Here is a 72,089-nt window from a genome sequence, read left to right on the forward strand (position 1 = left end):
CACGACGCGGCGGACGGCGGACCTTGAGATGTAGCGAGAACGGCGACTTCATCAGGGTAGGCCTCGACTTGCTAACTTCCACAGAATTTCTTCTGCTCGCGTAGTTTGTCACTGTTGAGAACGCCAAGCCCAACGCAAGTCTCGCTTCTTCTGCGAATGGTCGACGAAACGCAGTACGTAGGCGTTGCACGGTGTAATTTGGTCCAACTGCTAAACCGAGCTAAATCCACAATCGGATCGAAATGTGCAAAGAGAAAGTGTGCAGGTCGTAGCTCTTCGTCAGTTGAAGGATCGTTCGTTGTTGCGGCCAGTCCTTCAGGGTCTTTGAGGAAGGTTGGCCCGGAACCAAGGCTGTCCATGGTTAACTGCGGACTAGATCCCCACTTGGTAGCTAGATCGACGTTGAGCTTCGTAGGCACCCACCTCCACTCACGTTGCTCTGTGAAGTCAGGACTACGACGCGGACGGCGCAAACTTGTGAAAGCGCCCGATCATGGGAGCGAATCCACGCAAGTACCGTACCCGAATCACTCCAGCAGAAGCGACGGCTGATCGTGAAACTGTGCTGGTTCTGGATGGTTCTTAAAGTCGAACGCCGAGGACGGCTGCTTTCAGCTCGAGTCTAGGGATAGAGAGCGTTTTTAGCGGAGCATTTTGGTCTTGGCGCCGACGAGCACTTGTATACCATGTTCTGTCTCCAGGCGAAAGTGCATGCGCAGGCGAATGCTGACTCGCTGGCGTCGACAAATAGATGTACTTGAAGACCGTCGAACTTGCAGGAAGGGCGAGGAAATAGCACCGAGGAATGCGAAGCTCACTCAGTCGTCCGAAGAGATTTGACCACTGCTGCCACCGCTCATATATGTCCTCCGGTATCTGTTGATCCACTCCGTTCCTTTCGCCCAAATGTCTTGTAACAGAATTTTACCAGAGGAAGAAGGCGATGAACCGAGAGGGTCGAACAAGCATCACAATCCTGGCGATTTCCCTCTTTGTTGGAATGTATGCCTGGCAGTATGGACTGAGATCTTCCCTCAGGCCGAACATGTACACGAAGACATCGTCGAATGGAATCCACTTCATGCCGAGCACCGATTCCAGCTTTTCTCCTCGTTCTAGGTCCAGGTTCTTCGGCTCACGCATGTCGCACCGATTCCCTGAGAACACCTGCTTCGTTGACGAAGTGACGCAGCGTGAAACTAGCCAGAGAGTGGACCAACAACCTCGTTGAACTCGATCGCCTCCTGGACTGTCTCGAAGCTGTCCAGGTAGTCATCCACGTAGTGGCGTTTTGATAGCCGCGGCCGCCCGCGGATATTCGCCTGAACACTCTTCCGCGTTGAGGTTTTGACATACTGTGCAGAGGTTGGAGAACAGGTCGAACCAAACTGGCGACGTCCATCACATACACCCTAGGTGGATCCGACGGGTTGTCGCGGAACAGAAACCTGCGACTGGCAGTCGGGTGCTCGAATCTTTATTTGGTGGAACATCTCCATGATATCTCCACACGGCGACTGGAAACTGGCCGACGGAGAACTTGCGGAAGGGGACAGTAGGTCCGGGCCTGAGCAGCTTGGAGTTGAAGGAAACGTTGTTCTTTTGGCTGCTGCATCCCAGATTAGCCGCACCTTGCCGGGTTTTCGTTCGTAACGACGCCCAACGGAGATCCAGACTTGTTCAGCTGCTACGGACCAGTTCAGCCAGGCTTGCTTTGTGGGCGTATCCCTTACGCTCGTCCACGATCTGTCTCGCACCTGTCGTTCCACTGGATTCTGCGCAGCTTTCGCTCTAGCGCCCAACCGACGTACAGCCATGGGGTAGCTATCGGAAAACTGGATCGTCCGCTCTCCAAAGCAGTCCGGTTTCGTACCCCGATCCAGAGGGAACGCGGCGCGTTGTGTCCACCAGCAGCCGTCTAGCACGCTCTTCTTCCGACTCGGAATCTCCGAGGCGAAACGCCTGCAGTCCAGGAAGTAGTCACGTAGCTGTTCGTTCAACTCTCGATCCGGATCAGATACCGCCCGACATGAAAGCTAACGATTGCCGTTGCGGCGGCTGACCGGGTATGCAGCCAAGATGCTCCACCCAAGTCTACATTTCGCCCCGATCGGATCCTTCGGTCCTCCTTCGCAGCTTCAGCGGGACGACAGTCTGAGATTGTTCAGCCTATCAGCAACTTAGGTTGACGAGTTCGTAGTCCTCCAGGGAAGACCACGAAGGTGAGAAACCGATGAGCCAGTTCCCCATTTCAGAGATTGAAGTAAGAAGCCGGCTGACCGTCGAGCATCCACCAGCTTGTGCGCGATTGGAACCCTTCGATTTCGACCTGGACACGGTGTGATTTCGCCTCTTTCCTGTACGTTGCCGGTCCATTGGAGTGTTAGTGGCTCTAGCTGACCTCTGACTCTATGCTTGCGACTGATTCCTCCAACAGAGTGTAGGAAGAGCCCTCATCGATGAAAAGCGAATATTGGTTGGGAGGAGATGCTGAAAAGAACGATGGGCACGATGCGAAAGAGTGGCCATTTAAATCGTCCGACAACACGTGACGCTGACATTCCTACGTTTCCCGAGGGGGATTGAGGTGTGTAGGAGGGTGTTGTGCTTTTGCCTACAACCTTCGACTCCATTCATGAACGAAGGCCATTTGCCGTGGTTATTCAGGCACGTCCGACATAAACCCTTCAGTGAAAAGTTTCCAGCGTTCGTCCAAAGTCGCACCCTTGAACTGATGACATTCTGTCACCCGATGACGCTCGACGCGCTGCGCATGGTTGTAGCCTTCGTGTTGACTGGAGAATTTAGCCCGCCGGTGCTCCAGGAGCTGATCCACGCGGAGGGGGATTCGTTCACCGGAATGTGCGTGACGTTTCCGGTTTCCTGGACTTTCGCTTGTCATTTCTTGCTGTGCTTTTTCTCCTGGGAACTCGAAAGACACCTCACTGCCGCCGTTACCAGCCCGGCCATGAAGTCCCCTGAATGTTTCGAGGGTCGCCGGCTGGTTTTGTTCTGTAGATTGCCCAGTCGAGTCGCATTGAACCAGGCAGTTTCACAAGCTCAGCAATACGTAACTGAACGAAGCATACCGATTGGCCGGACGCAAGGCAGCTAAACGCGTTCCACTGGTCAACCAGCACCAACAGCAAGACAGGAGCACCCAACATAGCAGTAGCCCCACTTGGTGGAAGTAAAAAAACGGCAGTCGAAGTGGGCTTAGTGTTATTTTTTTTCTTCTCTTGTACCAAATGTGGAAGTGTCTTCGGTGTGAAATCCAATCAGCGAAAAAGATAATTTAGTTCGAATTTCCCGCGCAGGATTACGAAAAGAATATTGACGCTGGAGGAACTCGAAAATACTGGCCACTTCCTAAGTGGGCCCGTTGTGGAGTTGTCTGGATCCAAATCATAAGGTGAATTTGATTTTTCTCATTCGTATAGGAAAGGAAATTGTTATTACGTTTTGGATTTCACTATGGTAATTGATGCCACAGTCCGGAAGTGAAGGAATTTTCCACTTCAGTTGGAGTGGATCGATGTTGTTCCCGAGAAGAAATGCTCAAAATATTTCGGTGTTGTGCTTCCATTTTGACGTTTTATGCTGCTGACGATGTACGATGTTGATTGTATATCTAGTTGGATCAAATCAAAACGGGCAGCGCGAAGAGAAATCTTTCATGCATATGCATAAGCAGTTCCAGAGTTTCGAAGTGTGGGGGGGCGAGTCTGTATGGATATCTATAAAGTGTGGGTCGGGGCGTTTGATCGTTCAACACTTTCGTAGCTAGAAAACACTATTCTTAAGCAATCCATCGCTTATTACGCTTTTTTTTGTATACCTATTTTGTAAAAAAAACGCTTGGAATGTTTTTAAATGTCGATAGGAGTATTTAATAATATTATGTCTTTTTTTTAATAGAATATGAGTATCTTTCTTAATTCGTAACAATTGCCCTTTCCTGTTTTTTTTTCATATGCTATTTGTAGAATGTATGAGACCAGGGGTTTAACACCTAGAAACTGTCATTGACCATAGCCAAGGGACGAAGCAAAAGATCGCAATATTTTATGTATCTATGTGTGGAGCGAAACACACAGCGAGATATTTGTTTTCTTTCATTCGCGATTTCCTGACTGATAGAAATAGTTTGGAGAGAAGACGTTATTTTTTGTTCTTTTGCTTGATAGGGCTCAACAGGATAAATCCCACCGAAAATCATTACCACCATCGCTTTACTTAGTGCACCCTCTTTTCTTTTGAAAATATAACTAACAAGTCAGAAAGCCATTGCCGATGGAGGTGTAATTAAAACCCGAAAAACTGAGCAAAAGCGAGAGAGTTACAACTCCAGCGCTCTCAGCGCTCCAACATTACAGCGACATTATTGGTTGCATACACATCGATTCCGATAGAAAGAAAACAAGAAAAACATCACTTTAGAAACAACCCCACCTCTACTATAGCTTCAACTACTCGTCAGCAACGTGGAGCGATCATCGAAGAATTGGCGCTAATGTGTTTATGCTCGCACTTTGCTTATCGAGTTCTACGGGTTTCCTCTTCACAATGTTTAGGTTACTGAATACGTTGCATTCTCCTAGAGTGGATCCATATTTTAGAACGTTATATAAACATTTTTCTTTGCAAATCCATTGTGAGATTTTGATTCTCATAATAACGTTGAACATTATGGTTTTGTTACGTTCTTGAAGAGAATAGAAACGTCCTTGATTTTCTAACTGTAATATATTTTAAACTATTTTTTCAGCGTTATGGAACAAATTTTAATAATCTACACTTACACATTTGGAAGTCATCATCATCGACTTCAGTTTATATTTTCATATACATCTTCCTTTAAAAAAAATGCGATGGAAACTAAGCAGGGGGCCTACATAATACAGTGTTGATCCAATTTTGTCTACCCCCGATTTTATTACGTTTTCGACCAGATCGTTCTTTTTATTTTCGTAAATAATACTGCAAACAACATTGATTTTCATGAAATACTTTTTACCGCCTGTGATTTATTACGAATCATTTCTGAGTTCCTGCTTTTACGAGTCATAAGCTTATTAAAATTTGTGAAATGAATTTGAAAATTGAAATTTAAAAAAAATCCTATTTTTTCACATTTCCGACTCTTATTCTTCAATGGCTCTACATTGCAACTGAAAGACTTCTATTAGAATTTCCTCAGTTATTAATTAAAAGCTTTTCTATGCCCGCCTTTGCATGAGTATGTATCTTGTGTGGCAAGCAGTGGCGTCGCGTAACCTCACTTTTTACCTGTGCACTGACCCAAAAAATGAAAATTCTGATATTTTGACAGCCCAAATGGAAAATAAAATTATTAGAGTCGTTTAAACGATTCGAAAACGAGAGGTCGGAGTGACAACACGCGTTTTCTGTAGAGCACGCTTAAAGTCATTCACACAATTTTGTGTTTCGTTCACACAAAACGGGCCTAACCTGGAACAACACATATTATGAGTAACTGCCATGTTACTCATTTTAGTGTAATTGACGGTGAACGATTTCCGATGAGTTCATTTCACACAGTGAGAGAGCGGTCGGAAAACGGACCTAACCTCAATTAAATTTTTTTATGTAAATTGAAAATTATCGAAACATTTTTATACTATTTCAGAGGAGTCCCCATTTGTTTCGATATGACCAAACTAAAGTGCGATGTTTATAGTCGCACATTTTAGTTGTATCGTATCGAAACATAACGAAAATCCACAGAAAAAGTAATTTACGTTGCGGTGCATGCCGGACGCAACCGCCATCATGGCGGTCAAAATGGACTTGACAGTTCGAAGCAAAGTTTCTTACACATATTAAAATAATAAAAGACATTACACAGCGACTGTGCATGTCTTACACATAATTTTCACACAGATTGCTATTCTCTCGTGTCATCGTCGTCATGTGTGAAAATTATTCATGCGATGTGTAATTTACTTTAAGCGTGAGAGTGTCTCAAGAGAGTTTCTCGCGGTGATAAAAATCACATTAATCAAGGAAAAGGAATCTATACTTAATTACCAGTGATAATAGTAATAACTAAAGAGAAGTAGTAACTAAATATACAGTGTACAGTGTGATTGAAGTGCGATAGGACGCTAACTAGTGCAAGTGTACCAGTGGAAAAAAAACCCACGCGGAGAATCAAAATGGCGGATAGTGAGGTGATCAAAAGAAAATAAAATGGCGGAGAACAGAAATGAAAAGATGATGCAATCCGGTACATCCATGGATACCAACGGGAACACAACGCAAAATACACGACAAGACAAACCGAAGATCAACTACCAATACGAAAACGGTGACAAAGGACCGTTTCGTGTTATGGTTGAACTGATTGACACGCAGAATGGAAACTTGAAAATAAACAAATTGTCACTAGCTTGCGCACTGCGGCGAATGCCAATTTACAAAACTCACATCACCGAAATGAAACAGGTTGGAAGGAACAAACTAATGGTCTACGTCAACAACTACCAAATTGCGAATAGACTGACAACGGATGCCAATTTGAAAGACAAGAATTATCGAGCCTACATCCCACGACACCTAGTGTCGGTCACAGGTGTGATCGCCGGTGTGCCAATCGACATCTCTGAAGAAAAGATTGCAGAAGAAATGGAGTGCGAATACCAAATCATGACAGTTTATCGCATGAATCGGCACGTAAATGGCAAGAAGGAACCAACAATGCGAGTAAGCGTTACATTCCGAGCACCCAGGCTTCCTGAGCGTGTCAGAATTTTCTGCTGCTCAGTGGGCGTCAGAGCCTTTTATCGAAAAACAGTGCTATGCCACAACTGCCTTCGGTATAATCACCTGGCCACAAACTGCAAAAGCAAGCGGAGATGCAACAACTGTTCAAGATCACATGACAACGAAGAAGACTTCAATGAGTGCAAACAACCCAAAAGGTGCTTGTATTGCCGTGTGGAGCATAAGACTACGGATATCAGTTGCCCGGAACGTACAAGGCAAAACAATGTGCAAGCGATCATGGCACGTACGAATCTAACCGCGATTGAAGCAGTGGAACAGTACCCCATCCAAACACGTAACTACTATGAAGCACTGGTCGAAGGCACCCAGGAGCCGACGCCAGCAGAATCGTTTGCAACCATGACAGCAGGGAAGTACAGAACACGCACCACTCTACCCACTCGGCCGAGGAAACGCTCCGGAGATTACGAAAGATCGACAAACATCGCGGACCAAGTTGTGATAATGCAGGAGAAAAAAAACGAACGGACGAAATGAATCAAGTGAATGGTGTGGCCTTATTCAATAAGTTCAAGGTCACGGAAGCAGATAAGTGGAAGAACCAACTACGTGAAGCAGCAAAGCAACAACAAACACCCGGAGCAACGCACAATCAACAGCCCACCCTAGAACTAGAATAGCAAAAAAAAAAAAAAAAAAAAAACAATATGTAAACAACCAAATAAAAATGCGTGTAGTACAAGCTAATGTTCAGAGTTTAAAAAAGAATAAGGATGAAATAATGCGAGTATTGAACGAAAAGCAATTTGAAATTGGAGTGTTCTCGGAAACGTGGACAAAACTAGGTGAGGAAAGCAATCGGGAATACAGGATAAACGGCTACCATCAAATATTAGCAGCAAGACCAGACAACTATGGAGGAGTTGGAGTATATGTGCAACACAAATACAACTACCAACAGATGGACATCACAGTGCAGTCGGAGCAGATTCAAATAGTCGCTGTAAAAATTTTACGTTTGGATATTGTAATCATCGGTATTTATGCGGCACCATCGATGGCGGCTAACTCATTCGAAACGGAAATCAACTCGATACTGGTACAATTGGAGCGATGCAATAGAGTGATCATTGCTGGTGACTTCAATTGTCACCACATCCAATGGGGTAACAGCTACAGCGATAGGAAAGGAGCAATTCTACTAGACGCCATAAATGATTCAAACTTCATATTGATGAATGATGGATCAAAAACTTTCATTCCACTAGACACCACAAAACAAGCGACGGCTATCGATTTAACATTTTGCTCGGCAGGACTTTTTTCACGTCTGGAATGGAAAGTTATTCATAAACACATTGGAAGAAGTGAACATGTGCTAATCGAAACGAATTTGGACGAACCGGACAAAAATTCCAGACCAACCTTTTTGAATCACAAAAAAGTATTCGAAGAGGTCTCCAGCTGGAACAGAGATGACATCAACAGTTTCGAGGAGCTCAGAGGAAAAATTAAGCAATGTGTCAGAAAGAATAAAAAACCTAGCAGATACACACCCAAGTCTTGGTGGAATGATACGGTGGAGAGGGCATGGAAGGATAAGATGGAGGCGGCCAAGAGGTTCCACGAACGAAGCACAATAGAAAACGCTATAGAGGTCAAAAAATGTTCGGCAACTTTCACCAGATTAAAAAAACGAAGGAGTCAAACGGCAGATAGAAGAACTAGCGGAAACGATCGACCCACAAACAAGCTCGAAGGTTTTGTGGAATAAAATTTCTCGAATATCGGGAAAAAGAAGCAAAAGAAGAGTCAACAATCCGATCCAAGAAGACGAACAAATGGCGACAGACTTTTTGGATCTACACGTAGGAGCAAACGATGTAGACATCGAAGTTCCAATATCGTATGGACCGGTTTGTAGATACAACCTGATGGACGCAGATAAATGGAACAAAATATTAGCAACAAAAAACGCGAAATCAGCACCATCTGGGGACATGATTACTTATGGTATGCTTAAGCAAATAAAACCGGAAGTAAGAGAAGTCATCCTAGAACAGATAAATCAAATGTTTATATCAGGCACACTAACACATCAACTGAAGGAAGATAAAATCGTTGCTATACCAAAACCGGGACGCGACCAAGGCAAGGAACAGTACAAGAAAAAAGGCCGATGGCACTGATCCCTACCATAACCAAGATACAGCTGTATTAGAGAAAATACAACAACATGTGGCCGACAGAAACATATTGCCAAGGCTCTCCTTTGGGTTCAGGCGAAATGTTTCAACATCAACCTGTGTTAATTACGTAGTCAACGCAATCAAGCAACACAAAAGAGAAGGTTTCATCACGGCTGTGACATTTTTGGACTTAAAAAACGCATATAACGCAGTGCGAACCGATCGTCTAGAAGAAATCATGCAAGAGATGATGTTTCCGCCTGAACTATTTATCTGGGTTTCATCATTCTTGAAAAACAGGAAAGTGGAGATGAAAGTTGGTGAAAAAGTCTTGAAGCAACGGGCTTCCACAGGGCGACGTTATGTCTCCATCTCTGTTCAACATATACACGACAGAGCTACATACGGTTGACGAATCAGGTGTAATATTGGTGCAATTCGCTGATGATTTCGCCCTGATGGTCAGAGCGAAATCCGTTGAGATGGTAAACCAGAAGATGCAACACCAATTAAACCAGTTTGCACGAAAAGCACAAGATCTGAATTTGGACATCAATCCGGACAAGACCAAGGTAGTCTTATTCCACGGAGGAAACAATACGATAAACGTTAGAATCAACAACGTAGAGATAGAGATGGTCAACAGTCACAGATATCTCGGACTACAAATCGATAGATTCCTAGGATTTGGCGGACACATACGGACTGTCAAACAAAAGATTCAAGAACGGCTAAAAATGCTGAAAGTTATCAGTAGTATACGAAGCGGCGGTCATCCACAGACGATGAATTTAGTCTACAATGCACTGGTCAGAAGCTGTATTGAATATGGATCATCCGTGATCAATAACGCATCTGTGACGAACAAAAAGACGATACAAACTCTCATCAATTCGTGCCTGCGTAAAGTTACTGGGTGCAGTAAAACTACTCCACTGAACTCTTTACTAGCTGTAGCAAGTCAAGAGCCATGGAACATTAGAAGTGAATATATAGCGTGCAGAGAGATCGCCAAGATTGTAGCGTATCGAAGCCCGATTCACGAACAACTGCTAGACATCGAAGAATACGAAGGGGACGAAGGAAGACTAACGTACATGGAAAAACAATATCTGGAACATGTACATACATTTAAAATCATCAGCCCTATTCGAAGAGTAAGAGAACATGCGGATGTAGAGGATATCGAAATCAACACAAACGTGGGAGCTACTTTCAAAAAGCAGAATGCTAACCCCAAGATGATGAAGCAAATGGTGTTAGGAATGCTCAATGGAAAATACAGATCCAGAATAAAAAATTTCACAGACGCATCGATGTGGGACGATACTTGCGGGATAGGAGTCTACGTGGAGTCTACCAACAAAAGAATAGCGTTGAGGCTGGAACACCAAACATCGATAATGACTGCCGAAATGGTAGCGATAAAAGTCGCCACAGAAGAAATAAGTAAAGGACAGTTGAAGAACGCGGTGATCCTGACGGATTCATTGTCGTCCTGTATGATGCTAGAGCAAAGCCAAAAGCAACCGGAACGAAGCCAGATGACCGACGAGATCATCCAAATATGTAGGAAATGGAAGGTCGACATCCAGTGGATTCCCAGCCATATCGATATCAAAGGCAACGATTTGGCCGATTCCTTGGCCAAACATGGAGCGCAACACGGAGAACTACTTGAACATCCAATATTGCTGAAAGATGCATATCTACGGCTGCTGCAAATAAAAAAACAGAAGGCAAACAATTGGTATAAAGAATATGCTATTAACGAAAAAGGGCGGAAATTTTTCGACATACAGCCAGAATTCAAAGAAGAACCGTAGTACTACAACTTACCGCTGAACAATGTCGAAACAAGAACTCTGAACAGACTGCTAACGGGTCACAACTACAGTGAATACTGGCTCCACAAAATGAAACTCCGAGATAGTCCAAATTGCGAAACCTGCAACGTGACTGAAACTGCAGACCATGTTGTACTACACTGCAAACGATTCGAGCAAATAAGACAAATCTACAATTTTGGTAGATTTCAGTCTATGAAACAGCTATTCGAAGCGAAGGATATTGGCATCCTTCGAGAAGTTGTTGATTTTCTGAAGAGAACACAACTGAAGATTTAAAGCGAACAGAAGCAATGAATAAAATATAAAGAAGTTCCAAATTAAACCAAGAAGGAAACCTGACAATCAAAACAAACACGTAGCAGGGCAACGGCTGAAAAAATTCGGCTGTCCCGCCTGCTGAGACCGAAACAACTTTGCTGCATCCGCAGCCATAGGGGTGGGCTGTCAAATCGACGTTAAAGAAGCAGATGGACTTATGGTCAAACGTCACCTGTCCAAGCACAACAGAAGAGAAGAAGAAGAAGAAGAGTCGTTTAAACTAATCAACATCTAGTTATTCTATGCATTTCCGCACACCAATTCCTTAAATTTAAGTCCAGTGCACAGGTAGATTGAGGTTAGGGAAACGCCACTGGTGGCAAGTACAATGGATACACTATGCCCAGGGTGTCGAGAAAGTTTCCCACGCAAAAACATCATAGACCGGACCGAGAATCGAACGCGTCATCTCCGGATTGGCAATCCTACGCTTTTGCTCGAAAGTCTACTGGAGGCCCCTATATTTCATATTTTATCATTTCAAATTTCATCAGGGTTTGATAAAATCGGGATACTACTGTATTCCTTTATTACATTTATTTTGCTTACATCTAAACAGATAACACTAAATCAATCACAATATTTAAAAAAAATCGTATTTCACTACTCACATTGTTATCAGCCGTTAGCAAGGATCCAACTTAGACGAATTCATCGACAACGTCAAAAGTATCCCCGTTTTACGTAATGTTTGGCCGACAATGTCCATGTCATCAGCGAAACAAACAAATTGACTGGATCTGTTGAAAATCGATCCCCGACTGTTACACCCCGCTCTCCGCAAGATACGTTCAAGTAGGTACAACATTGAACAATATGCAACAAGTCTTATCACCTTGTCGTAGTCCGGCGAGATTCGAACGAACCTGAGTGTTTGCCAGAAATCTTCACACAATTTTGCACACCATCCATCGTTGCTTTGATCAGTCTCGTAAGCTTCCCGGGAAACCTGTTCTCGTCCAAATTGTTCATGTTTTATAGCTCTACGCGGTCTATTATGTACATATATCGTAAACCTCCTTGAAATCGATAAACAGGTGGTGCGGCTTGATATTCACGGTGTTTATGAAGGATTTGCCGTACAGTATAAATAGATCTTAGATCTGGTACGCTATCAAGCGGCCGTTGACGAAGCCGGCTTGATAACTTCCCACGAACCCATTTAGTAATGGGAATATACGACGGAAGATTATCTGCGATATAACTTTGTAGGCAGAATTTAGGATGGTAATCGTTCTGGTAAACCTTATCGATGGGGCATTTGACCTCTTCCTGCAACTCCTCCGGTAGCTGCTCTGTTTCCCTGGGTTCATTTTCGTGAGTTCAACTTCGACACCATCCTTACCAGCTGCTTTATTGTTCTTGAGCTGTTGGATGGCATTTTTATTTTCTCTCAAGGTGAGGGCTGGTTGGTTTTCATTGTCCGCTGAACTGATGCAATCTTCTCCTCCGCTGCACAGCGGGACACATCGAGCAAAAAACTGATGTCCGCCGCTTTAAGTCCATCCGATAATGTATTCCTGGATAGGAAACGTTTGAAAGGGGTTTTCGTAGGCTGAAAAAAACTGGAAGCGGTCTGTTCGGACTTTCGGATATTAAACGAAACTGTTTTGGAAATATCAACATTTATAAGGATTATCAAAAGAGTGATACAAATTTTGACTTTTTTGCCGCCCCCCAATGCTTAATAGATTGCATTTGCCATTTTAATAATCCTAAATTTAAAGCAAATTTGAATGTAATTTGATGTTAGTTTTTATGCAAATTACTGTGAAAACTGACCCTAATGTGAAATACCGCTCCGTTAGGTGGCCCATGAACTATTGAAATATAATCAACAAATTGACTACACAGAATACTTTTCAAGCTGAAAGGCAGATGTTTTTGCAAAGCAATTTAACGTTTGGAAGCAAAGTTATGAAGAAAACAAAAATGCTCACTATTGATATTGATGTTTTTCTTTTGCGTAATAAATTCAATTTTCCTCGATTCAGTATTTCCTTATTAACTTAATAACAATGCTCCTTTTAAATTTTCTTCGACTCGCTATTAAACCACTTTACTAAATTCGACCATTTCTTTATGGTTTTCTAGTCTACCTCTTCAACGTATATTTTTCTCCCTCGCTTGCATTCCCTCACTCACTCTCACTATCATATCAGCTGTTAGCTGACATCTACCTAATCTACCAAATGTTGGTTGTGTCGCGGATGCGTCTAGGCAGGGTTGCCAGAACATTCCCCGGTCCGTAACTCTGCCCTGGAGGCCACTTCCGGCTTAGGATTACCTCCTTCAACTTCCATCACGGCCAATTTCCAGAGCTAGTACGCTCGCTTGATGGACCCTTCCGTCTCCGGACACGATGAGTTCTTCAATCACTCCGTGAACCCAACACTTCCGGTTGGCACCATCAACGATGTAAAACCAAATCTCCTGCTTGCAACGGTCTTGACTCGCCGAACCACTTGAACCTCTGGTTCAGCAAAGGCACATACTCCTTGATCCACCTAGCCCACATCGTTGTTCTGTTGCGACACGTTAATGAGGGGACGATAGTTGACTATGTCTCAGTCTCTACGATTGCCTACGATCAGTAAGGTACACCAAGTACCTTAGGGGCAAGTTGAAACGGTTTTTTCAAAGTTGAAATTCGAAGTGCTGTAAAAAATCACCCTTTGATATATTTTGAATCCGTTTGCGGTGTTTGCTAGTTCGGGCCAAATATTATACATGAAAAATGAGCAACCTTAACAAACTTTTTTATAAATATTTTTTTATATTTAAATTATTTTTTATATGCATCGTTTCAACTTGCCCCGCGAATCGGGGCAAGTTGAAACACTGCGTTATATTCAGGCGTAAGCTAATTTTGCCGTATTAATAACAAAATGTATGTACTCAGTGAGACCCAAGAAGCACGAGGTTGTAAAGGTGACTATAATACTGCCAGGATTCGCATAAGAGTCCCATGTAAGTTTTTGACAATTTTGATTTTCATTCAGTAATTAGCTTAAAATTGTCTCCTGTTTAAGAAAAACTGATAAAATAGTAGGCTTTGTTCTAGAAATTGGAAAACAAATCCCACTTATGTTGTCTCATCTTGATATTTACTCTCATAAAAATCAGATTCCAGGTTATAACTTAAACTTAACCAGAAATAAACTTAAGCATGGTCCATTTAATTGTGGGACAATTAATACGGATAAAGAATATAATGTCAATTTTTTGGAAAGATACCATTTGTTTTTCAATTTATTAGATTTTTTTTTGGATTTCTCCATGTAAAACAAGTTTGATAAATTCAACGGGAAATTACTCAAGTCGGCGAAAATGACATGGGACTCCTATGCGAATTGGGGCAGTGTACAACAAAGCCACAAGCGTATTTTCAGAGACCAAATTCTGGAGAACGCACTACGCTGAAAATTTATCAAATTAATTTCCTCCTACTGGTGACCACTCGGATTACTATTCAGGATGCTTCATTATTTGATTCACATGTATATTGCGCAGTTGATTAATTCGGCTGTCGCTTTCTCATAAATGCACATTAATTAACCAGCCATATCTCTCATAAACTCTTCGATTAGAGAAATAGGCAGCTGGGGAAGTGAAAGGTGGAGTTAACGAAATGTTTACATACTCTATGTTTTATTTTTCTGAGAGTCAGTGCTCAGTAGATTAAGAATCTCAAAACTGCTGTTTGAATATGACCACTTTTCATTCTAGTGGAAATTGTAGGAGGGGTGCATTAATGACGGACTGGGCGGAAAAATATTAAATTTATGTTTAGAAGTTTGCATGTTTCTATAAATTTATGTTTTTCTAATGTTTGTATTTACGGACCATGTTGGATTCTGAAAAAAAAAACTTTTAATTGCGAGGGTGACGTTTTGAATCGTTGTTTCAACTTGCCCCGCACCACGCATTTCTATTTGCCCCGATGAGTTGAACATACAGAGCAATATCAAACAACCAAAAAACAAAAATTAAAACGAATCTTTCATCGATTTTTCATAATCATTATGCTTATTCAACATTGATTGATTACCTACCGTGAAAATTTGATGAAAAAACTCTTCCAAACATCGTTTTGAGACCTGTTTCATTGGCACGTCAAATAGTTGGTTTGGATTTTGCAAAGGGCGAAAAATAAACAATGGCAGGGATTGCTTTTGAAAGTTGCAATCTTTCGGGAATGGCAGTCAGAAGGAGCGTTAAGGCGAGTAGTTTGTTGAAAAAAAAAATTAGGGCATTCGGTCGTTTCCAATCTGAATTACAGCTTCCGTTTCAACTTACCCCGCATTTCAACTTGCCCCGGTGTATCTTACTAGAATTTCTCATTTTAAATGAGAGATGTCACGCGATGTTTACATATCTGCCCCTTTCAATATCTATAAAAACGCGAAGGATGAATGGCATGCTACAAAAATCTCAACAAATACTTGTCCCGTGACAGGGCATGAAAGTGTGCAATATCTGGTTTATGTTTGTGTTTATTACCACTTTCAACTCGGTGAATTAAAGAAATATGATTAATTTATCGGCTAGTCACTATTATTCGCATATATCTATTAACCCGATTCGGTCTGACCTAGAAATCAAAATTGAAATAACCCGTGTAGGCTCATTTTTCGTCCGATTGCCATGAAATTTTCAGAGAAGAAGCGTCATCATGTCTATTTTTTGGCGCAGAATTTGATGATTTGACAATTGTGCCAATCCGGGCGGATTCATTATGGCTCAAGACTCCATCACAATGTTTTGAAAATTGATGACTGTATCACTTGTTTGTAATAGTGATGCAATTGGTACGGAGAAGTGCAGCAGCGATAAATAAAATGTTGTTTACAACTGGGGTGGGTGGAAATGGGGTGGTAAAAATATGTCAGCTGATGCATAATGTTGCCAGACTTGACGAATTGTTTATTTTATATCATAAGACATGTTCATGGCGTATCAAATATATGGGTATTTATCGGTTTAATTTTTTTATACACCACTTGGAATGTAATAGAAACTTACGTAACATGTTTAAATATTTATTTTTGGTTTTATTGTTCAATCCGACAAACAGCAATGATTTTTTCCAATAAATAAATCTGGCAACGGCGAAGAGATGATTATTTTCTTGTGTATGCACATCTTTGTTTGCGTGTTGGCTGGCGTATACGTTGTATTGTTCGGACTGAATGAAGTTGCATCGCGTAGATTTTGTTCTCACCATTTCACTTATTGCGCTAGTGAATTTGAGTCTTCCGCATTTTATTGCATTCACAATACGGTCGTCAAATTTGTCTCTCACTTCGATTTTTGCAAAGCAGTTTTCAACAGTTTTTGGGCGTGAAGTGAATTAATTGGTAGTCAAGGTTAACGAAAAATGTGAAACTCAGTTAGTGAATATGTTTTAGGAGTGATAAAATCAAGGAAACAATGAGAAAAGATCCAGTGAAAAATCAAGTGAGTGTGTATGTGTTCGATCCGAACGTTTGAACGTTAGTATGCGTTCGATGAACAAACGAATATCGATTTAGGAAAAAGGCAGTTTTCAGCGTTTTTCCAACAATTTCTCAGTAATTGCTAGTTTTGATAAGTGAAAAATTAATATGGAAATGCCATGAATATATTATGATAGAGGGTAAGTCCGTAAATAGCCCCAAAATATTGAATTTAGTTCAAAACTGTATTAGTATTAGTGCGGATTTGAATAAAATCATTGTCATTATCGGATTGATTACGGTTTATAGAGCCTTAAGGGGGGGTCAGATACAGTCAAAAAAGGGTCATTTTTTTAAAACCATTGATAAATAAACGAAAGTGACCAGAATGCTGATGCAAACGTGGTCAATCATCATTGACCAGCATCAGAAGTTAGTTGTGATACAATTGAATCACCAGGACATAGTTCCGGATGTTCCGGGAACCTGGTTCCCTGGGGTATCCCTGGGGTTGTGGACACTTTTCAAGTGGACACAACCCAGTCTTACGACATATCAAACTTCAGAAATTCATTTATTGAGCTTGTCTTTCAAAATCACGGAGTTTGGCATACCGCAAGATAGGTTCCGGCGCTAATCGAAATTTGTTCGCTTCCCTGAGGGAACCAGGCTCCCGGGAACACTTCCGGACGTGGCCAATGTGTCCAAAATCTCTCACAAATTCATCTATTGAGCTTGTCTTCCAAAATCATGGAGTTTGACATGTCGCAAGATGAGTTTATGGTGCTAGGCGGGATTTGTCCACTTTCTTGAGGGAACCAGGCTCCCGGGAACATTTCCGGATGTGGCCAATGTGTCCAAAACCTCCCAAAAACTCATCTATTAGCATTGTCTTCCAAAACCATGAAGTTTGATATGTCGCAAGACTGGGTTGTATCCACTTGAAAAGTGTCCACCACCCCAGGGATTCAATTGTATCAAAACTAACTTCTGAAGCTGGTCAATGATGATTGACCACGTTTGCATCAGCATTTTGGTCACTTTCGTTCATTTATCAATGGTTTTAAAAAAATGATCCGTTTTTGACTGCATCTGACCCAGGACCCCCCTTTAATAAATACGGCCGGGTTGGCACCATGGTCAAATCTAACTAAAAAATATACATGATGACGCTTCTTCCCTGAAAATTTCATGGCAATCGGACGAAAAATGAGCCTACACGGGTTATTTCAATTTTGATTTCTAGGTCAGACCGAAACGGGTTAAAATTATTTAGAAATTTTAATTTTAAAATAAAGCACAACATCCTTTCATGGCTGCCTTTCATGCAAAATTGATCAAAGAACCAACGATTCTGTCATTTGGTCGCCTGAAGTAGAAAAAGGCGCTTTGCTCTCTGTCTTATGACGATCACGACATGTTACAGTACTGCCTACGATTGTCTGCAAAATCTCCAGCATTTTACACAGGATGGTAACTGGACTCTGGAGCAAGGAATCCGGCCGGATTAAACTGTGTCATGACTATGCTGAGTACTATTCGCTTGATGGAACGTTCTTCTCCTTGGAGAACTTTGGAACATTCGAACTTCGAAGCGGTCTCAAAACAGAAGACGTCTTCGATTGTATCGCATACTACGCCCAGTACTTGTTCATACTTTGCAGCCTTGTCTTCGCTGAAGTGTACTGCCGACATACCGCTTCGCGCGCCAATCTTTTGTAGGAATGCATTGGAGTTAGACAGCAGCTCCGAGTTCAGGGAAATGCCATACACCGATGCTGCTGCATCTCATACCAGGCGCACTTTGCCTGGCTTTCGTGGGGTTCATCACGACGCCGTTCAACGGCAGGTTCCACACAACAGATTGAGCAGTCTCCATCAATTCAGCGTCGATTGATTTGTGCGCGTATCCTTTCTGCTGGTAGTCCTCGATCTGCCGACATACATTCTCCTTCAGCGCTGGATTCTTTTATAATTTCCGACCGAGTGCATGCATTCTCCGCGTAGCCATAGCAACCCAGTTTCAAACCGATGGCCCATTCGCTTTGTTGTCGCCTCCAGAATTTCTCTAGCACGCTTCTCTTCCGCCGGTTCTGGAACAGCGAACGCTGCAACTGTCGTCTCTTCCAACACATACTGCTCCGTCATCAAATCATGGAGCTCCTGATTGCTCTCGGGCACGATAGAGTAAAGATTCAGGTATGTATGAACGCTTGCTTTTCGTTTCTCGGATCCATATATCGCATCTTCGATCGCGCGGCGATCGGTTTGTTTGGTCTACCAATACGCGATTCCAGCGGCGCAAACAGGTATAGGTTATCCAAACCGACGAGAATGGTCGGTAACGTCTTCAAGTTGCGTGTACCGCTTCACTATCTCTGCGTATCGAACATTCTGTTTCGGTAGCTGTAGCTCCGACACTGTTCGAGTGTTGAACAGAAGAAATTTCTCCATTGAGCCCTTTGCTGACATCAGCATCTCTACTAAGCGGGACTCGTTGATGTTGGGAAGCGGTTGATGTTCCCGGTTCACGTTACTATCAACGGCTGTCAATTGTTTGGCAACCACATCATCGACCAAAGTCGCCGACGACCCTTCATCCAGGAACGCGACGGTGTTGTATTGACGCTTGCCAACGTGTACCTAGCGTTACCGGCATCATCCGGAAAATCTCCGTGTAGTCAGATATCGCATTCTGCAATTGCACAGATATTTCCACAGTTTCTGCCTCTCCACTTCTCTAAGCCTCTCAGCAATATTTATTCGCCGGAACTAATCGCAATTTCTGATAAGATGATCCATTCGCTCAGATCCAGCACGGCCGACTGACTGCCTCGCTTCGCGATCTGTCGCTACGCTTCTGTTGAAAGTCATGCACATGCACAAACTACTTCCTGAGATTCTCTATCCCAGGACGCGCTCAATCATTCACTGACAGTAGTGTAAACTCCGTAACCTCGGACACATCCGAAACGATCTCAGTGGTAAAGTTTGTGAACATCCTCAGCGGACTGTCTACTTTTACGCGCTTGAACCGAACCCAGTCTAGTTGGTAAGCTTGGTGGCAGCCTATCGACCAACTCCTGTACCAGCATCGGATTGTTCAAATGGTCTCTGAGTTGTGCAGCTTCAAAATTATCGCACAATTACTTCCGAAGTTGATGAAGGTCTCCAGCCGATCATCCCTCAGCATTTCTCACATTTGTCAGCAGCGTCTTCCGCAATTTCTCTCGGGCTTCCGAATAGATTCCTCAGATCACCATTAACATCTGCCTCCTTTGTAGACATTCATGTAACCGCTTCAAGTTCTCCAAATTGGAAAATCCGCACGCTGCTGTCGTGTGCTCGAAGCTATTGATAAACAGCGGCAAGACTTCCGGCTTTTTACGAAAGAAGGTGCTAAGACACTGTTTTTCGAGCGGCTGCAGTTTCAAGATATTGCCAATATGACGTCCCGGCCCGTCATGATCATGACTGTTCCGCACGCTGACATACCGGCTCTGACTGACTGACGGTGGAAATTCGAGTGTTTCAACTATCTGCAGGGTAAAGTTATTTATTACTGCTGTTGGTAGCGAGAACTAAATACGATGAATCCTTACCTAATTACCACAACTTATTGCCCCAGCTAAAAAAATTGATTAAGCTAGGACTCTGTTTGGTAGATATTACACCGTAACACACTATGTCAAAGTCATCTACCGTATTACGGGAATACATCGAGGATAGTGGTGAGTAGAGTCAACAACACACCTCCTGAGAAATTCCCGGAGATATTAACCAGGATCTTCGAATGATTGTTTCCGAAACATGACTCATGTGAGCTCATCAAACGTTTAAAAACAGAAGAGAATTCAAAATAATTTTAAATTTTGAAAACCACCACATATATGATAACGATTACAACACTAGTAATAAAATGTGGGTTTTTATTATAAAACCAGCCATCAATAATTCTAGCAGTTATACATTGTTAATAGAGGAAATAGCCAAACGTCTAAAATGTTGAACACGTGTGCCTCACAATAGACGGGAATTTGAGTCATTCAATATTTGGCAAATTACCCCTTAATTGTTTATCACGATTAGCATTTTTACATTTACCGGGAATGTGCCTGAATAATCTTTCCGATTCTACTAATAGCAATTTTCTATCTGGGAATGATTTTTTTTTTCAAGCCTTGATTCAGAATAGCTTGCTGTGCGCCAACCGGTCTCATGTGTGTTTGTTTTGGCCTTTCTTTTCTCGCCCAAGCAGCCGTTATCAACAATAACAAATCATATTCAACAACGCAGGAGGAAGAGAACACGTCACCGGGTGCTCTCTCAACCAACACGGGAAGTAGCATTATCTACCTCCGTTAGCGACTCGAGGGCATGTTTTCCACTTTCATCGGACTAATAGGTAAGTTGGACAATCTTTTCGATAATTTCAACTGTTTTTAGGATCAGGTTCCAATCATTCTAAAGACATACTCGACCAACTACAGGTACCACATTTGTTTCTTTTTCGTGAAATCATTTATAATTATTGAACACAAAGGTTGAAATAGTTTCTACGGTCGTCTTTGAGCTTGCATAGGTTCCAAACCATCTTACAAATTCGTTCAACTTTTAGTTATCTTTTAACAGTTTCATGATTATGTTCTCTGTGGTTTAAAATAACCTTGCTTCGGAGTATGATAAGTTTTGACAGTTTGATAGTGCTTGCTTGTCGGGCGACGATCACCGTGTCCAGATTTCAGCACTATTGTGATATAACTTTCAGTCACATGTTTGTCACTGAGATAACCTTGATAACAACTAATCTCAACTATTACTAAAAAGGGCTTGCCAAAAACTTTTTATAAATCAGTGCACTGAAATAGCAGAAGGGATGTTCTGATGTTCCTCTATCCCCGTTACAAAGACGACCATTTGTGGATTAGATTGCTCCGATCTTTTGAAAAAGGTATCTACAGGGGCAGTGTCCGGTCATTGGGCATCTGTAGGTGTTGTGATCTCTTTTGTTGAGACCTTGATAACGGTTTTTTAGCTTTGATATTCTTATTGTTATACAAAAATTGACGCCAAATCCATTTTGTTCCAAATAACTGTCAAAACTCAATTAGGATGGCTATAAAGTAGGAGAACTGTTCCGTTTTCCATCTCACTGCATCAATTTTGTCGCTTATATTTGCTAACATGTGTGCTAACTGCTGTAAAAAAAATCGCAAAAATATGAAACAAACTTTTTTTTGTTGCTTTATTTTTCTTAGGATGAATATCAGAGCTATGAGATGACCATGGGAAAATAACCATCAAACTGTTCAATTTAAAAATAAATGCAGATATGTACACTGAGGAAATTATTGAGTCGATGTTCATAATAAATGTGTATTAAATTTTACCAAAAGTTTTTTTTTTAAATTCTTATGAAAGTTCTGTGCCTATAAAAGTTGCAACATATGCCATACTATATGGGAAAAACTCATATTAATCCACCTAGCGTTGGTGGTGCCTTTCTCGCATTTAGTTAAGACACCAACCTTATATGGGGTTCATGTCGTTCGATGTACCATTTTCTTCATAACTTTTAGTCGCAATGACCGATCGTTATAAAATTCAATAGTGATCAACAAGGCTTTGTCCCCTGTCGAATGAAACTTGTTGCGAGAAAATCGGTTAAGGATTACTATACAAAAAGTTGTCTAATGTTTTTTATAGCTTTTGTGCACACACATACACACACACATATACACATACATACACACGGACAGACAGACATGTGCTCAGCTCGTCGAGCTGAGTCGATTGGTATATAATACTATGGGTCTCAGAGGCTTCTATAAAAAGTTCGTTTTCGGAGTGAAATGATAGCCTTAGTTGTACGAGAAAGGCAAAAAGGATACATTTTGTCCCTTATCGATCAAACTATTAAACTAAGGGTATCAATTCTCTAATTAAAAATTGCGACCTTCGTTCATTTTAAAGGCAAATACTGGTGGCACTGGTGCCATTTTTTGTGTGGATCAGATCTTCTGACAGCAATATAATGTACCTAATCTTACATAGAATAAATTAAAATGTAAGGGAAGAGGTTCGCTTATGGGCACCCTTTTGTCTTTGATCCATAGGCTATAGTTGATCTTATGCCGACATTTGTATACCAATGGAAAGCTAGACTAATAACCTCACTACTAACGAAAAAATTGTAGGATATCATCGGTTTGAAAAAAAATATTGACAATTTTGCAAATTTGACATTTTTGGACATTTAAATTTTGTGGTTTGGTTGTGGGCAGCAAAACTCAGCTAAAAATAAAGAAGCATGAAAAGAAACCACCCAGATTTAGACAAAAAGAATAGTTTATTTATTCTAATAGCCAGGTGGCACTAAAAAAATCAGATCAATCCACCTAGTAGTGATGATGCCTCCATCGGTGCATTAGGGAGGATATCACATAATAAAAGTATAAAATAGCTCTTTATCGTTCATTACAAACATTACTATTTTGGCCATAAATTTTGATCCCATAGTCCGTTCTGACGTTCTGAAATCTGCATAAAAACTTAATTTGAAATAAGTTAGGGGACAACTAAAACGATGATGAAATATTTGTCAATAAAATAAGGGTGCCCATAACCGAACCAATAAAGGTGCCCACAACCGAATTTCGCAGCTTTTTTGAGAAATGAAGAAAAAAATTCGCGCTTAAATTTTAATGGCAATCGTCAATGAGCCTCAACAGTGGCGTAGCCACGGGGGTGGTTTTGGACATAAACCCCCCCCCCAAAGACAAAATTTTCAGAAGAAATTTTTTTTTTCGAAAAAAAAAAATGTTCGGAAAACCCTCCCCAGACCCATTTTCTGGATACGCCACTGAGCCTCAAAATAGATTAAATTTGCTGAATAAATATGCATTAAAACTCACTGTTTGAATTAAATCACATCAATTTATGACACTCTGAAAAGGCCAAAATAAACTTTCGTGATGTTTTTTTTGTAAAAATAAATGATTTGTTCCTAGTTCAAAGTAGAGTCTTCGTCGCTTGTCCAGTACCAGAAGCGCGATGTTCAATCCCTATTTCGATTTCGTTCTTCCTTCTGATACCGTCTGTTTTGGTTGTACAATCCGACAAAATGATGCCTCTACACTTCTACAGTTTTCAACACGTTCCGCCCCCTTCGTCAGTATAATACCATCAGAAATGTTGTCTTCAGCTCCAACGTCCCTCCTCCCTGGGACGACTTCACCAGAATCGTCAAATGTTTGGGCGCTAGCGTTGGTCAGTTCTTCTATTTTTTTCACAACTTCTGCGCCAGTTTCCGTAACTATTGAGCGAGAATTGAAAGTCGTTTGAATACTTGAGAAATCGGCTGGATCTGACTGATAACCTTGCGACACAGTTTGTATTGGAGCAGTATTGCACAATGTTTGAATGTTGCTGGTACAAGTTTCATTGGCCACTACTTTAGATTCATGTTGGTCATCTCTACTTTGACCGGTTTTGTAGAATGATTAATGCTACTTATGAAAGTACCAGTTTTGGAAGTATGTTGGTCTGTTGTCGGATGGTCTCCGGTGAGGACAATCATGTTAAAAAAGTCTGTAAAATGCAAACAATCAAACAAAAAATTTCAAACGTAAATTATGAACATCTCACGTTTTGTTCGCGCCACTCAAAAATCCACGTTCATATAACTCCATAATTCCACACTACTCCTGCAGAAGATTAGGCACCACAAATCTGCTCTTTTGACCAAGTGATCAATAATAATGTTTAATATTTAATTCGTTTTGCAAAATTACTTTTACATACGGGGAAAGCTTCAGCCGAAACTTTGGGACACGACAGCAACATCTGTTCGTACGCCATTTTGCTTTGACATTGACTCTCGTATGTTTTTTCACAACTTGTGAATTTCATAAACGCGTCGTATGAAAGGATTTCAAGGGTTTGAAACACTTGTTCATACGAATAAAGTTATGAAAATCGAATGTTTAGTTTCCTCAGTGTACTCAACGCTCATATTCAGATTATGATAATGCTCGTAATGATATGAAATGTAATATACATTATTCCCAATAAAATTGATTTATAAAGTTCGATACTTATAGCTTGTGTTTTGAATAGTAATAGCCTACCTACAAACTTTATCACTTGATAAAGAGTATCTTGATGAAAAAGCTCACACATTTTCATTTTTATTTTATGAAGCTACTCTTCAGCGAGTTATGAAGTTCACAGTCTGAACAGGCAATAAGGTTTTATTATACAGCCACGTTCGCTTCTAATTGAATATTAAATATTCTTTTATCTTTAAGTTTCAACTGTAGCTTTGCTTTATTTTTGTTACTTTTTTTGTTTAGGGGAAAACTCCCGGAAAATCCTTATAAATTAAAGAAACAGCGTGCACCTACAAGACAACAACACCAACGTGTCTCGGACTAGACGGACAGGCAGAGAAAACGGAACAAGATTCCAGTGTTGACGGTGGAGGAAGTTTGCTTTGAAAAATTGATTTTCAGTTTTCGGTTTCATCCTTCACCGTTTCAGTCCAAATAGGACCATCACTTTCTGCCATCCCACTCACTACCTACCACACCTCGGAGCAAATAGAGAGAGAGAACAAGAGTACAGAAAGGAGAGACTTGCTAGATTCCCGATTGCTCCTCCATTCCCGACCATACTCAACATTACACTCCACAAAAAAATAATCCTGAGTAGCCTGGAACTGATCACAGCAACGTGTTGTTATTCATGAATTTTATAGATATTCAATCATGGTGGGAGGTGCCCTGCATTGCACACTTCTGTTCGTTGTTTAGTGGCTCCTTTCATTTGCCGGATTTCGACATCGAGGTGAGTATTCGTTTTGTTATTTCTTCTATGTTTTATGTTTATATAGTTTGGGTGGCTTATGGCTTATGCCATAGTATCATAAAAAATAAACAGAAATGTAACGAGTTTTGTAAAAGATCCTATTTCTACTATTGTCAAGTGTGTTGGTCAAATTTTGAAAATAGACCTTGAGAAATTAAGTTATGTATATACAAAATTTAGATACGTATTCAGGAAACGACAATTTCTAGGCAGCAATCTTACATCTTGCAAATAAAAAAAATATTTTTTATCACATTCAACCTAATATTCTAAATACACTTCCACAGGCATTGTGTAGCCGTAGATCAATCATAGTACATATACAATACAAATCGATGCGAGATCAGCGATCATCGAAACACATTTTTTTTTATTTTCTCGGTAACGGACAAAATTAGGCTATGATTGAGAATTTATCAATATTTTTCATTGATGTCTGTAGAATTGCGTAAACAAGAAAAGATCGAACTTGTGAAATTGGAACAGCTTTTATTCGAGCGTGCTTTTAGATGACTGGTTTGAATATAAACGAAAAAATCCATAGACATTAGTCGGGATAAACAACTGGTAGTCACCTTTAGTGAACAACGATTGCTTGATCCGCAACATCGCCTCTCAATCGGAAACTCCTCTCATGTTCCGAAGGAAACGGAATCGTCCAACATTCAATGACTTGGCGAATTGGTCCGTTCGCTGCTCAGTGGTAGTAATTAATTCTAGTTTGATGGTTCCGCTAGCCACGTTATCCTTCGTGAAATGATGATTGGTACACTGTTAGATGACTTTACCCATTAATGGGTACTATGTTATTGTTGATATTATTCCCAACGTGAAAAATTCACCCATTTTCTTTAAAAAGCGCCACTACCCATTAAAATGGGTAGTGGCACTTTTTCAAGAAAATGGGTGAATTTTTCACGGTGGGAATAATATCAACAATAACATAGTACCCATTAATGGGTAAAGTCATCTAACCGTGTACCGATGTGTTTGAATAGCTTTGATCCAGCATGGTTGGTATTTCCGATGCACCATCTATTATTTTGATATATTAGAACATATGATATGACTAGGGGGATAATATGAATCATGTAGGTAAATCTGTTTTCTTCGTTTTAAGATGTTTTTCGAAAGTTCTCGAAAACCTGTCACGATATACATATGGGAATCACAGCATGTCAGTATTCTAAACAAGTCTCAGGAAAAATTCATGGATACATACGCAGCCTCGATTCGCACAAGAGCCCCATGTCGATTTTAATTTACTTTTAGAAAAAAAGCATCAATTGCCTTCCTTTTAAGAAAAGCTGATAAAATAGTAAACTTTGTTCTAGAAAGTTTAAAATCAAAACCCACATTTGTTGTCCCATTTTTATGTTTTTCGCACAAAAGTCGCATTCCAGATTTTGATACTCCTTTAAACAAAAAATAAACATAATAATGGTATATTTAATAGCTTTATAGAAATGTATACAAATAAAAAATATACTTCAGAAAGATTGCAGATTTTATTTATTATATTTCTTCATATAAAACTTGTTTGAAAAATTCAACGGCAAATTGCCCAAGATGGAGAAAATTTACAAGCGACTGTTATGCGAATAGGAGCAGTCCGGACTTGGAGCACCCCGGGTGGTGTGAAGGACCAACATGAAATTCGTAGTGAATTCCTTAAAGGCGAAAAGTTGGATTTGGCAATGAATGCCTTCTGAAAATAAACTTTTAAAATAATTCTTCTGAACAATTTCTAAAGATTCTTCCCTGATCAAGAACTTAGTGTAATTGATGGTTCTATTGGGTTCTTTATGAAACTTTGTTGATAAATATCATAACGAACTACAGCAAAAGTTTACAACAAATTCCTCCCAAGCAATCAGTTTCATTTGTGAGATAAAAGGATGTATGAGCAGAGGTGCCACACTTGCGTGCCATACACAGTAAGGTACAGTGGGGCAAGTGGGTAAAGGAAATCGTATATTTCATGTTCATCAAGTCATAAAAGTTGAATATAATATTGAAAATGAACATATTTATGACATAACGAATCATCTATCCAATCTTTATATGCCTGTGAACAAGATCTTTGAAAAATACTTTTAGGATACAACATATTTGGGAAACAAAAAAATCAGTTTCAATTTTTCACTTGCCCTACATGTGGGTAAGTGAAAAATGATTTTAAAAGAGGATTTTCAATATAAGAACACATTTTCTGTTCATATATTTCATGCAAATGATAATTATACTGAATAGAACATAACTGTGATTTGTTGTGATGCTTTTTGACACTTCATGAAAGTCAAAGGGCACTAGAGTGCCTCCATTAAATGATTATGTTATTATGCTTTCTTTACTTGAATTATTTGAGATCTAATATCGCATTTCCATTTGTGTCTAACACTACTTTCTATTTCAGGTTTATAGTAAGATAATGAACCTTGGAGATAATGCAGAGAAATTATCTTTGAAATATTCATCAAACCTGGAATCATATTGTGTTTCATTAACAATCCACTTATGATTTCAGTAGAAGAATCTACATTAACAAATAAATAAATTTTATAAATTTCAACTAAATAAATCATAATTGTTGATATTTTTGCAATAGTAGTGATTCTTGTATTTAAGCTATATAAATAACGAATTATTTATCAAACATGAATTATTTAAAACACTGACACGCTTGGCACTTTGGGTTCCTGAATTTGTATTACCACGTATCACTGTAATAACCAAAAACCTTCGAATGAGTTCGAATTGGTATCATTTGTTTATATACGTTTAATAGAAATTATTTGTGTTTGGAAAATAAGAGAAATGCATTCAGTGTCGGAAAATTTTCACTTGCCCCATCCATGGTAAAAAACAAGCAAAGCAATAAAATATTTTTTTCAAAATTGTTGATGTTCATATCAATATTTTTGTGGCTGGAATTCAAAACTACAAAGAAAACCAACTTATCAATGCAATAATTGAATGTGTTATGGAAACCAACTTAAAAAAAATATTTGTATTTATTGGCACGCAAAACAACTTGTGCAAAAGATAAACTTGAAAGGTTAATAAACTTTTACTCTCTCATGTTGAAATGGTTCATTATTTCATGTTTCACTTATTCAACGCACTGATTTGAATGGCCTTGTATGATTGTTAAGTGAAATTGAATAATTCTGTGCTTCATCAGTAAAATACTTGCGTTTTTTTTACCCACTTACCCCACTGTACCTTATTAAAATAAGCACAAAAAACGACGACGGGTGGTGTAAAAAATCACGGTTTCCTGTAGAAGACGGTGTTTTGGATCTCCTGCGACTTCGTGTGGTTCCGTCAAAGTCCTGAGTTTTGAGTGCGCTGTTCTCCGGTCCGGTGGTTGTTATTTGACGGATGAGGGTCAAATTTATGGTCTGCCTTAATGGATCCTGTTGGATCATTCAGTCCTTTCATGGAAAGATTCGAAAGAAGGTCCGTTCGCGTCGGTAGAGGGCCTTGTTCCCGAAAAATAATCTTTGGTGGGTGGGGCTTTGTGGGGGTGGTGTTTGTTTAGATTTGATAATAGAGTCCAGCATCCTTCAAAAAGCAGAATATGGACATCTGGGGACATCTGTAGATGAAGTGCTCTACACTGTTCATGACTTGCTCCTGTTGCTGCTCCAAATCCGTGCCCAATTCTGGCCGAAGACACTTCTTATTCACTTTTTAACGTCGGCCAGCGGTACGGAGCGGGTGTAGACGAATCTGTCGGTGTAACGGATCTCATGGTTCCGGAGCCGTGTTTCTATCAGTTCTAGAACAGATTCAATTCGTCAGTGTTTTCTCCACTTCTGAATCGGGTGGCAATGGTGTGGTCGATCCTGGCAGGAGGCCAGCTTCTCGCTCCGTGCCAGTGGACCCGCGCCACTGGGGGGAGACCGGTGCCGGCAACATTTCTTAGGATCTGGTCAGCCTCGTCGAGGAGAGGGATCCTGAATTCTGCTGAAGTGGCAACCGCAAAAGAGGCGGCTTTGCGGCAGATGCCCATCAGAACCCGATGTCGGAAAGAAAGAATGCCGGGGTCAGCGTATGCAGCTTCAGCGGGGGTGGACGGAAGCAGGCCAGATGATAACCTGACGTAATTGTTGAAGACGGCCGAGAGATTGTTGACGAGATTCCGGTAAATAGAACACGTTATGTTGGTGGCTCTGTTCTGCCCACGATTTCATAGTTGACGTAACAACCATTGCACTTCTGCATGTATTTCGAATAATTTAGGGACAACTATTCGTATAATAATGTTTGACTCAGTAAATGAACATCAATTCCGCTTATTTCTTTAGTAATATCACCCAATTCCTTAAACCTCATCCAAGAACTAAGCGAGGGTGAAAAATATAGCACATAGTGGTGGAATGAATATATCTATTTCTTTAAATTCAACTAATGAATCTTCTGGATGCACGTAAATTAATCATTTTTTGTAAACGTTGTTTTGAAATCGATGCACAGATTCGGACAATTACGTTGAAATACGGAAGCACCATGCTGTTACTTAACTTTTATCCGCCACAGATGGTCCAGTTAGAGATAAATATTAAAGTTTTGCTTACCAGATTTGAGAGAAAGGTAACGTGCCAACTCAAATGTTTTTAGCTTGTTACATATTTTTCAATTCGAAGTGAACAAACAAGCGAGAGACATTAATCACATTAATTATGGACTACCAACATAAACCAAACGTGTTCGAATTCACTTTAAACTTTTATGTGTAGAAACGCATAAAGGGAAAGGACAAGTGTTGATATTGTAGCCGATGCAGCATGCATAGGGCCGCTCACGGCTAGTTCTGGACGGTCGAAAGTCGGCTTGTGGAAACGGCATTAGAAATTTACTTTTAATTTTTCGTCAGAATTCACCGACAGATAGGTAATATATGCTTGATAGTCAGAATAGTCCGAAGGATGATGGCCGCAAAGGCAAGCACATATTACGTCTTTTAGGTTTCCGCCGACTTGAGCGGCGAATAGCGAGCTTGAGTCGATGACCGCGTGATCAATTTGGAAAGGCGTTTCTTGCAGTGGATTATAGCGTCGGAACCCAATGACTCAGACTCGACGGTCGCATGAGTGGTCTGCCAGCTGCAGCGGCGATTAAGCTATGGTCGTGCCAGCCAATGCCCTCAAGGTTAGGTTAAGTCTCCTGTGGAGTTATAATACTTGAACCCGGATTCTTCCAGAGCTGCAGCAACACACACGAGCTGGGAACAGCTTTCATAGTGATGGGCGATATGTGAAGGCGCGTGATCGGGTGGTGGCCGATCAATGAAAGAATGTGCAGGTTGAGGATCAAAAGCCGGTTCTTCAACTTCAGCATAATCAACAACCATAGCCCACACTCCGGAAGCACTGATGATGATAAGGACTCATTTCTACGCGCAGCTGGGACGTAAGTACAGCTGCCCAAGCCACGACGTCAAAATCATCATAGGAGATTTGAACGCTCAGGTTGGCCAAGAGGAGGACCGACTATTGGGAAGTTCAGCGCCCACCGGCTGACGAACGAAAACGGCCTACGACTAATTGATTTCGCCGCCTCCAAGAATATGGCCATTCGCAGCACCTACTTCCAACACAGCCTCCCGTATCGGTACACCTGGAGATCACCACTGCAGACAGCATCACAAATCGACCACGTTCTGATTGATGGACGGCACTTCTCCGACATTATCGACGTCAGGACATATCGTGGCGCTAACATCGACTCTGACCACTATCTGGTGATGGTTAAACTGCGCCCAAAACTATCCGTCATCAACAATGTTCGGTACCGACGACCGCCGCGGTACGACCTAGAGCGACTGAAGCAACCTGATGTTGCCTGATGTTGCCATACGCGCAGCATCTCGAGGCAGCGTTGCCGGAAGAGGGTGAGCTCGATGGGGCCCCTCTTGAGGACTGCTGGAATACAGTCAAAGCAGCCATTAACGAAGCAGCGGAGAACAACGTCGGGTATATGGGTCGAAGTCGACGGAACGATTGGTTCGACGAAGAGTGCAGACAGATTCTGGAGGAGAAGCACGCAGCGCGGGCGGTCGCGCTGCAGCAAGGTACCCGGCAGAACGTGGAACGTTATAGACGGAAGCGGAGACAGCAGACCCGCCTTTTTCAGGAGAAGAAACGCCGCCTGGAAGAAGCGGAGTGCGAGGAGATGGAACAGCTGTGCCGTTCTCAAGAAACACGCAAGTTCTACCAGAAGCTCAACGCATCCCGCAAAGGCTTCGTGCCGCGAGCCGAAATGTGCCGGGATAAGGATGGGAGCATCTTGACGGACGAACGTGTGGTGATCGAAAGGTGGAAGCAGCACTACGAGGAACATCTGAATGGCGCTGAGAGTACAGGCAGTTCAAGTCAAGGCAGCGGAGGAGATGACTACGTCAGTTCAGCGGACGATGGAAGCCAACCAGCCCCCACCTTGAGGGAAGTTAAGGATACCATTCAACAGCTAAAGACCAACAAAGCCGCTGGTAAGGATGGTATCGGAGCTGAGCTCATCAAGATGGGCCCGGAAAAGCTGGCCACTTGCCTGCACAAACTGATAGTCAGAATCTGGGAAACCGAACAGCTACCGGAGGAGTGGAAGGAAGGGGTTATATGCCCCATCTACAAGAAAGGCGACAAACTGGAGTGTGAGAACTTTCGAGCGATCACCATCCTTAATGCCGCCTACAGAGTGATATCCCAGATCATCTTCCGTCGTCTGTCACCATTAGTGAACGAGTTTGTGGGAAGTTATCAAGCCGGCTTCGTTGACGGCCGCTCGACAACGGACCAGATCTTTACTGTACGGCAAATCCTTCAAAAATGCCGTGAATACCAGGTCCCAACGCACCATCTGTTCGTTGATTTCAAGGCGGATGACATGGACATTGTCGGCCGCACATTTGCAAAGGTGGCAGAACTGTACCCCCTGCCTGAAACGTGAAGCAACAAAAGTTGGACTGACAAAGACAAAGTACATGCTTGTGGGCGGAACCGAGCACGACAGGGCCCGCCTGGGAAGCAGTGTTACGATAGACGGGGATACCTTCGAGGTGGTCGAGGAATTCGTCTATCTCGGATCCTTGCTAACGGCTGACAATAACGTTAGTCGTGAAATACGAAGGCGCATCATCTGTGGAAGTCGGGCCTACTACGGGCTCCAGAAGAAACTGCGGTCGAAAAAGATTCGCCACCGCACCAAATGTGTCGCGCCGGGGACTAAGACAAGGTGATGGACTTTCGTGCCTGTTGTTCAACATTGCGCTAGAAGGTGTCATGCGGAGAGCCGGGTGTAACAGCCGGGGTACGATTTTCAACAGATTCAGTCAATTTATTTGTTTCGCGGATGACATGGACATTGTCGGCCGAACATTTGCAAAGGTGGCAGAACTGTACACCCGCCTGAAACGTGAAGCAACAAAAGTTGGACTGGTGGTGAATGCGTCAAAGACAAAGTACATGCTTGTGGGCGGAACCGAGCGCGACAGGGCCCGCCTGGGAAGCAGTGTTACGATAGACGGGGATACCTTCGAGGTCGTCGAGGAATTCGTCTATCTCGGATCCTTACTAACGGCTGATAACAATGTTAGTCGTGAAATAGGAAGGCGCATCATCTGTGGAAGTCGGGCCTACTACGGGCTCCAGAAGAAACTGCGGTCAAAAAAGATTCGCCACCGCACCAAATGTGTAATGTCCTCTACGGACATGAAACATGGACAATGCTCGAGGAGGACTTGCAAGCACTCGGAGTATTCGAGAGACGGGTGCTTAGGACCATCTTTGGCGGTGTGCAAGAAGACGGTGTGTGGCGGCGAAGAATGAACCACGAGCTCGCACAACTCTACGGCGAACCAAGTATCCAGAAGGTAGCTAAAGCCGGAAGGGTACGATGGGCAGGACATGTTGCAAGAATGCCGGACAGCAACCCTGCAAAGATGGTGTTCGCTTCCGATCCGGCAGGTACGAGACGGCGTGGAGCGCAGCGAGCGAGATGGGCAGACCAGGTGCAGAACGACTTGGCGAGCGTGGGGCGTATTCGAGGATGGAGAGATGCGGCCTCGAACCCTGTATTGTTAGCGATAAATGGTTCTTACTGTCGTCTGAGTTTTGATCCTGGTCCTTCCAGGTGTCCTGTCAGCATATACGAGTACATACACATTCGCAGATAGAACGATGAAAACCCCGTCCATAGCGATGAGGAAGAGCGTTACCACTAGGACCGACCCTTGGTGAACGCACTGCCTGGAAAAAAGTAACGTATATGCCATTTTCCAAAAAAGGTGTTAGCGAGTAGTACTCATCGAGTTCTTTAACAGAAAAATGAAAAACATTTTTATTTTTTTTATTTCTTTATTAAAGAGGCTTGCAACCCTAGGTTGGCTCACCTCTAGGATGGAAAACATGTATGTTGTGATTTGGCGCATACGTCACTTTTTCAGATTACGGCAGCGCAGGTTTCTTCGGGAAACTCGTCTGATGCTGTGTCGCAAATTAACACTTGAAAGGTTCGTCGGGTGCGGAAGTTTTTAACGAAAGCAAACATGTTGCCTGTGATACCCCACTCTTTGAGTTTGCTAAGGACCAAGGGTGTTGAAGTCCTGTCAAAAGCCTTTGCAATATCAAGTGATACAAGGTCAACATGCATGCCTTCTTCATACGCTTTTTGGAGCTCACTTCCCTTGTTGGCAAAATATGTGCTGGTGCAATGACCTGGTCGAAAATCGTGTTGACGGTAAACGAACCTTCCGTCGGCTTCTAATTTCTTGCTGAGTCGCCGGTTAAACATTCTCTCGGTTTTGAACGCCCAAGAGGTTAGGGAGACTGATCTAAACTTAGATGTATCTCGGCTTGTAACGCGCCTCAACGGGATGGGCACAACAAAACTTTTCCTCTAGTCGTCCGGGAAGGTGCGGTTTTCGCAAAGATCGTTCAAGATTTTGAGAAAATGGTCCTTAGCGACCGGAGGGATCTTTTTTAGCATGGAATACCCCGATTTATCCTGTTGCACTTAGAAAGTGCGTGGGCCAACTCACCTGCTGAAAAAGGCTAGTTTAGCAGGCAGTTTTACTTTATTTGGAATTTTATCATGAACTTTTAGTGGAGTTCTTCAGAGTATACTTGAAGGATATTTGAAGGAACGTTGAGAAATACTCCTGGAATAATTCTTGATAATATCTTTCAAACCATAGGGGAGGCATTTCTTAAGCAATCTTAGAGAAACTATTAGGAAGCATCCATAGATTACGTACCCAACTAACAATTTTGGTGCTAAAAGCTTCAACTTCTAGCCTTTGGCTGTATAATATTTGAATAAAAGCAGCCAATACTGAATAAAAGAAAAGCCTCTGCAAATAATCCCTTAAACTTCAACTCGACTATTACCCAAATATCTATCAGCTAGTCAGTGTGCCGAATATATTTAATCTTTTATCGTTTATGCAGCTTTCATATAGTCATAAAACAGCTCTGTCTGAATTAGCAACAAAGCTTATCGGTTAAGAGCTCATGTATGTAACTGAGTTGCTTGTTAGCAACTTCCCACATTACGGTGAGTAACATTCACAATGAAAACGTTTTCGCTGTTGTTATAGCACTAACAATATAGCGTAATGGCGCTATAAATGAACTAACGAAGCTTTAAGGCAACTTCTGTATCTTTGAAGATTACACAACGTTTAAGTAAACCTTATATTGCTTCTTTTAATAGCTTATCAGTATGGAACGTCAAAACCGCGATGTTTACATTTGATTTTTGTTGCCGGAGCTGTGTATGAGCTATTGATTTCTGTAATGCAGCTACAATGGTATTCACCTGCTCTTATAGCAACTGACAAAGCGCTGTCATTAATGCTAGCAGTAGCGTAAGAAAACAAGCCATTTAGAAGCGATATTTCTGTTGACGGCTACTGTTAAACGATTAGCAGCAGAGTAGCAACTACACAGATCGAGAAAATGTTGCCTAAAAACAATTTCAGCGATTGATGATGCATAAAAGTTAGGCAACAGAACATGCTGATAGATGTTTGAATAATGGTTGGAATAATGCTGAAAGCATAATTTTTAAACTTATGTGCTGAAAGCAGCATGTAGGCCTCTTTCTAACGTTTATACAGCATGAATCTGAAAATAGCGTTATAGCCTATTCAGATTGGGCTATTTATGATAGCCTATTCAGATTACGCCATTAATGACATAATAATTGGCGTTTCAGGGTAAATACGCTTTATGATGTCATTATTTACGTAATATTCCATACATTTTGCGCTGTCAAAAGATACCCGCTAAAAAGAGTCACAAAGAATTTATTACGAACAATTATTACGAGAGAGCTTTCGTTCTAACTGGGATGCAGGGAGAAATTTAACAAAACAAAACTGACAAGCGTCACGCTCTCTTTGCCAGAGAGAAAATTCTCTCTGTTTTCATTTCGTTTCGTAGTTGACAGTCATGCTCTTTCTGTCGCTGCAGGGTCGAATGCATGTTAGATGGAAATCTTCTGAGCGCTGAAGAATAACTCGGATTGTGATGGTTTTGTGGAAAGCATTTTATATGATGAAAAATAATGATGATAATTATTTATTCTCCACTTATTCAACATGAATTGTTTAAAAACAGATGCTCTCTAGAATTAACATGAAGTATTTAACTTAAACCTAGATTTAATAGAACAAATCGAATAAATTTTCAAAGTTCAAGGGCCAATGCGGAAGACAATTTAAAACGTAGGAATGGTTGTAAAACGAATATATTTGATGAATAAACATGATTTCATAAATTGTTTCAATTCTGCTCCTTGAATGGCTTAATATACTTTGGATTTCAACATTTTTCACGTGGGACAACTGTACGATTTGAATGGGATGTATATATAAAGTAGAATAACCTTAAATAAAACATGGATTGGTAATGCATTAATTCATCCAAAATCCAGTTTAAATTATATCACATTCACACGATTCGATTTTGTTAGAAGCTGTATCATTGATTGTCGAATAGAACGCAATGGTTCAGTTTCCATTTTTGAAAAAAAATTAAATTGCTGAGTTGCCCTTCATACATGGAGATACTGGTGGGAATACATTGTAGTTCGATAATATGTCTTGAAAATTGGGCCAGTGGTCCTTTTTTTATTTATTTGTGAGAATTCCCAAAAGTATCTAAATTTTCTATCAAATCTCCGTTCGATCATAGTACAGAATCAAAATACTTTTTAAACTAGGAGGAAGAGTCTGATTCCCGAAGAACGGCGCACCCAACTAATGAATGTAGCTTCGCTCATTATCCTTAATGAGAGCTTCAAATATTCTTCGAAAATCCTTTTCAATTTTTTTTATATTTTTTTCGTAGAAACTTTGTTCAGAAAAAATGTTCGATTGTCGCCACACAAATGCTTGATTTCGCAAATTAAATTTTAAAACTCTCCTTGAATTCAACCCTGTATTAGCGTGCAAATGAGGAAACATGGAAACGTCAAGATATATTATCTTGCTGTAGTCTGAACACCTCGTAATAATTGGATACCCGCTCACTTAACAAAGTCATAAATAGCCCAATCTGAATAGGCTATTAGTAAAACAACCTATAGGGTATGCGAAGAAGCACATCCATAATTTTCTTTGTTATTTACAGATGTCAAAGTGACAGTGATGACAGAGCAGCGGCCATTGAATCAGGAGATCAGGAGTTCGAATCTAGGTAGCAACAAAATTTATATTTGAGTTTTCACAAAAAAAAACATTGAATAAACTTCCGAAATTTACTCTCCTCTCAAATAATATTTAATCAAATTGAATTCAATGGCTGTATAAAACTTATTTAACAGATTCAAAAAATCTGAATAAGCGCCATTGAAGCGAATTATATTACTAAATGGTTTAGTAAAGATTGAGAAAAAATTGTGTAACATGCTGTAAAGTAGTTGTGCAGACACGTCAAAAATAGCTGAATAGATTCGTCAGATTTGCTGGTAAAGCATTGAATAGAAGTTCTTGATCATATGTATAGCACACATATTCAGCTTGAAGCCGTATAGACGAGTTGAAATAACATTTACATTGACATTAAATGTTAGTTGGGTAACGCTTAGAGGGAGAGGAGGGGTTGTCTGAAATGTGACAATCCATACAAAAATTTCAAATGATTCATACAAAAAGTGTGACATAGGGGGCGGGGGGTGAAATGGCTGATTTTTGCGTTACGTCATTAATGTATCTTAATGGTTTTCTGTTAAAATCTGCTGATATGATAATTTTGGTGTTAATCCCTATAATCGGGAATCTGAAAATTTGATTCTGAATCGACATCCTGTATATGTAAAGTTACAAAGTAGGAGATATTGAACGGGCCTGGGATTAAACCCACAACCTTCTGCGTATGAGGCAGAAGTGGTAGCCATATGACACCCAAGCTAGTTTTCATTTACTAAAATTTACTAAATAATTTACTAAAAAGTTGTCCTATATTTATTCATCCTTCTGTTGTTCGACAGGATTTGGAGGAAGCTCTTCTGACCGATGTCGACACCGAGAGCGAGGTTGATCTAAAAGTCTACAGCGCTCGCCTGTTGCCGGATCTCATTGTTGCTCTGCTGAAGGGTTGTGACACGCTCAGCCAGATCGTATCACACATCAGCCCGAGTAACTATCAGATGTTCCTGAGGCGATTATTTCGTCAGAAATGTCAGGTAATTAAGCGATAATTTGGAATCTGAATATGAAGTATGTATTAAATTAAAAAAATATATCTCTGTTCACAGGAATATAACATCGACAATCCGTTCAACGAGGATACTGATTTTGAAAAGCTACCGCTTCGCACCAAGATCCTTATTTTAAAGTACCTGTGTGACTTTCGCTTGGACTCTGCCGACGTTTTCAATAGATTTGCCAACCTCGAAGCCGACAGTTTGCGAGTCGAGCCATTAGGGTAAGTGTGTAGAAGTACAATTTTTATCAATATACAAGGGTACTGTTCCGTTTTCCATCTCACTGATTGTTCATCTCATTGAGAAACAACGAAATATAGCATCAATCTCGTCGTTTCTTTTTGCTAAAATGCGTGCTCACTGCTGAAAAATCGAAAAAAAATAAGCAGCAATTTTTTTCATTGCTTTGTTTTCGGTGAGATGAACATGGATGAGTGCCGAACAGTTCCCCTAGGTCCGGTATCTTACATTATTTTTGTCTTATTTTTATATAGCTTTGACAGTAAAGGTTCTGCTTACTGGTACTTCTTCGGCACAAGACTCTACCGGGAAGATTACGACGTTCCAACTGGTAAGGGTAGCAAATCAGCAAAGCGGTCTGTTTGGCAAGTCATTTGCTTTACTGAAGACGACTGGAGAAATCTGGCTGGAAAGTTCAAGCGCTCAAAACACGAAAACGAGCGTGCATTGCTACACCAGTTGGAAGAGAATTTTCTTCCGAACATACCAAAAATCTTCCGCGATAAAGAGCGCGAGAGAAGGAATAAGTATGTTCATTATCCGTTGTTGAATATAGACAATCAATAACATCCTTTTCCATTGTAGGCTTCTAGAGCGACGTACCTCATCCCGTATCAAGGTCTACGAAGAACGTCGCCTAGCCGATCATTTTCGCCAGAAAGAGGTCGAAGAAGCTCAGAAAGCACTACTCAAAGAACAGCGCAAGCTCCAAGGAAAGTGCGATCCAGAACCAGAGGACTTCCGACCCCAAAAAGAAATATTAGCCGATCAAAAGGCTAGGCTAGCTGAAGACAGAGCTAAACGCGCCGAACGACGGTTAGGAACCAGAGATATTAAGCTATTATAAAGCCAAACACATCAAACCAAAAAAAAAACACGCAAGAGAAGAGCAAAACAACACCAAAATATAATAACATCTACAGCGTCAGCCAATCAATCACTAGACCATCATTGATCTCTCTAAGCGCAAAATTTGTCTTCAAAAGTCTAGTTCATATGAGAGCTGTCCCGTGATTGAATAGATGTTATTTTGTATCCTCTTCTATCGTTAGTTGCTGTATGTATGCATGATGTTAAAATCATCATTTCATTTTTATTTCTTTCCTTTAGTTAAGTGACTAAATTTCCTCAACTATTTTATTTTCATTCGTTCATTTCATTTTCATTTTTGCTTTTTTGAAAGTTCAACATACTGCTTATAAGGGGAAACTCACATGGCATAAGGCAACGAATATTTGGTAAAAGAATTAAATTGTTACTATGTAAATAAAAAATAGGATAACAGGGCATAGACAACTTTAACCAGCAGGATAAACCTATCTCGAAACAATTGATTGTCCCCAACTGCAACAGATGTAGTTGCCTTTCAATGTAGTTTTTTATAAAATCTGTTAGATATTTGTCAACATTTAGACAGAAACACGGCCATCTGTTGACATGATTTTAAATTTAACTTCTGGATAATATAATCGCGGTTTAAAAAATTTGTTCAAGATAATATTGTGCTTTACAGATATTGACCAGGACATAACTGCTAGAGGCTAGTCCCTTGTGTTACTTGTTTTTCGCATTCTTTTTATTTCATATTCTTAAAATTATGCCAAATAAACATTGGGCACTACGACTACAACCGTTTGTGTATTCATCATTTGGTTTAAAATGCCTAGCGCATAAACAAAACAATTGCTATTTGACACGAATTTTAAATTAGTACATTTTGAAATAACCCAAATATCGCGATTTGGAATGACCTCAACAAACTTATTTCATGCAATCAAAATTGAACGATATTTTTCTCTGTAGTTAATATAAAACGACAGAAACAAAACAACTATTTTTAATATTCTAAGAGTAATTAAAAGCTTTTAGAACATATTGCTTCAGTATATTCCTCAGCTATGATAACGGTGCTATGCCACGTGGGTAACTCCTTGCTTTTATACCGTCAGCATTTCAAATATTCTAATCTTAAGTTTTCCATCGTCTTCTCTCCATCTATTCTAGGTCACGTTCGAATTCGGTCTCAAGTATAGTATCCACCTATGCCAGCTCGCCAGAACCTCTCACGAGTGATTTTATTTTTCAGCCAAAAGAAAGCGAATGTCTAACTTTTAGAAAACACTCGTCTGGTGGGGCGAAACATTCCGCAACCGTTATTGTTAGTAATCCACCCGCTTCCCCTTCCTCGGAGCTAGGCTCCGAACCGAGTTCAAGTGCGGACATTGAAGTGCACCCGGGTGCTTCCAAGCAAGATCCCGACGAAGTGTTAGAAGAAGAAAACATCGACGACGAAGAAGATCTCGAAGAGGACAGTGCAAGTGTGATCGTCGTCGATCAAGTGAACATTACAAACTTTACTGAAGTTGGGTCAAGTATTAGTGTTGCCAGTGGGACGACCACAACCAGCAGTGGGATCAGCAGTCGTGAGCAGCGTGAAAAGACACCATCGACAACCCCCACGCCTTCGCCTCCATCAGCATCACAGCCAGAGGAAGAGTGCCCTCTGCCGACGGCCAGTGAACCAGTGAAGCGAAAGTCCAAATTGAGTGCAGAGATTGAAGGACTGCTACAATACAATCGAAACATGGCCCCAACTACGACCAAACTGCCCGGGCGGCAAACCAACAATTCGCTGTCATCGGTCACAGGACCGGTGATCCTGCCGTTCACCGAAACTCCACCACCGAAAACGTCGAGTAACAGCTCGAGTAGCAAGAGTGGGGAATCGACTGCCGTTGCTGGCAGCGGTGGAACTACCAGTACCAGTGGAAGGAAAAAGAAGAGCAAAGCTTCAGAAGTGTGAGTTTTATTTGGAAAATATTTAATCATCATTTGCTTGGAGAATGCGTGGCTTATTTAGTAATTTTATACTCATATTAACAATGCAAAGTAGGCGTAGCTGTTTAATGCTGTAAATGCTAATACAATTATTTGTCCTATTTGATTATAAAAAGTTCAATGATTAGTTTCTTGTCTTAATAACAAAATAAAGAAATCATCATACAGTCGACTCACCATAAATCGTTGATATTCTCGTTCGCTTCCATCTTCAAACATTTTTTCATTCTTCATAACCATTAAAACGTGATCTGATAGTCAATTGTTGTTAGTTTTTATTCTCGTATGTCATTTTTTTTTAACGGAATTCTGCGAACAGACACCTGAGGAGTTTAACTCATGGAGTGTGAAGATGGGTGTTATAAAAAAGCTCACCGACCCACTAAAACCAAAACCTTTTCGTCAGTCCGTACCGCCCGCAATTATTTAATACTTCAAAGGGGGGGGGGGGCTATTGAGAACACTAACACGTTTGCTAACGAACAAGGCGTTTTAAAACCCATAGACTGGTGGTGGCAACCTCACCACCCGTCGATCGCATTCCATGACAGTATCCTAACGGTCTGTACCAGTAACTCACTTAGGAGACGAGCAACCCGGCAATAACAATCGCTCATGGACCGCAATTACCTCTGTACTTACATACTGAGGTCCCCGCAGCCCACCCGCGACATGTCCCTACTGTAGCTGCTGATTTTGTTCAAAACACCACCATCGCTGCAGCTTCGACATAGTCTGTTGAGCTGCTGTGTTCACCACATTCCAAAAATCATCACCCCGGCACGTTCTCTCGATGACGTTGTCCGGGGTCAAATCCAGGCCGCTGACAAGCAGCATGTCATTTCGCTCAATATAGAATCGCGGGCATGCAAACATCACATGTTCCGCCGACTTCACCTCGCCTGTGCATTCCGGGCACTCCGCAAATGCAGAAGCTTTTGATGATGTTGCTGTTAATCCAGTGACAAAATAGGTTGGACTTGGAACCTCGAATTTTAGAGGATTTCCAGGAAGTACTAGCGAAGGACGAATCGCCCACGAGGCGAGCTGTTCGCAAGCGACTTTACAAGTGTTTTTGGAAGGTGGACACAAGTGCTTTTCTGCTCGGAAGTTTCTGACGACTAGGTGACAAAATAGTTCGGACTTGGAATCTCGACCGGTGCGTGATTTCCAGAGATCGCTTGCGCGAAGTACTGTGACTGTCCTACTGAGGGAACTTGAAGGCGAATCGCCGTAGCAAGCTGGCAAGCAACTTGAAAAGTGAGTTTCGGTGGTTGGCAAGGGGTTTCCTGCTCGGGAACTTCTGGCGATGTAAATCCAGTGACAAAATAGTTCGGACTTAGAATCTCGATTGGTGCGCGATTTCCAGAAAGTACTAGCGATAAGGGCTGTGATTGTCCTCCTATCGATACCTGAGAGTTAATTGACGGTGGGCTAAGTCGGGAAGCAGCTTGACCACATCTGTCCGATGATGGGTTAATAATTCCTTCCTCCGCGGCTGCAGGTAATGTAGCTTTAACGAAATATTTTCCAGTGTCGATAGGCACTAGCGGTACGGGCTGAGAAATTTGTTTTTCTGTGTCAGGGCGAGGTTGTCAAATAGGTGCGTTTTACGGTTGTATAGCCTTTTTATATTATTGTTAGCCATTCCCAGGTTAACTTCGACAGATGAAGTCAGTAGAAAGTTCATTCTGTCTGATCTACGTGATTTTCCAGGTGGCATTGAAGTGTGGGTTCTTCTCCCGGAACTCTGGAAGATTAATTTCTGAGATTTTGAAATTCTGGGATCTCTGCCACCAGCGATTCTTTCTGCAGAAGTTCTGGGGATTCAAGACTCCTCCAAGAATTCGAGAGCTCCCACACTAAGAATTTTGAGGAATTGCTCCGTTAAGAGTTGTACTCTTTAATTCTGAGAAAATCTCCTTCCAGAAATTTTGCGAAGTTCCTTCTTTAGCAATTATGGGAAACTCGTATTTCAAGAATACATGGTTATACTAAATACTGAAGAAATGTTTAAGTAGAAAACGAAGTGCGTATACATTGCGTTTGATACATAAAAATTAATTAGTGGAAGTAAATGGAAGATTAATAGTTTTTTAACCGTGTAACATTTCCCCTCGCAAATAATTATTCATTTCTCGCAAATAATTAATCAGTTCTGATCATTTATAGCTTCAGAAATTATTGAAAATTCATCCTCCAAGGAGTTCAGGTCTTTGTCCCCCTGCAGACTGTCATTTTTCTTTAATTTAAAAAAATCTGCTCCATGGACTCTGGGAAACTGATTTTCCAATCGTTCTTCCATCTCGAGGAATTCTGGGGATTTCCTTCCTCAGGAGGTCTGAGAACTTACCCATTCAAGAATTATGGGGAATAATTCCACCAAAAAAAACTTAAGAACTGCAGCACGAAGCCCCATCCACCCCCCCCCCCCCCCGAAACGTTTTCCTTTTTCAAAAACTCACGTGAAATCTACCCCAGATATTTTGGAGAAATTCTCCTTCAGGAATTGTAGAAACTTGTTATACATTAATTGTGGAATACTTGCCAGCTACTCTACAACCATGTTTGTACATAGAATAATTAGATTTTGCATACATTTCTATCCTTATAGTCATTGAGACATAAGAAATAAGAAAGAGACATAAAAAATAAAGATAGATAAATAAATAAATATTTCTCCTACAAGAATTCCTTCTACAGAAATTCTCCTAAAACTCATTTAGGAATTTTGCCCCATCAAAGGTCAGGGCAATTTCTCACACACGAATTTTGTGGAATCCCTCTTCCAGACATTAAGATGAATTCTCCTTAACGAATTTGGAGGAATTTATCCTCTGAGGATCCTGGCAATCTCTCTATAACTCTGGGGAATTGCTTCCTCACGAAATATGTGGAAATCTTCACCTATGAATTATAGGAAATTTCTTTTCATTATATTCTTGGGAATTCTTTCGATAGGACTTCTAAAAAGTTCCTTCCACTGGAATTTTTGTAAAATTGTAAGGGAATGGTGGTTTATTCCATCAGTTTCTTAATTCACTTCAAGAATTCCTTATCTATGAGTTTTAGAGATTCCCTTTTCCAGAAGCTCTGTGGAATGAATAATACGTGTCCTAGAATTTCTGTATGGGAAACTACTGGAAAATTTCCATGTAAATTTTTGAAGGATTTTCAGACCTTTAGGAATTTTCTCATCTGATCTTTTTTGTTGGTATTACATCCCCCATTTGGAAATTGCCGTATCACAGCTTGGTGCTCATCAAGCACTTCTGCAGTTTTTATCTGCGAGGTTTCTTAGAAGATTAACTATTTTTGCATTCCTATGCCATAACACTAGCACGATGATGCTCATAGGTATAAGGAAGAACAAAAAAACTTTCACTGTCCCACGAAATAGATCCAGTCACCTTCTATGGCCTCGCTTTGTGGCTGGAACTAGGAATAAAGAACCCTTCCGGACGAACTGTTGAAGAATTCCTGGAGAGAAAGTAAAGAAATTCCTAACGAAACTTTTAAAGGAATCTTGGATGCATTTTCTCATTGTACTCTTAAAGGATTATTTAACAGCGTACAATATAAATTATGCTCATTGCTATTAATGCACGAGACGAGAGAACAACCGCGGCGTGGCGCCGCCTAAGCTGTTACCGCCGTTGGAAAATAGCGTTCACGCCGCCGCCGGTTCAAAGTGGATCGGCGCACATGTCTACCTTTAAAACACGTGCTGGCCCAGAATAAAGAGGGTCGCACATAGGATACGTTTGCGTTACGTTTGGCACATTTCCCATGGAAAAACTATCAAACGCAAACGAATCGCCTCTCCTTTTAAAGCACGCATTTGCCCAAACTAATGTGAAAGAGTAAATGACACTTTCTTTCGAAGCATCCGCTTCTCCAGAATAATGCTTCCTTCTTTAAAAGACAATGACACACGCGAAAAAGAAAATGTTACCTTCTTTTATGGAGCGTACACACAAAAGATATTTTAGTTACTAGATAAAGATTGTCGCTTCGGTTCCCTTTGTTCTGCTGTACGAAAAATGTGTGGTACTAAACTGTCATATCGTATGTATTTTTCCTTCATTGACATTAAGATCCCCTATCCTCGCCAGCAAAATATGTTCCAGACAGCGACGACAGCGACAATCTTTATCTAGTAACTAAAATATCTTTTGTACACACGGTCAAGCAGTTTAACCAACATTGACTCCACCTCTCGTTTATTCAAAAATTCATCAAGTTTTACCAACAGCGGCACGAACAATCAATTTATTCGACCAACAATATCACACACGAACGACCGAAGTGCCAACTTGAGCACCAACCATCAAGTAAATATATGGGGGTTTGTGCAACTTCAGTACAAATGCTCAAAAATGTTCGGCGAACCATGACTCCGCCCCCGACAACACAAACCAAAATCAAACCGTTTTAATTTTTTCCGTGCCGGTGACAAGCGCGGTGTCATCATAATCAATAGACATAGCCCGCTGTCATCATTGAAACGCAGTATGAAAAAAAATATAGCCCTGGACATTCTGACTACGATCTGGCGATAGGCTAAACAATAGGATGTCAGTAGCTTGATTTTTTCCAACCGAGCCGCCAACTGTCAAATAATTGCTCGAACAACTTCACACACGTTCAAACAAAGCAGCAAGCGTTTTATTGAGGGTGGAGTCAATGTTCGTCAAACTGCTTGACTGGTGTGTACGCTGCATTAAACAACGCGGTAGCTCGGAATAAGACGAGTGAGTAAATGACTCATACTTTAAACAATTTGTATATGTCATTTTTGACTGATTAGTTTCTATTTTCAACTTAATTATTGAAACGCGATCTAATGAAGTATAAAAATGAGCCAGAAAGTGAGCACATGTTTTTTTAATTTTTGACAAATTCAGGGCAATGGTCAGTCAGGGTAATGATAATCCGAAGTAGTGACCATTCGGGGTAATGGGTTATTCAGGGGCAATAGTTTTTCGGGGTACTGGCGTTCGGGTTAGTGACATTCGGGGCAGTGTCATAGAATCAAATCAAGCATGCTCGTATGTTTTTGGATAGTTCCAAATCTAGGGAACCTTCGTTACCACGATCGTTTTGTTTTGCAGTCGCGGATTTCATTTTGTTAGTCGCGAATTTCGCGGAATGGAATTTGCTCAGTTTGTAACAGCCCTGCTGCATTCCTCGTAAATGTGAATATAATGCTCACTCTAGTCATAATCAACGTTGGCTGTCTTGCCCCATATGGGGATCTTGCCCCACTTTTCCCTAATGCACAATGCGATTTGAGAAAGAATGAAAATCGTGTAGAGCAACCGCGAAACAACGTGAAATTATATACGTCGAAATGGTTTGATGCAAATTCTTATGCGATCTTATGAAAATGTTGCCATTCAGATATGTACCACTTAACATTTTGATATTAAATGCATGCATGTTATTTTCGTAGTTAAAGTTTACCACCCTTATTACCGAATGTAGTTCATTTCAAATATTTGAATTAGGACTAAATGACCCCCCTTTTTCTCCCTGTCGTTACCTTGTACATAACAAAACCAACCTACACGCGTGACGGAATGCACAAATCCATTGAACTGATGGAATAAACCTGCACGATTGTGTTCTAACCGACCTTTCAAACAAATGTGTGCTCTATGATCACCTCAACCTGGAAAATGGTATTCATCCCTGACGACGGACCATGGTATTCATCACAATTCACCAATGTCTTATAAATATCATCGCACCATAAAACTCCGGGGTCATCAACGGACGTGAAAATGGAACCGACACACCTTTTGTTGCACCAAATTATATCAAAATAGAACAAGTTTTTTCACTACCACGACCACCTCCACTTTAATTTCGTCGTTTAGTTTTACGGAAACCGAAGAGGTCCTGCAGATCGGTATGCATAAAGTTTTGGAATACATCAAAAACCATGATGACGCTTGGCCATTCGTGGATCCGGTCGACGAGGACATCGCACCGCGCTATTATTCGATCATTAGGAGGTAGGTTTTCAAATTGCTCTTCTATAAGTATAACGCAAATTGGAAAATATTACAGACCGATGGATCTGCAAAAGATGGAAGAGAAGCTGGACAACGGGGAGTATCTAACATTCAGTGACTTCCGCAATGATTTTAAGCTGATAGTAAACAACTGTCGGCTTTATAACGGCCAAGCAAATGGTAAGTGAAAGTAAATTTCAGGCAAATATTCCTTCAATTCTAACCGATTATGCTTTGACAGAATATACCGAAATGGTGAATAACTTGCAGTTGGCATTCGAAAAAGCGAAGAAGAAGTACTTCGATTCAAATTCCTCGGACGAAGAGCAAACCCTCGAATATCCGATCTTCAAGGAGAAACCATTCGGAAATAGTGGCGGGAAAACCATTAGTGAGTCTCCCGGGAGCAGCGGTACCAGTGTTGTTAACAATAGTAAACATACGAATGAAAACAAAAGCGATAGCAGCAGCAAAAAAAGTAACAACGTTAAAAACAGTAGCATCAGCAGCAGCAGCGTTGTAAAGGATGCTAAAAATGATAAAAAGAAGGAAAAGTAAAAAGTTCTCACAAAAGGGAAGCATGAAGCCGACGATTGCAGCGATAAGAGCAAAACTCTTAGCAGTGGTACCAGCAGTAATGTCAAAAGGAAAACTGAATGCCGAAGATGAATCCAAAAGTAACAAAAGTGGTATTACGAAGGGCACAAACGAAAACGCAAGGAGAAAGATAAAATAGGTAAAGGAAGAAGTAAGAAGTTCAAACCGAACAGTGGTGAGGATGAAGAGAGCCCTGAAGAGGAGGGTGCAGATGAAGAAGCAGATGTTAAAAGTGTGAAAGATTATTCGGAATTTGAAGAAGAAATGCGATCTCCGTCGCCTATCGTGCACGAAAGTAAGAAGAAAAGCAATTCAAAGGCGAAGAAAAAAGATGAAAGAGCAAAGGATCAAAAGAAAAGTTCAAAGTCGTCTAAAAAAGAGGATAAGAAGTTGGCGAAGCATGAGGTTGGTAAGAAAGTGCACCGAAAGTCGCCAATTCGATCTCGATCTGTGTCCAGGTCTAGATCAGCTTCACCAATATCGAGATCTTCTAGTCCAGTACCAACTTCGACGGCGAAGAAAATAAAAGAATCCACAAAACAGAAACGTTCCAAAAAAGGACGGAAAGAAGAAAAATCCGTTGAACGAGCGTCCGTGGAACAGAAGTCTTCCAAACAATTAGATACTTCTATGAGCTCTGGAACGCCTTCCCCGGTCAAGGCTCGTGGTAGAAAAAAGGCGGTCGATAAGAAAAATGATTCTTTGAGTGAAGAAGAAGCTTCCGCGGATCCTCCAATGCACGAGGAAGATGACAAGGAAACAGATCTCAGTAATTTTGCTGATATTGACGAAATAAGGATTAAGAATGATAGTCGGGAGTATGCTTCCGATGATAGTACTGATGATCTCCAAGCGGCTGATGAAGGAAAAAAGAGCAAAAAGCATAAGAAAAATAACCAGAAGGCAACTAAAGCAAAGACAAAAAATAAAAACGAGGAAAAATCTAAAAAGAGTAAATCAAAAGCCAAGAACGGCAAGAGCAAAAAATCCAAAAGTAAGAGCTTGGAAAACGCATCATTGGTTTCATCCAGCAATGAAGAGGAAGCCATTATAGAAGATCTGAGAGAAAACAAAAATAAAAAGCCTGTGGAAAAGGAAATTAAAAGTGCCTCAATAAAACAACCAAAAGATTTTTCCAAATACACACCACTACCCAGAACTAGGAGCTCGTCCAGAAGCTTTTCTCGATCACCGAGCCCTTTGCCTTCTATCAGAGATGCATATTCATCGATGTCGGATCACTCTATGGAATTTGACCAAGAACTTTGTAATACTGGGGAGGAAGAACCGGCTCCAACTAGGCCTTTAACACCGGACATCAGAGACAAATATGACTTGATCAAAGAACGACGGCGTAATCAACAGAAAGCAACACCTCAAAGTAACACTCCGGCAACCTTGATTCCCGAAAAAACAACAAAACAGAAAGTTAACCCTCAGGAAGCAAGTCGAAAGAAGCAAAAGTCTAATCAAACTAATACCAGCTCAAGTGCCTCATCAATCTCTAGCAAGCAGCCGAAGGTTACAGAGGAGAAAGAAAAACCTACCAAAACCAAAGAAACAGGTAAAAGCAAAACAAAGCCCGAGCGAAGTAGTGAATGTAAACGCAATTCTCCACTGCCGGAGGACGTCAAAGATTGGACCCCGCTGGAACCACATCCCATAGTAGAAAAAACTCGACCTTCCTACATGGATGAGAAAGCAGATAACCGCGAATCGGAAAGGAAAATGGATCCAAGTGATGAATACGACTTCATTGATGATTCTCCCGCTGAAATGTCTACGCCGAAGGTGTCAACGCCGGTAAACTCGCTGCCAGACAAAATACCAAAGCCTCCAAAAAGCAAGACAGATCCAATCAAAAAACAAACACAGAAAGCAAATAAAACCAATCAGAACAACACGTTGGTGAAGCCGAACCCTAGCACAGCTAGTAAACAACCGAAAACATCCGGTGCAAATATGGAGGCTTTGGAGTTGGAAACCGAGCAAACGCTAAAGGACATCAACAAATGGCTAGAAAACACGCCGAGATTTTCGGAATACAGCTCTGCGAGTAACTCTCCTTCTCGCTATATAATGGACGATCTTGACTCTGTGACAGCTAAGATCGATGCTGCAGATTTCCGGAAACCCATACCGCTTTCCCAGCTCCCTGAAGAGGAACAAAACAATGCGCCCATGATACCTATAGCCCAGTCAGTAGCTTCTCCATCTTTGAGTACGCTACCAACTGCAATTCCAATGTTACCCACGTCTCCAAAACCGGTGATTCCGCCTGCTCTTCCAGTACCAAAGGAACCAGCTAAACCGAAGTATCCCAAGGAGCTGCCATATGACCCAAACCCTATTAAGGAATCTATCAATAATGTCAACATATCTACTGCTTCTCATCCCGCTGTGAAACCTTATCCCATGCAACAGCCAGTGGTTAGTACAGCGGCCGTTCCCGTTGCATCTGCAACAACAGCGGCGGAGCGTCCTCATCTTGGCCCACCACCGATAATCCCGCCACACTCGCAGAAAAAGGAACCCAAAGAACCCAAGAGGAAGACTTTGAAGGAAAAGCTAAGTCAATTGGGTTCTCGTAAGAGAGAGACTGTGCATCGAACAATCGATCGGCTACAGCCGGGAAAGTCTAAAGGAAATTTGTTAACGTCCATTCAGAATCTCAACAAACCGGAAGAGTTGTTCCCATTGGGTGGAGCGACTAATAAACTTAAAGAGGTCAAGAATTCATTGATCGTTAAGACCGATGAGTCGAAACCAAAACTAAGCTTGGGCACCGTTTTGGATACTGAAGGGTTTGGTTTGGGACAACAGCATAACTTTGCGGATGAAAAAAAGGAGAACGTATCAGACGTGGTCGAACATAAGGTTGATAAGAAAGATAGTGAAAGCGAGAAATCATTAAGCAGCTCCAAGGATGACAATGTTAATGCTGATAAGCTTCTTATAGCTGATGATATCAAAGCGGCCAAAGCAGAGCTAGCAAAGATTGACCCAACTAAGGTAGTGGAATCGCCGGAGAAGTTAGTCAAAGCTGCGTCAAAATCGGAAAAACCGTCGGCGACACCGAATTTGAGTGCGTGGTTGAAAGCATTCGGGGGACCGAAAAGAGCCAAAAAATCAGAAGAAGGAGACGAAAGCGTTAGCAAGAATTCTCCATCTGAAAGTGGGAAGGGTAATGAAAATACCTCTCCATCTGAGGCAGGGTTGAATGTGCCGATGGTACCAAGTTTAGAAAGCCCAAGCTATCCCTCGTTGCCTGCTCCTAGGCAGAGAAAGGCTTCTACGGGCAGTACTGTGTCGGAGCGATCTTCGTTTAGTCAGGATCCAGATAGTCCACGAATTGGAATTGATGAACGGATCGGAGTGTATCCGGCGCCTTATCCCAGTCCAATGGGGGCATCACCTATTATGACTTCACCGAAAATAGACGAAACACAGAAAAGCCCTTACCCGCTTAATGGTGCTATCAAAGTTGGATTTTATCAAGATACTACTACGAAGAGTAGTCCAGAGAAAAGCTGTAGTCCAAGAGATTTACCGTCACCGTATCCACAATACTCTCAACATTTGTATAGCTCCAATACGGGAATGGCGGGAAACAATTTGTATGGCAACTACTCATATGGCGGCAATGCCAACCCCAGTACCAGTAACACAAATGTAGATAACTTCAAAAATTTTGATCAGTACAAACAACCTGCTTCCCAGGAGTCGGATTACAATTCATCAATGAGTCCCAGTACAAATCCAAATTCTCCTTATCATAACCAGCAATCATCGCCTTACCAACAACAACCTAATTCGCCGTACCAACAGCAACAACCAAATCAAAACTACAGCCAACAACAGCAGCAGCCAATCGCATCTCCGGCATCAACTGGACCATTGTCTCCTTACAGCACAAATCCAATAGCACCTCAATCTTCAGTACAACAGAGCCCGGCTCAATCCGTCAGTGGCCACTCGCCTTTCAACCCATCGCCGACATCGCCTTATCAGACACCTCAACACCAGTCGCAAAGCCAACCAGTACAGGTTCAAAAACCCAGTCAACAGCCACAACAACCCCCACAAACGCAGCAGCAACAGCAGCACACATCGAAACCAAATACTCCCATCCACCAAAGCCCAAATTCGCCTTTCTCACAGTCGAACCACAGCTCGCCGTATTCACAACAGGATCCAAATTCTCCGTACTCCCAGGGACAGCTGTCGCCCTTCCAACCTATGTCTCCGAAACCGCCTCAATCAAGTCTTCCGGCTATTCCCCAAGGAACTACTAACAACAGCTTGAAGCTAGCCCCTCCAATTATTACTCCTCAACAAGCAGCTGCAGCAGCAGGCGTTACTCTTCCTGAATCGCCCGTAAATAGTCTTTCCCAACAGCCCCAACAAATGTCACCACAACAGCAGCAAAGTGCAAACTACAGGATCTCAGCTGCCCATTCAGCAGCAACAAACACAACTTCCACAACAACTGAATACTCAAGCGTCATGGAATCAACCGCACCATCAGCCGAACTACAACCAGTACGCAGCCCCATCCGACAGCTCTATTGGGATGAATTCGAATGTCCCTGCCCCAGCTCATATGCATCACCAACAACAACAAGTACAACCTCAACAACAGCAACAACAAAACCCCAGCCAGCACATCACAATGTTCAGCAGCATATGCAACCGCCACTACACAACCAACAGCAGCAGCAGCAACAGCACCATCAAACACCTTCATCCTGTCAGCAGCAAAATCAACAGCCACTGCAAACTTCTGCTCTCAACAATCTTACCCCTGCTCACTCTCAAGCCAGTCAGCAGCAACAGCAGCATCATAGTCATCTTAGTAATCTACTCAGTAACAATCCCTACACATCCACCTATGGAAGGCAAGCTTACGACCAAACTGGTCAAAATACCCACGTGGGACAAAATGTTGGTAAGAACTCGACAACCAAAGTACCTGACCTAATCAACTTGGGCTACAACAGCGGAAGTGGCAATAACGAAAGTAACGCAAACAGTAACAAGAATCAGTCTCAGCAGCAACAACAGCAAGACATTCCGATGAATATGGGAAACAAACCTCCCATTGTGGATGCGACCAAGGAGAAAGAGCTTACGAAGCAGCAACAGATGTTTGAGCTAATGGGTGCCATGGGTTATGCGAATCCGATGGATATTTCAATTTCAAAATCGAAAGCTTTTGACATGTTCAATCGCGCAGCTACAATGACTTTTCCCCGTGGATTTCCTGGAAGCAGTAGCGATAGTGGCCCGGCAAGTGGGAGCCAAGCACAGCAGCAAGATCTTACCAAGATGGGATACGGTACGAGCGCAGTTGGATACGATCAGATGCAAACTAATGTCAATAAGGCCCATGATATGAGCGGGACGAATGCTTATAATATGCAGCAACAACAACAGCCGCAGCACCATCAGTCGTCGCATGCTCATCAACAGCAACCGAAAAGTAATCAAACTGATGTGCTAGCTGTTGGTAATAACAGGGCAAACGTATCCGCGTCTTATGATCAAAGGTCAGTCAGTAATGTTCCCCAACAGCAACAGCAGACAAACATGGATCTCAGTTCCGGAGGATACAAGTCATTCAGTGGATCTGCGTCTACGTCGTTGATGGATCCGGCGTTACGAAACCTGGCGTCTCTTTCATCGTTGTACCAATCCGATGGTGCATCCGGCTTCTATGACAAGAACATCCCTCCTGCAGCTCACATGTTTGGAAAAAATCTGCCAAATCATCCTCCAGGGGCTTCTGCAGCGTCAGTTTCTACGACGTCTACTTTACAACAGATGTTCAATTCGTCAATGGCCACCACGATGGCCTACAATGCTGCGACACGTGACCAATCAAGTGCGTATGGGTCAAACTATCATCAAAGGAACGATATGCTTAATCAAGCACAAAAAGTACCATTGAATATCCCCACAGTGGCAAATGCATCTACTCCAGTGGAACCGGCAAAACCAAAACGAAGTCGAAAAAAGAAAGATACGCAAGAGGTTATGCAACAACAAATGCAGCAACAAGTTCACCAGCACCAACAGCCACAGCCCAATGCGGCTCATCAAGGATTCCAGGCATATCCTGGTCTAAAATCTCAATCATCCAATTCGGCTAGCAGTCAATCCAATACGACGCCCAATGTTCCTGGTAATGTTGGCACCAACGTCACAGGGAATTCCGAACCATCTGCGATTTCGCTAAAAACAGCGAACGTTGTCCCGGGCAGTGCCTTCAACTTTGGCACCGGACCGGCAGGACTTGGCCTACCTTCCAGCTTGTATGGCGAAAATTCGCCATATCTAGACGAGTTCCGCAACAATCCCAATCCGTATTCTTACCTTGCATCTAGTCACCGAGGAGCTGCCTCTTCAGGAACAGCGTCGGCGGATGGATCCGATAAGACTCTCAATCCTTCCGCGTCCACTGCCTCAGCAGTAGCCGCTGTTGCGGCAGCTGCTGCTGTTGCTCATCAGCCACCCCCAGCAGCCTCACCATACCACCAGTTTCTTTCCCACCCTTCTTCTCGTGCACCATATCAGTTTATGAATCAGCTAGATCCCCTGCATCAACAGTACCTACGACAAGAGGAGCTTCGAGCCCAAATGATGCTGAACCAAAGTCTAGGGTTGGGTGCACCGAGCGCCCATGGACCGCCTCCGGTGGCTTATGGCCAACCGGGCGCCTACCACCATCCTCTTGGCATGCACAAACCCTACGATGCCATGAACTCGATGAATCGATCACCGTGGCTATAACAGCAGCAGGATGTCGCCGGCCATCAGACGGACACGAACCGACCGAAGGCGGGTGACGCAACGGGAATTTCGGAACGGCAATCCACCATCGTTAATTGCAGTAACGCCGGTGGTACCAATAGTGACAACACTACTAGCGTGATCTCTTCCGGTAACGCAGCGAACGAATCGGTGGCCTGGAGCGCTCGCAGGAATCAAAACAATTTCCAGTAGAAGCGAACGGTTTCGGATATTTCTATCATTTTAACTCTTCAAAGTGGACATATTTGTGAATATCGATATGTTATGTTGTTGTGACAACAGTGATTTTAATTTTAGAAAAGTTTTGTTTTATTGAATTTAGATATATTTCCGATGTTGCCAAGAAAATTGTAATTAGAAGATGGCAAGTGGAAGTCAGTTTTTTTTTCTATTCGTATTCAGATAAAATTGCTGGAACACAGAGACCACACTAGTGAATACTGTATATAATGTACTACCTATTTTAAAGTAATTTGTAGTACCTCCTTTCTAAAGATGTGCTATGAAGTAGTTTTAGCATGTATCTTTTTGATAGAAAAACCTTTCGTGATTAGTGTACTGAAATTAGTTTGTGTAGTTTCATCATCTATATTTTATAAAAAGCAGTCAATTATGTGTGCAATATCAAGAACTGATTCAAAGCCGAGTGTGGTGTGCATTTCTCATTTGTATATTTGTTCATGTTAAATACTACGCAGTTGCGTAGAAGTTGTTGGGGGCTAGCTTTTTATTCTTTTGCTTTTCGATCATCTGTGTTGCAGATTCTACTTCCTTTACAATTGTGTCCCATCAGTACGAAGTAGCTGTATACCTACTTGGAATAAAGAATATATGTTTGGCTACATTATTTTCAAAAGAATTTTCAGCGATTTTATCTTAATTCTAAATTTGCTTCTTTCTACGTCATTCTTTGTATTTGCTTTTGTAGAAATAAGCTGATGCTCTGAAATTACGATTTAAGAGCACTGCAACATCCATAAACATGTTGTAAGCCAAATTTATGCCAAAATTCTTTCATTTTTTTACTTGAAGCAATGCAATATCCAATATTTATGGAACCGTACGTTTTATTCGTGTTTTTTTTAATTTTAATTGATACTTCCAATACTTTGAGAAATGCTTTACCAATCCGACGTCGAAGCTTATCGAGTGCTTCGAAATAGAATCTTGAACTTGAACAAAATCATTCATTCGGATGAGAACCGGTCACAGCAGACTGCTACTGTTATTTATTCAAATATGTTGGTTTCCACTCAATGTGCCCGAAAGAAAACCACTAAGTGGTTATTTGAAAGTTAATGCGATTACTGGTGAATTATCTTTAGAGCTACGTACGTACATTCAGGCGTTAATTAGGGCTAAAGTAGTGCTGAGTAAAAACCAAACCGCAAAAATGTCTAAGCCAAGCACAATGCTTGAACCTCAGTTTAGCTTAAAATGCACTCTCAGCACTGTAATAAAATGTCTATATTTGTTAAATGTTGTATTTGAGTCGTTTTCGTTTTTTCTCTCTTAACCAATCACAGATCAACTAGCGATTATCCAGTGTGTCTGTGAAGGTAATTGGTAAAATAAAAGATTCACATTAAATGTTACTACTTGTGTGCACTAGGTTAACTGCTTAAATTGTTTAGTTTTCAGCTATGTCTGATGGTAATGAGATTAAACCAATGAATATCAAATAAACGGTTTCGATCAAATGAATATTTTCACTATTTTCGGAACAATTTTAGAAAACTAAAAACGCTTTTCCTTTTAGTCAAAAATCTATGCCCGTACACCACCAATTATTCAAGTTGGGTGAGACCATTCCTGTACAAGGAAAAGGGTAACGCATAATTGACATGGAATACGAATGCTTTTCCATTCTGACAGGACGTGTAAAATGACGCATCTTTTTGTGCACTTTCTCATTTTAGAAGTACAAGACAGTGAAGCTATTATCAACCTTATCAACACAAATCATGGAAGAAACATTTTCACTAGTTTCATACGCTGGAATTTTGACATAAGCTGTGATAAGAATCTATTTGTTGAAAAAAGAGAAACCACACAAAAGAGCTCACTTCTGCACATACCGCCGGAATGATGAATTGTTCGAAATACATTACTATGCAATTTTCTTGACCTGAAAACAATACAGGCCAGCTCTTATGCCTTAGTTATGAAAAAGTTGATTGAAAATATCTTATAGTCGATGCAGGACGAAATATCATACCTGAATAGATGCATAAGCATTAGAATTCCAGATTGAAACCCACGGTTATTTTATAACCTATATAACATCAACATATGCGTTACTAAATCTTTAAAAATCTATTTTCTTGGTAATCGACTGCACCGTACCCTCGTATGAATTAGGATTAATAATTAAACAGAATCAAAATACTGATAAGTTTGTAAATACATTGATTCTTTTGGTATGACTTGAAACATTATACATTACGGTCAGAGGTAACAAAAGAAACAAAAAAAAGCTAAGGAAAACATAAACGATTCTTATATTGAAAAGGATTGTTTTCATGTTAGTTTTATGAGATAATATTGTACAATGTCTTAAGATTATTGGAAAATAGGAAATATTAGACTTGTAAGCTAGGTAATATGACAGGTGACAAACATACGGAAATGTTTACTGTGTATTAATTCAGAAGGTTCAATGAGTCAACCCAAAAAATGAAAAAAAACAAGATTTGTTTTACTTCTTTGGATAAAGTTAAGAATGTTGATTAATACTATAAAATAGAGTCGTAAATAAATTAAACCATATATACAATAATCGGTTTAGTTTTATACATTATACTATGAAGCATGTACTGTAAAGGTAACGCAGATAAAGTATATTACTATTGACAAGTAACCTTACAAATGCATGAAAAAAAAACTGCAAAGTGTGGAAGTAGTAGAAAAATATACAAAAATAAACTGTGAACGAAACAAGTGTAATATGCAAAAAAAAAATATATTTAAAACATATGTACTGAATTGCATTTTGATTTCTATTCGAAACATGCTCAGCTTTTAGGGGGAGGACTACTTTTGAAGATCATGTGTACATTAAACCCCCACTGTAGAACTTTGAACAAAGCGTGCTTGCAAGTCCTCTTCGAGCATTGTCCATGTTTCATGTCCGTAGAGAACTACCGGTCTTATCAGCGTTTTGTACATGACACATTTGGTGCGGTGGTGAATCGCAGTTTCTTCTGGAGCCCGTAGTAGGCCCGACTTCCACAGATGATGCGCCTTCGTATTTCACGATTAATATTATTATCAGCCGTTAGCAAAGATCCATGACAGACGAATTTCTCGACCACCTCGAGGGTATTCCCGTCTATCGTAACACTGCTTCCCAGGCGGGCCCTGTCGCGCTCGGTTCCGCCCACAAGCATGAACATTGTCTTCGATGCATTCACCACCAGTCCAACTTTTGTTGCTTCACGATTTAGGCGGGGGTACAGTTTTGCCACCTTTGCAAATGTTCGGCCGACAATGTCCATGTCATCCGCGAAACAAATAAATTGATTGGATCTGTTGAAAACCGTACCCCGACTGTTACACCCGACTCTCCGCATGACACCTTCTAGCGCAATGTTGAACAACGGGCACGAAAGTCCATCACCTTGTCTTAGTCCCCGGCGCGATTCGAACGAACTGGAGTGTTCGCTCGAAATCTTCACACAGTTTTGCACACCATCCACCGTTACTTCGATCATTCTGGTAAGCTTCCCAGGGAAGCTGTTCTCGTCCATAATTTTCCATTGCTCTAAGCGGTCTATAGTGTTGTATGCCGCCTTCAAATCAATGAACAGATGGTGCGTTGGGACCTGGTATTCACGGCATTTTTGAAGGATTTGCCGTACAGTACAGATCTGGTCCATGCGGCTGTCAACGAAGCCGGCTTGATAACTTCCCAAGAACTCATTCACTAATGGTGTCAGACGACGGAAGACGATCTGGGATATCACTTTGTAGGCGGGATTGAGGATGATGAACGCTCGAAAGTTCTCACACTCCAGCATGTCGCCTTTCTTGTAGATGGGGCATATAACCCCTTCCTTCCACTCCTCCGGTAGCTGCTCAGTTCCCAGATTCTGATGGTCAATTCGAAATTTTCATCGTAGAGCGGCGGATTTTTTTTAGAATAATTTATTGTCCTCCAGGAATTCCTCAGAAAGTTACTCCAGGATTTCCTCAGGAAGTTCCTCCAGGATTTCCTCCGGAAGTTCCTCCAGGAATTTCTCCAGAAGTTCCTGCAGAAATTCCTCCTTAAGCTTCTTCAGGTATTCCTTCTGTAGTTTCTCCAGAAATTTCTCCGGAAGGTCCTCCAAGAATTCCTTCGGAAGTTCCTCTAGAAATTTCTTCACAAGTTCCTTCAGGAATTCCTCCGGAAGTTCCTCTTAAATTTCCTTCAGGACTTCTTTTCTGGAAGAATTCCTGGAGAAACTTACGAAGGAATTTCTGGAGGAGTTCTTTGCTGAAAACTTCATAAGGTTTACTCTCCTGTTTGTCCCATTTGCCACTACGAACACATTCTTTAACGATAGACAGCTCGTAATCCTCTGCTGAAGCCTTTTCGAGCTCACATGTATCAATTGCGGCTGATTCCATAATAGCCAGAACGAGGAATTTACTATCATTGGTGATCATTGTCAAAATCTTTTGTGACAAAATTAGTGAAAAGACGGGAAAATGGATCAGCAATATTATTAGCGCCTTTTCGATACCGGACAGCAAAAGTGAATGACTGCAATCGCAGCACCCATCTTTCAATGTGCGCGCACGGTCGAGAATTAGGTGAGAATATCATTTCTAACGGTTTGTGGTCTGTCTCCTGTTCGAATTTTCTTCCTAACAGGTACGTCGAAAATCTTTCTACTGCCCAAACCAAAGCAAGCGCCTCTTTTTCGGTTTGGCAGTACCTTATTTCCGTTGGACTGAGGCTTTTACTAGCGTAGCAGATTACACGAGGATTGGAGTCGTCACGTTCATTTACAAATTGCACCAGAACCGCACCGAGTCCCACGGGTGATGCATCCGCAATTACTCTGGTACGAAGACTATTATCAAAATAGTGAAGTGTTGTTATATCCGTAATCATGGACTGCAATTTCCGAAAAGCTACTTCGTGCTCGTTTTGCCACGTAAATACGACTCCAGTATGAGTCAGTATACGCAACGGCGCGCAAACTGTCGCTAGATCTGGAAGAAATCTTCCGACGTAGGTGACCAATCCTAGAAAACTTCTAAGCTCCTCTGAGGACTGAGGAGCTCGAAACGATTTTAACGCAGCTAATTTGTCATCAGTTGGGCGTATTCCTTTCTCCGACAAATGATGACCGAGGAACTCTACCTCCTGGACTCGGAAAACGCATTTGTTGTGATTGAGAAGAATGTTTTTGCTTTGGAACGTTTGCAACACCTTTGCTAATGCCTGGTCATGCTCTTCGAGAGTTTCCCCAAAGACGAGGCAGTCATCGATATAGTTGACCACATTTGGAAACATTTCCGGGGCGCACGAGATTCCAAACATGAGTCGCTTATACCGGAAAAGCCCTTTGTGGGTTATGAACGTCGTTATGTGTCGACTGGATTCTTCCAACTCCACTTGATGGAATGCCTCCTTCATGTCCAGTCTACTGAAGAATTTTGTTTTTTCAATTGCGGAAGGAAATCCTCGAATGTAGGCATAGTGTGCTTCCCGTTTTATCGCCAAATTTGCTCTCCTCATGTCTACACATAAACGGAGATCACCGTTGTCCTTAACGATGGTTACCAATGGGGAAACCCATTGGCTGTATTCTTCTACCCGTTCAATGATATCTGCAGTCAATAGAGATTCCAATTTCTCTTCGATCTTATCCAAAAGTGCTAACGGTGGACGACGAGCGTGCTGGCTGACAGGTACAACTGCAGTGTCGATGGGAATTCTTAGTTTTATTTTCGGGAACGGATGTTTTCGCTCTTTGTGTACTCGGCTTACGTTTGGTGATGTTGCACTCGGAAGCCCCAACGTGAGTAGGTACTCCCATTTCTTTAGCGGTTGCCCTGCCTAGAAGTGCCTGTGAGCCAATGACATAAAATGTAGCTACGATTCTTCTCTGATTTTCTCCATAGTCTATTTCAATAGGACTTTCAAAAACGTGTTTCACAATTAACGGTTTGGAACATATACTATATGCTCTAAAGCATAAAACCATATGCGCAAGTTTTGTGTCTCTGCACCTTGTACTCTCATTTTCTCCCATGTCACATTGTCTAAGATATTTTTCTGGCTTCCAGAATCGATTAGGGTTTGAATGAGTACTCCCCCTACTTTAACCCATAGAAACTCATCCCCGTCACCAACGGTGAAAATGAAACTGTAGGGTTTACCTTCAACTTCGGAGTTCTGAATCGATCGAACCTGTTGAAATTTAATGCGCTTTCGATTGTAGTCATTATCTCCACGTATTCCACGTTTTGCGTTAACGCGAGATGTTCGGCAACATTCAGCGAAATGACCAGGCTTAAGACAGTTGCGACAATTCTTCGTTCTGGCGGGGCAATTTTGGTCTTTTCCGCTGTGGCCTCTTCGACCACCCCGCGAGCAGCTATATTTATTCTCCCACGTAGAATCCGTAATTCTGTTGACACTACTAGACGTCGCTGGGCGAACGGGATTAATCATCATCTGGTTCGCCGGATGTTTGATGGTGCCGTGAGAGTTTACAATCTTGATAACATCTTCCAGTACAAGTTTCTCTTTTTGTAACAATTTCTCTCGAAGTTCCGGCGGAGCGAGCTGAATGACTTTATCAATTACACAGATCTCGTATGCGTCTTGTTTGGACGTACCGAAGTGGCATTTTTTCTCGGTTTCCATGACCCGCAGCAAAAATTTTTCCAGCGGCTCGTCTTCCTTCAACGTGAGCGACCAGAACAGGAATCATTGGTACGCCTCATGCTGTTTCGGCGCGAAGTACTCGTCGAGTTTTTCGATTGCCACCTTGAATGGGTCAACCCCCATCCTTTCATCCACGTCTGCGCCGGGAATACTACTGAACACATCTTGGACGTCTGGGCCGGCTCTTGCTAGGAAGATGTTCTTCAGCCGCGTTTTGTTTGTAACATTGTTCGCTAGGCTCAAATACTTTTATAGCGACATTCGTCCATTCGTCTCTTACCTCGCTAGGTGGCATCAACTTGAATTTGAAGTGTTCAATATCCCATTTGTCCATAGTTGTCAACTTCACCTCGCAGGTGTCCGTTTTCGGCTTGATTAGTGCACGTTGCTTATTCGACCGTCTTCTTCTGAAACCAAAAAAATATTATTCTTATGCTGCTTAATTTATCACGAACAAATAAGTTCTACAGTTTACTAAAGTTTGTTCGTTTTTGTTTTATTTATTTATCTCTCTTTTTTTCTTTTTTTTTGTGCTAAAGTTCAGTCTTCAGGACCTTTGTGTTTTCTTTATTTCATACCATGTCTAGTTTTTTTCAGTCTTTCGGACCTGTGTAATTCCACTCTATTGAACCTGTGTGCTTTCAGTCTCTTGGACCTGAGTAGTTTCAGTCTCTTAGACCTGACTTTTTTCCAGTCTCCAGGACTTTTACCATTTCATCATTAGCAGTCTCTTGGACCGTCTTACGCAGTATTAAACATTATGTGTGCGTTTTTTATTCATCATAACCTCACGTTCAATCAACTCATGAAGGCGGCGTTTTTCTCTTAGAAACATAACCTCAATGAAATTTAGGGAAAAACAGCAGCCAATTTATGAATCTGATTCAGAAACGAATGATTGAGAATCTTACCTAATAAATCCTCATCCACTGACGCCACTTGTGGTATCCTAGTATATTCCGCTAGAATTTACGGGATTTATATTTGTAATTAAACAATATTAACTATTTCTTATACGTTTATTCTATCCGTCTTACACACCGTCTCCGGCGTTAGACACTCTACTTCTGTTCATCGGTTATGTATGTTCAGTCGTCCCCGAGAGTAGTACTACGGTACCACAAGAATAATTTATCGTCCTCCAGGAATTCCTCAGAAAGTTACTCCAGGATTTCCTCAGGAAGTTCCTCCAGGATTTCTTCCGGAAGTTCCTCCAGGAATTCCTCTGGAAGTTCCTCCAGGAATTCCTCTGGAAGTTCCTCCAGGAATTCCTCCGGAAGTTTATCCAGGAATTTCTCCAGAAGTACCTCGTCGCCTCGATGATGATGATGGATTTCATTTTATTGACGTAGTTTAGTTCTGAACCTTTCTTTGTGTAGTCTACAAAAGTTTGAGTATCTCGCGCGGATTACAGATATGAATGATTTTGAATTTAATGAAAACTTGGATAATTCATACTGTTGAATAATGCTTTTGAATTAGTAGTAAACCATCTGGTAGATTATTTTGTACTCGCGGATGTCCCGAAACTTTTGTTATCGACGGAGCGGTTACACAGGTTTTGGCGTTTGGTTGTCGAACCTAATTATTCATATTGAGAGATACATGTGAGTTTTAGAGTGCGATCCTGGTTTGTGATTTAGAACGCGATTTGGCGGAGCTTTTGAAATCTGTGCGAGAGGTTTCACAGGTTTAGCCTTTGATAGCTGCATGTATCACTACTGATGATTACGAAAATTCAGGGTGTAATTCTATAGTTCATTTTACCAATTTATTTTTTGCTGTACAGCAATTTTATTTTGGATTTTATATCTGTATATACAATCGGATCGTTTGTTTGCATAACCGATTACATTGATCTTATTTAATTATCTTAAAGATAACTCGTCCAGCTCAAACCTTTGTAGGGGTATGTGGTGGGACCATCATCATCATCATCATCATCACCTGCAGAAATTCCTCCTTAAGCTTCTTCAGGTATTCCTTCTGAAGTTTCTCCAAAAACTTCACCGGAAGTTCCTCCAAGAATTCCTTCGGAAGTTCCTCTAGAAATTTCTTCACAAGTTCCTTCAGAATTTCCTCCGGAAGTTCCTCTAAAATTTCCTTCAGGACTTCTTCCGAAGGAATTTCTGGAGGAATTCCCGGAAGAATTCCTGGAGAAACTTACGAAGGAATTTCTGGAGGAACTTCCGAAGGAATTCCTGGAAGAACTTCCGAAGGAATTCCTGGAGGAACTTCCGAAGGGATTCCTGGAGGAACTTCCGAAGGAATACCTGGAGGAACTTCCGAAGGAATACCTGGAGGAACTTCCGAAGGAATTCCTGGAGGAACTTCCGGAGGAATTCCTGGAGGAACTTCCGGAGGAATTCCTGGACGAACTTCCGGAGGAATTTTTGGAGAAACTATCGAAAGAAATTCTGGAGGACTTCCTGGGTGGATCTTTCGGATTTGTTTCTTCTTTATTTAAGAACACTACGGAGTTTCCGGAGCAATTGCTGGACGGTTCATGACATCAACTAACATTATCCCTACTGTTCTGATATATTTAAAGTTTAGTCAATCCAGTAAATGTTCCGGATCTTCCATGGGTCCACTTGGTGGCTACAATGGTCCGTGTGTGGTACTATTCAAGGATGTGATCGATCATTTAGTAATTTACGTTCGATCTTTTAGTAGTTTATCAATAACTCATTCCAAAAGCTGAATTTCAAAATGTGTTGTATGGTGGACTTCTACAAAGTTGCATAAAAACCTTCGTACTAGAAGTCCACCATGCACACATTTTGAAATTCAGCTTCTGGAATGAATTATTGACAAACTACTAAATGATCGAACGCAATTTACTAAATGATCGATAACATCATTTCCTATTCCATAATCAGGATTCGACAAAAAATCTTTCAGGGGACCACCCGGTGGCCAAAAAGGTCAGTATCACAACATCAATTCCGTACTCAAGGTTCGATAATAAATGATTCTACAAAATCCCGCTGCTCTACGATTAAATTTTTGAATTGACCTTTTTACGGATGTTCCGGATCTTCCGGGAGACCACCTGGTGGCCACAATGGTTAGTCTGTGATCAAAACATCAATTCCATACTCAGGGATTGACAACAATAGGATTTAAAAAAAAATCCCGGTGCTCTACGGTGAAATCTACCAATTGACCATTTTATGAAAATTCCGTATCATTCAGGGGACCAACCGGTGGCCACAATGGTCCAAAAAAAATCCAGGCGCTCTACGGTGAAATGTTCGGAAACCAGATCCTACTTTCCCCACTACTGAACCAAGAGACTACTCCAGAGTTATTGAAATAATGTGGCAATAAATACATCGATTATTGAGCAGAAGCTGGGCAATAGTGCGTAGAGTAACTGTACCGGTTTTGGCTACTTCAGTATCCAATTTGGAAAACCTTGAAAAATACATATTCTTCAAAAATAACCTTATAGTTAGCTAACTAAGCAGTAAAAACTAACTAAGCAGTTCTATTGGAACTAATAAAACCCTCATAAATTACTTTATTTTCGACGTTTTTTTTTAAAGATTGGTCAAATTAGGAGCCATGACCAAAATCGGTACAATTACCCTAGAAGCAATTATGTTTATTTGTTAAAATTTTGTTAAGTTAAGAACTTTCTGATATACCTATAATAATTTTTAGTTCAAATCATCATTTCAATCATAAAGTATAGCATTCATCTTTGAGCTAAATGTTTAATAGAAGCAAGTTATTACGTTTATTACCGCAAATTTTGCAAGTTATGAAAATGCGATCAACAATGGGACAGGATTCCCCGTCGAATGGAACTTGTTGCGAGCAAATCGGTTAAGGAAAAGTACTTAAAAACCCTGATTAATCCACCTAGCGGTGATGATGCCTTTCTCGCTCGTTCAAAAGGGTTGACAAACATATTAGAAAAGTCTAATATAACAGTAAAAAGGGCCTATTTTTCACATTTGTGTATGGCAGCTTTACTTTGTACCGTTAAATGCACAAAAACGATCCATAAAAAAAATGAAAAACGATCCATAAATAACATCTGAATGTTCCATAAAACGCTACCTTAAATCCAAAAAATAATTCAGGCGTATATAACTAAGCTAAAAAAATAAACCAAATAATTGGAAAATAAGTATGTACACTTAACTCAATTCACCGTATTCGGTAAATTTTACCGAAATCTCAACAGCAGAACTGTTCGGTAATTATTTTACAGATTTTTTGTAATTTTTTCCATTGTTCAACTGTCAAAATCACCGAAAATCAGTAAAATTATTTACCGAACAGTTCTGCTGTTGAGATTTCGGTAAAATTTTACCGAATTCGGTGATTTATTTTAAGTGTGTACCTTTAAATATGATCAAGAAAAACAATATCATTCCTGCTATTTTCCCATCATCCATTTGGAAAATGATCCATAGAAAACTACATTTTGATCCATAAAAATACAATTTTGCGCAATTTTTATCGTGATTATGATCCATAACTTCGGTAATATGATCCATAGTTTTGGATATATGATCCATAATATTGGTCATTTGACAAACTTTCGAGTGTTTCTTGTTTTGAAATCAGAATCCAGCTTAGGCTTCTGGCACCCAATTAATAAGATAGCCTTTTTAAAATTATTGTTTTGAATAGTATGATCCTTCATATAGATAAGAATTCATTTTTGCTGATGAGCAGTTCCGTTTTGTCATTGACATTCTACCAGTTTTCAACTAAGATTTACGAATTTGATCCGACTTAATAAAATCTAAAGAGAATTCTACTACGGTTACTTTTCTTCATATGGAGAGCATTTCGGAGTGATTAACCGAAGGTTTTATTAAAATTGATTCATATTAATTTGTTTTTGTATAGGTATATTATAATGAACTGATCTAAAATTATTTATCAGATCACTCTGTGCAGGTAAACTATCTCTGTACAAAATCTGATAGATTACTCGTGACAGAGCTGGTCTAATACTTTATATCATACTGATTGCATACCTGATATTATTCTATCTGGAAATCAAAAATCGTTGATTGTCTTAGAGTAATTTGTTATGGATTATAGCAAGGATGTTTTCGATCATTTAGTAATATAGGTTCGATAATTTAGTAGTTTGTCAATAACTCATTCCAGAGGTTAAATGTCGAAAAATATCCGCACCAGAAGTCCACCCCAACAAACAACGACAAGCTACAAACAAGCATCTAGGTTGAATTATTGTTTATTTGTGATCTTTGTAGCTGAATAAAATGGATGCTGAATAATTTGCTAGACAGATTTCATTTCAGTATTTAATCTAACTAATATTTGACATGGCCTATTTATTTGTTTACTACCTTTATTTGAAGTCGAACTTACGTTTTCGTTTAATCACATTTCAGCACATTGGGGAAGTTTAACAATGTACTGAACTAATGATTTTTAAAGTTCTCTGTTCGACTATGATGTGATGCTCTGAAAGGGTGGTCGAATTGAATTTGAATAGTAAGTTAATAAGCAGGCATTAGACATCCTTCTTTACCTTTGTCCTTCTTAACCATTGGATTTCACATTTATCTGATCTATCGCACAGTGGGAAAAAACATGCTTTTTCAGTTTGAGAGAAAATCTTGATTCTAAATTTTTTAATTTATAGAAAAATAATGATTTATTTTCAAGACATGCTTTTTATTTTCGTGATTTATTAAACTGTCAGAGATTATAACGAACGAAACTGCTGGAGCAATAAAAAAAAAATCATGCATTCATGCGAAACTAAATTTACTAAAAGCCGGACATAACGCCGTTGAATAACATCGGAAAATTATTGAATCTTTTATGTGTGGAATCCCAATATTATCGCATGGATGTTGATCTTTATTGCTGCGAAATTGGAATAATCTTAGCATTTGACAATCATATTGACTGATTATCAAGAGATTCTGAGGAAGACCGAATATACATTGATTTTATTTTCATAAATCCATAAATAGCATTAGGGACGGATTTTATTTTATCGTTTATCGACATTATTTTTACGTTTTTTTCCTAGTGTGCGATGGTTATGACTGGCTGAACAATCCCAGCAAGGAAGGTTACTCTAACTTGAGCATAATGTGCATCTAACCTGTGAGATAGTTACACTAACATTCTCTCTAACGGTTAGGGTAAAGTGAGGCTAAAGTTACGCTAGAATGACACACTTTTGTTAGGTATGTTTATGCTTGGTGCATAATTCCATCTAACCTGTTACACTCACGTTACATCAACGTTAGATATGTTTCGCTTTGGGCGGTTAGGCAGGGATTAGGGTTGTTTCAAAAGGGATTTTCATGCTGATTTATTTACATTCAACTGTCATCAGAGACAGAATGTATATGTACTAGTGAAAGTACATATACATAACTGCCTCCAATGACAGTTGAATGTAAATAAAATATAAATAAAGATCTTCGGGAACTTTTTCCCGAATATTTTAATTATTTTATTATTTGCTATCATCAAAAAACCAAACAGCGGTAAGTAAAATTTAATTAAGTTTGCAGGCTGCGATGGCTATCCATTTCAATACGGCGTTTATGTAGATCCGGAGCCGAGGAATCCGTTCGGGAACTTAAGAATCGCCTTCCTTTTTCAGGTTTGCTTTTCCTCGATGCGATTCTCCTCTCCTTTCGGCTCGGAACAGCCTCCGTCGTCTGGCCAGCAAAGCAGCATAGTCGTGTTTACAGACAAAAATATTAGTGAAGCGATCCTGACAAAGGTAAGTCATTAAATAAAATTTGCAGGCTGCGATGGCTATTGGAGCCGAAAAATCCGTCCGAGAATTTCATAAAAACGTCTTGCCATTTTTAGGTTTGCACTATCGCTTTCAGCGACGCACCTCTTTCGGCTAAGATCAGGTTTCGTTGTCTGGCCACTTCCAAGGAAATGAAGCGAAGTACGATGAAAATTGAGAAATGGTCTAGTACGTGGTGTTGCAGAAACAAATGCATCCGGAAGAGTAGTTTGAAATTTCGGTCCGGAAATGTACTTCCTCGTCCGATACTGGAAAATGCTTTGCAATTTTCAAAAAGCATCTGCGACGACCATCCATCCGGTGCGGCCATTTGCTTCCGGTCCATTAGCAGGACAAGTTCCAAGGACTTGAGGAGCAACAATATAAACAAAACTAAATAAAAATCAATTTAAAATTGACTTATTATATTTTGAGCTTGAATCTCCAGAAATCCGTGTATAAATTTCTTTGAAAACTCTTCTCCACCCTCGTCTTCAGCTATACCAGTTCTTTCGAAAAGGAATTCTCTGGAAATTCTTATAATCCTCCAGAAGATACGATGGTGCAAAAAATCCTTCAGGAGATGCTCTGAAAAATCCTCCAAGGATTAATCTGGGAATTCCCTCAGGGGTGCCGAAATGTATCTAGGAGTTCCATTGGAAATACCTACAGAATTTTCTCCAAGATTTTTTCGTGAAGTTCCTGGTAATTATTTTGGGTGTCAAGCTGTTCCGCAATCACGCCGAAAGTGCCTCTGGAAATTCTTCCAAGAGGTCATTTGGAAATATCTCTCGAAATACCCCTGGTAATCCCTTCATGGGTTCCCAAATTCCTCCATAAATTCCTTCCAAGAAAGTCCCTTCGAGTTCCACTGGAAGTTTTACCGGGAATCATGATTGGAACTCTAGAATTCCTCTCAGAGTATCTTTATATATTTTTCTCCGAGCTGCTCTGGCAATTGCTCCAGGGCATTCTATAAAAAATCACTCTGGAACTGCTCCGGGAATTCCTCCAAGAGTTCCTCCGAAATCTCATCCAGGAGCTCCTCTGGGAGTTCATCTGGATATTCATCCAGGAGTGTCTCTATAAATTCCTTCAGGATTGCTCTGGGAATTCCTTCAGGAGTTTCTCTGTGAATTCCCCCAAGAGTTCCTCTGGGAATTACTTTCGCAGTTCATCTGGGAATCACTTCAACAGATCAGCTGAAAATTTTTCCAGTACTTCATCTGAAAATTTTCCAGGAGTTCCTCTGAGAATTCCTCTAGGAGTTCTCTGAAAATTCTTCCAGGAGTTCATCCTCTGGGAATACCCCAATAGTTCATCTGGGATTCCTCCAGTGGTTTCTATGGGAACTGCTCTAATAATTCATCCAGGAGTATCTTTGGGAATTCCTCCAGGAGTTCTTCTATAAACTCTTCCAGGAGTTCTACTAGGTGTTTCTCTGGGAGAGAAATTACTACAAGAGTTCCTCAGCAGGTTTCAATGGAAATTCTTCTAGGAGTTCTTCTGAGAATTCCTAAAGTAGATCCCCTGGAAATTTCTCTGAGTTTTTTTTTCAGCAGGAGAATCCTTCAGCAGTTCATCTAAGAATCCCTCCAGGAACTTTTCTGACAATTATTCCAGTACTTTGTCTGACAATTTCTTTAAACGTTTCTCTAGAAATACCTCCAGAAGAGAGTTACTCCAGTAGTTTCTCTGAGAACTCCTTTAAAAAAATCTTAAAATTCCTTCAAGGTTCCTCAGGGAATTGCTCTGAGCATTACGTCAGGGCTCCTCAATAAATTCCTCCAGAAGTTCCCTTGGGAACTCTTCCAACAGTTCCTCCAGGAATTCCTCTGGTAATTCCTTCAGCACTTCATCTAAGAATTCCTCTAGAAATTATTAAAGAAGCTTCTTAGAAAATGACTCTTGGAATTCCTTCAGGAGTTTCTATAGGAGTTCCTGCAACAGTTCCTATGAGAATTCCTCCATTAGTTTCTCTAGAAATTCATTCAGGAGTTCCTCTGGGAATTCCTCCGTGAATTCATTCAAGAGTTCCTCTTGGAATTACTTCAGCAGTTGATCTGGGAATCACTTCTGCAGTTCATCTGGGAATACATCCAGGAGTTCTCCTCTGTGAATTCCTCAAGGCGTTCATCTGAGAATTACTCTAGTAGTTCTCATGGGAATTTCTCCACGAGTTCCTCTGAGAATTCGTCCATTCGTCGTCCTCTAGGAATTCAACCTACCATTTATCTGGAAATTTTTTCTAGAATTCCTCTAGAAACTCTTCCAGGGATTCCTCTACTGGGAATTCCTCCAAAAGTTCCTCTGGAAATTCCTTCAGGAGTTTTTCTGAGAATTACTCCAGTAGTTCATCAGAAAATTCTTTCAGGAGTTCCTTCGGGAATTCCGGCAACAGTTCCTATAGGAATTCCCCTTCGAGTTGTTCTGGGAATCCCTCCAGTAGTTCCTCTGTGGATTCCTCCATGAGTTTCTGTAGAAACTCCTCCAGGAGTTCCTGTGGGAAATTCTCTAAAAGTTCCTCAGTAAATTCCTCCAGGAGTTCCTCTGGGAATTCCTCCAGGAGTTTATCTGGGAATTCCTCCCGGATTTCTTCCCCTGGGTGTTCATTCAGGAGCTCCTCGGGAAATTCATTCAGGTGTTTATCTAGGAATGCTCCAGAGATTTCTTTCAGGAGTCCCTCTAGAAATTCCTCTGAGAATTCCTTCAGGTTTTCCTCCACTTGGCATTAATCCAAAAGTTCTACCTCTGGGAGCTCATTTACGAACTCCTCTGGAAATTTCTCGAAGAGTTTCCTAGAGGTTCCTCTGGAAGTTCCTTTAGGAGTTCTTATATAAATTTCTCCATGAGTTCCTCTGGGGTTTCCTCCAGTAATTCCTCTGGGAAATCCTCCTGCCATTCCTCGAAGATTTCTTCCAGAAGTTCCACTTGGAATTTTGGAAATTTCTTCCAGGAGTATTTCCCTCAGAGTTCGTCCTCTGGAAGTTCATCAAGAAGCTCTTCTGGAAATTTCTTTATGAGTTCTTATAGTTTTCTGTGAGTTCTTCCAGTTTTTCTGTGAGGAGTTCACTCAGAAATTCCTCCAGCAGTTTCTCTGGGAATTCCTCAGGCAGTGAGTTCATCAAGGAGCTCCTCTAGGCATTTCTCAAAAAGTTTCTCTGAGAATTCACTAAGATGCCATTCAGGAGCTTCTCCAGAAATCTTTTCAGGAGATCCAATAGAAATTCCTTCAGGAGTTTCTCTAGAAATTCCTTTAGCAGTTCTTTTGAGAATTCCTCCAAAAATTCTTCATCTGGGAGTTCATCAAGTAGCTCCTCTGGAAAGTTCCTTCAGAAGTTTCTCCGGGAATTCGTTTAGGAGTTCCTCTAGGAGGAGTACCTTACAAAATTCCTCTAGCAGATCTTCTGGGTATTCTTCCAGCAGTTCCTCTGTGTATTCCTCCAGGAGTTTCTCAGGGAATTCATCCAGGAGCTCCTCTGGGAATTCATCCAGGAGTTTTTATAGAAATTACTCAAGGAGCTCCTCTGGGAATTCCTTAAGGAGTTCCTTGGAAGATCCTTCAGCAGTTCCTCAGAACTCCCTCAAGAGTTCCTCTAGAAATCTCTCCAGGAAATACCACCAACAGTGCCTCTGGGAATTCCATTACGAGTTCCTCAAGAAATTCCTTCAGAAGTTCTTAAAGAAATTCCTCCAGTAGTTACTCTGGGAAATCCTCCAGCAGTTCATCTAAAAAAGTTTCTCCAGGAGTTCCACTTGGAATTACTTCAGGAGTTCTTTGAGGTGGTCCTCTCGAAGTTCCTCCGGGAAT

The 72,089-nt window shown here is 41.0% G+C and overlaps 2 protein-coding genes and 1 long non-coding RNA gene across 3 annotated transcripts; all 3 read left to right on the top strand.

Annotated features, from left to right (window-relative positions):
- The first annotated feature begins 3,099 nt into the window (after positions 1 to 3,099).
- LOC134210922 (serine/arginine repetitive matrix protein 2-like) lies at positions 3,100 to 57,620 on the top strand. The gene is given in 15 exon segments (XM_062687359.1): positions 3,100 to 3,412; positions 20,804 to 20,950; positions 25,304 to 25,392; positions 37,912 to 38,106; positions 38,179 to 38,348; positions 38,622 to 38,894; positions 38,953 to 39,183; positions 40,372 to 41,166; positions 47,088 to 47,225; positions 47,281 to 47,405; positions 47,467 to 47,863; positions 47,865 to 47,917; positions 47,920 to 52,249; positions 52,251 to 52,468; positions 52,471 to 57,620. Coding segments are annotated over 14 exon segments (9,186 nt in total). The 5' UTR covers positions 3,100 to 3,412; positions 20,804 to 20,922; the 3' UTR covers positions 54,615 to 57,620.
- LOC134209282 (uncharacterized) lies at positions 9,302 to 10,765 on the top strand. The gene has a single exon (XM_062685279.1). The coding sequence runs from the start codon at positions 9,302 to 9,304 to the stop codon at positions 10,763 to 10,765; it is 1,464 nt and encodes a 487-aa protein (XP_062541263.1).
- Positions 57,621 to 67,583: 9,963 nt separating the features above from the next.
- Positions 67,584 to 70,679, top strand: LOC134215201 (uncharacterized). The gene is made up of 3 exons (XR_009980070.1): positions 67,584 to 68,021; positions 68,141 to 68,263; positions 68,356 to 70,679. It is a non-coding gene; the product is annotated as an uncharacterized LOC134215201 (long non-coding RNA).
- The last annotated feature ends 1,410 nt before the right edge of the window (positions 70,680 to 72,089 follow it).

This window comes from Armigeres subalbatus, chromosome 2, assembly GCF_024139115.2.
Source record: "Armigeres subalbatus isolate Guangzhou_Male chromosome 2, GZ_Asu_2, whole genome shotgun sequence".
Taxonomy (NCBI): domain Eukaryota; kingdom Metazoa; phylum Arthropoda; class Insecta; order Diptera; family Culicidae; genus Armigeres; species Armigeres subalbatus.

Bases quoted from the DNA above. Each gene is read 5' to 3' on its own strand.
- LOC134209282 (XM_062685279.1), top strand. From the start codon at position 9,302: ATGTCTCCATCTCTGTTCAACATATACACGACAGAGCTACATACGGTT.